General features: G+C 35.2%; 2 protein-coding genes and 1 long non-coding RNA gene across 3 annotated transcripts; 2 read left to right on the plus strand and 1 right to left on the minus strand.

Annotated features, from left to right (window-relative positions):
• Positions 1-8350: 8350 nt before the first annotated feature.
• Positions 8351-11502, minus strand: LOC149415759 (uncharacterized). Its single transcript, XM_089641668.1, has 4 exons — positions 11463-11502; positions 10469-10673; positions 9820-9975; positions 8351-8520 (listed from the first exon to the last, which is right to left on the minus strand). Exons 2-4 carry the CDS (start codon positions 10620-10622, stop codon positions 8351-8353), a joined length of 480 nt encoding a protein of 159 aa, XP_089497794.1. The 5' UTR covers positions 10623-10673; positions 11463-11502.
• A 2960-nt stretch (positions 11503-14462) lies between these two features.
• Positions 14463-16645, plus strand: LOC149415760 (uncharacterized). Its single transcript, XM_089641669.1, has 4 exons — positions 14463-14558; positions 15078-15193; positions 15950-16099; positions 16194-16645. Exons 2-4 carry the CDS (start codon positions 15127-15129, stop codon positions 16643-16645), a joined length of 669 nt encoding a protein of 222 aa, XP_089497795.1. The 5' UTR covers positions 14463-14558; positions 15078-15126.
• A 5041-nt stretch (positions 16646-21686) lies between these two features.
• Positions 21687-24248, plus strand: LOC149415761 (uncharacterized). Its single transcript, XR_016303570.1, has 3 exons — positions 21687-21779; positions 22829-22981; positions 23131-24248. It is a non-coding gene; the product is annotated as an uncharacterized LOC149415761 (long non-coding RNA).
• The last annotated feature ends 47841 nt before the right edge of the window (positions 24249-72089 follow it).

A 72089-nucleotide genomic window follows, 5' to 3' on the forward strand; every position in this document is an offset into this window, starting at 1 on the left:
ATTTTAGTTCACATGAATAAAACCAATAAAAAATTACAGTCCGTTGATATTGATATTTGTACAGTTATTCAAATGTATGACAGTCTGATTCTAATAATTTCTTCAGAAAGGGAAAATTTTAATAAATATGAAGAGCAAGCCTTAGAATTCGCATTAGTCAGAGAATATGAAAAGGACATCAAGAGGATACGGAAGAGAAAACTCACAGCAGATGAATCTGCCGAAGATATTACTTTTTCATTATCTGGTCGGGAAACATTTAGAGTGACAGTATATTTAGTAATTATAGACAGACTTTTCGTTGAACTTCAAAAGAGACGAGAAGCGTACAGCAATTTTTATACCAAATTTTCGTTTTTAAGCAATTTGGTCAATTTGAACACCGAAGAAGTTCAAAATAGTGCTAGTATGTTAGTAACAATATATTCTAGTGATTTAGAAAAGTGCTTTGTTGATGAATGTATCCATCTACGTTCTTATTTAAGAACGATAGCTCGAGATGGAGATCTGCCCCGAACAACCAAAGCGATTTTACAGGTTCTAAGAAAAAAAGAACTTGAAACAATTTATCCAAACATTGACATAGCCTTAAGAATGTGCGTATCGACGGCAGTCAGCAATTGCAGTGGCGAGCGGAGTTTTTCCTGTCTAAAGAGAGTGAAAAATTATCTTCGCTCAACCATGACAGACAGGAGATTAAATTCGTTAGCCATACTTAAAATTGAATCCAAATTACTGCTCTCTTTAAACTATGACGATGTTATTGACAACTTCGCAAAACAAAAATGTAGACGCAGAGATGTTTAATTTTTTTTGTGATTAGTATATACCAATTTTTAAATTTAATTCCCGTAATTAACCTATTAAAGTTTATTTGTCGTCCTTTTTTATATTAAAAAATTACATTATTTTTATTAGTCACTCAGTCAGCCACATAGCGAGTACACAATGCTGTTCATAAATAAATGCTGTTTAAGTGTAACCAAGACAACACATAAGTGACATTTGAAAAGTGCATAAAATAAAATTCGTAATTTAAACACAAAGGGATCCTAGGCATTTCTAGGTAGGTACTTATTAGTGAGTACTAATTCCTTTACATAAATAATTGATCACTTAAATTTTTTATGTTTTATTAATTATCCCTATTAATATTATAACTGCGAAAGTGTATATGTGTGTGTTTGTATAGGTATATGTTACTTCTTCATGCAAAAAAACTACTGAACCGATTGTGATGAAACTTGGTATGTAAAAAAAAGATAGCTGGCAGTGTTGCCAACGAGGGCGATATATCGCCATTTAGGCTACTCAGAACGAGAACTAGCTAACTCTAGCCAGTAGCCACCCCCCCCCCCCCATGAATTTTTTTTTCGGGACAAATTTTATTTTCTTGAAATTCTCTAGCCACCCCCCCCCTCCCACGAAATTTTTATTTTCACGTAAAACCCACCTAACTACAAATTCGGCTACTTTAGGTACTTGTTAAAATTTATAATATGTGGTCGCTAGAGGGGCGCCGATGAGGTGCTTGCCTAGGGCGCTCTCAACAGTTAATCCGCCTCTGCTAACTAGTGTTGCACTATCATCAACAAGGCTTTCGAAAAGACTTGTTACTGCAAGGTGGGCTTCTCCAGGGACGCGAACAATGTCTGCATTTCAGTCGAGCAGCGTTTAGACCAGTCCAATCAACATCAAAACAACTACCAAACCTAAGTATCCTAAGTAACTAAGTAACTGCGTTATTACTTAAGTAACCTATGTAACTGCGTTATTACTTGCTAGTGTTGCACCATCAACCTAAGTAACTGCGTTATTACTTGCTAGTGTTGCACCATCAAAATCAAGCAACAATAAATGCTATTGTGAGATGGGCTTCGCCAGGGATGCCAAGAACATCTGCATTACAGTCAAGCAATGTCCAGCTCAGTCCAAACAACTACGATACCTGTGCCTTACTGTGATATCATTTGCTAGTATTGCACCATCATCAACAAGACCTGCAACAATAAGTGCTTCTGCAATGCGTTCCACTCGAGCAGATGTGTTGTGAAGCTGGATATAGTGGGAACGTTAAGGAGATAGGTAAGAGGAAGGTGGAGGAATACTTGAGTATTCAGATCTTGTCACCGCATACCATATAAATTCATTTCAAGCAACATTTCCATTCTGAATGTTGGTCCTACACCAGGGTGATATTGAGAGTATCTTACACTCTGTAACGTACCGCAAATATACATTTGATGAAATAATTGTCAAAATTTCAAATTATCTTTACTTGTGCGGGATGGGATCAAATTCGAACCAGCGAACTACAGATTCTTAGTCTTACCCCTCGACAACAGAGGCCGTCAAATATTTCTCTTTTACCCAACTAAAAACGCCAAACGAGTACATTGTATTATAAGTGTCATACATTTTTACATAAGTATGCAAAAATTTCTTATCGATGCCTTTGCATAACTCTTTTTGCAGCTAAACCAAGCCAGGGAGACTTGAACGCAAACCGATCCGATGGTTGCAAATGCAAGAGTGGATTTGTCAAGGACAAGGGCGGGAAGTGTATTGCGCGGCCAAGTTAGTTCTTTTAGATGACTTTCCTCTTAAATAAATGTTTATAAACTAGATCAAGGGCTTGGAGGAATAATATCCTCCAAGGTCGAGTGAGATAATGTTTACTTTGTTTTTAATAGCGCAGAATCAAATGAGAACACAACATATTTTCCACTCTGTGCAGTGGTCACTTGTATAAAATCAATGGTCCTTTGATTACATACATAATCACACAATTTACACACCAATTAGTCATTATTATTAATTTCATCAAACTAATTAAATAATAATATTATTTCTTCTAACTCAGCAAATAAATAAATAAATAAATAATATTATTATCAGCTATCTTATTTTAAAACACCCCAATGTCTTCTTATTCACTTTTTTTTCAAATGCAATTTTTGTGGTCTATTACTATTGAGGGGGACGCAAATTCAATGCCCATTTTCATTTGAATTTGCATATTATTACGAATTTCCTAATATTTCCAGCCCCTCAATGTGGTGCGAATGAAATAGTTGACACCTGCGCGCTGTGCGCCGACCGGACTTGCGCAATGGTGTTTTCAGGTGAAGAAGCCAAAATGTACAAAGCCGCCCGGTTGCCCTGTCGCGTGTCGCTGTCTGCCTGGATTCGTGAGAGGCCTGTCCAATCAGTGCGTCAAACCAGAACAATGTAAGAACAAATTGATAAATTACAAATACTCTCATTATGTGAGGCGGTTATGGATACCACCGCCCCTGGAACTATTGTGCCATAAGTCACCCCAGTGGCGACCTACGGCTGGTAACTTTTAAGAAAGTTACAAACAATGTTGGACCCAATACTAATCCTTGCAGTACCTCTTGTGTGTTTCCTATAGAAGCTATACATTTTATTTGTTAGGCCACCAAAAGGCACAGAAACTTCAAAGGCTCAGATGGCGTTGACCCAGAGAATGCACAGTTACATCAAAGGTTTTTCTTTGGGTACGAACCTCATTTTTAGTGTCTGATTATGACTAAAAGGTATCGATTTGATGGTATAGCGGCATCAACTGATACAATCTTTCCAATAAGCATTCCGATTACATCATTCCTGTACCAGTGTCATGCCTCACTGCCATACACCAGGGTGTATACCAACACTCCATTGTGGACTGTTAGCCTTGCTTCTCTTGACAACTTTTCACTAGCCACAATCGCTGTCAGTCCTACATTTATCCTTCTTTCAACATTTCCATCTCTCAATACACAAACTCGTCCACCAGCTACAAGTGTTCATTATTCACGACGAGAATTCGTACTGCTTTCGTACTCTCTTTTGTAAAAATATAACTGTGGAGTTATTGATATTCATCATTAACTCATTCTGCATTGTATCTAACTACATAAGCATTTGGTTCATTCTAAACACAAGAAACTGTAGATGGTGTCAATCTTCCATACTGTTAGCACCGCATATTGAATAAGCAATATCAATTCAGATTGTTCATTTTCGCACCCAAGCCCACATGTTCAACATTGTAGCAAAAAAACACTCTGATTCCAGGCTGCACTGACCTTAACTACGAACTGGTGGCCTCTCCGAGTCCCTGCGCCAGTGGCACGTGTGAGTGCCCCACGGTGGCCCAATGCAAGGACAAGGTGCCAGCAAAGGGGTGCCGCTGCAAGATCTTCTTCCTGAAGAAGAGTGCTGCGGATGCCACCTGTGTGGCCCTCAAGCATTGTCCTAAAAAGGCCACCAACTACTAAATAATATTTTAAATAATCTTGAATAACATAAAATGTTGAATAACATAATATTGAATAACAATGAACATATTAACCACTCAAACAGATGCGCTGATTCTATACAGCATGTTTCAAACTACCTTTTGGAAATATTAAAAATAATATTTTTTCCCCTATTGTAAAAAAATATATTAATGAGTAAACATAAATTCTTTGCGCAAACCTGTATTTAAGTACATATTTCTGTTATTAAAATTGCAAGATTTAGCAAATAAAAATTAATACATTATTGCTGTGTTTTTTCGGATTCAGTTTGGGCTGATTCTGTTGTATTGTTCCAAATTCTCATCCTGAAATTCCTACTAATAATTTGCCAACACAGTTCCACCTGGGACCACAAACCTGAGTTCTACATCATCCGTCATCAGAGCAGGAGTAACTCAGCAAAGAGCTAGAGTAAAGTTCCAACCTGATCTGTAAAACAATAACGTAAGGAAGTTCTTCTAACTCAAACTATGTCGCTTCTGTACGATCTTTTTCACTTCCCATTTCCAAATCTTAAAATATTTCTCAAATGAAGGACGCCAGTCTACTATAAACTACTACACTGTCTACCGTAAGCCTGTAATCTATATTTTATCATACCTACTTTCTACTATAGACTACAGCACTGTCTACTGCAAGCCATTAATCTATATTTTCTCATACCTAATGTCTACTATAGACTACTGCACTGTCTACTGAAAGCCTGTAATCTATTTTTTATCGTACCTACTCACTGTCCCAGTTCTTGTATGTTCAATAGACCTTTTTTTGCAAAACTGAGTTATGAAAGCCAATATGTTCATTAGCCTATTGCGCATTAATGAAGCTAAAAAAAACATATTTTTTTGGTTTTTAAGTGACATTTTCAGAATTTTTCGTGTGCCAATATCCACTCACGGAACAATGTTTTAGCACTTATTTGTTCAAACTCCCGGATATTGAACATTCAAATACTCAACGTTATGAATATAAAATATTTTTAAAAGTTAATAGTTATTTGTTCAACATCCCGCCAAACGTTGAGGGCTTGAATGTTCAATCTCCACTTTCAACCAATCAGGAGTCGGTTAGTTCAAATGAGCTGCCATGTTGATTTTTAGCTGTTTTCTAACAACTAAATTGTTTCACTAAAAATACATTTAATTGCGAATATATACTGTTATTGAACTGAAACTTCAATTTCACTACTCAAGAATCAATAAACCTTAGACCAGTAGCTCAAATAGAAAGGTAAGTCTTAAAATTATGTCATTTATAACCAACATTTATTTACCGGATCTCTAGTCAAAAGCTTTACCCCATGGACACGGAGGCCGTAATACGTACTATGTTAGAATATTTCACATCACGCATGCACCGACAACCGATAGTAGTATATTAGCGGTAGGTACTTTTGTACTTGTACGTTGTTTTCAAACTTACATAATATTTGGATGATTCAAGGACGCTGATTGTATATTTTAAAGTAATACTTTAAGTCAACTACTACCCAAGATAAAAGTAAAGTGTTGAAATCTGAAAATCACCCTGTACCTATATACAATTTATCACTAATTGGCTAATTTAACAAAAAAATACCTAAAACTTATGGGAGCCGAATTGTTCAATCTCCAGACGATGTGTTCAATATCCAAAATAATCATTCATAATTTTCAAGCCATGTTCAACGTCCACCTTTAAAGTCATAATATGGGCATATTATAGCTTCAATCTTCGAAAAATGATCTTTAAACATTTCCTGCTACTCATATGCATAAAACGAAATTACCAAAATCGAGAATATTTCAGAATTTGCCTGTAAAAACAAAAAAAAGTATCCTGTAAAAGTTGCTAAATGGTCTATTGAACATACAAGCACTAAGACAGCGTACTGGGTTTATTCAGATATTTCACACGTGAGCGAAAACAATTAAATAACAACTCAGTTTAAAGATGGATGTAATTTAAAGATGGAAGGAACATAATAGATAAACTATACAAAGGAAAGGAAAAATAGGGATAACATAAATAGTATTTAGACATATGAGAATAATAAATAGACTGATATAAATGAAAATAAAACATTTATGAATATTAAAATATACACAAAGAAGTAATAACATACTTCGGTAATAATAACTATTGAGGTTAGCATAATACATCCCTTCTGCATTCCTTCTATATCATTTTACTTTTGATTTCTGTTTCACTAAATTATTCAATCACCACACTACAACTAGTATGAAGTCCAGTGTAAAAAAAAGTGAATTAAATATGTTTGCATAAACATGTTGCTGAGAATTGTAAAACTTGTAATAGATATTTGTAATAAGCATTTACTTTGTGGCTCGTCATAATTTACAATAATATTCTAATTCTATTTAATATTCTCCTGACGAAGGAAGGGTGCTTCCGAAACCGGTAGAGTACAGTTAAAATTAAAGTGGTCTAAAACAAATTTATATCTTTTATTGCTTGTAATAGATAGCTGAAAATAGAAGACACATATATACATACATACATACATACACACATATACCCGGTCAGCGGCTGAGTTGGCATCATGTTTGGGTCCCACCCAGGCTTTGTAGACAATATTTTCCGCTCAAGGTGATGGCAGTAAGAGATTTTTAAATATTGTCAAGTTATTCGTAACACAGGAATGTTTGTCTCTCTTTAAAACAAATATAAAATGTGTTTGTAGAGTAACTACAATTATATATGTATGTATTTATAATTAGTATTATATAAATTATTGATGTAAAATAAAAAATAATCGCCAGTATTTTGACGAAATTTTGCCTACAAAAATTTTCTTTTGTAAGGGACAACGGCCATATTGACATATTTGTATGTCAGTATTCCACATATTTCAGAATGTGTCTCGTCAATTGTCCCTTTTGAGATCACACATAGATACATTAGAATCATGAAAAGGGTTGTATCGATGTGTCGGAATACGTCTCGTCAAATCTCTCTTCCAATATTATTAATAGTTACAGTTGGAAGAAGTAAAAGGTTTTTCTCCACCGTGAATCATTGTGTGTTTCGTCAATTTGCCCATTAAATAACATGGATAACTGCAATTGGAATACAAAAAAGGTTTTTCTCGGCTCTGAGTCACCAGGTGTTATATCAATTGTCCCCTTTGAGAACATGAATAGTTGCAATCGGAACATTACGAAGGCTTGTTTCGACTGTGAGTCAGCATGTGTCTCTTTAAATCTGCCCTTCGAGAACATGAATAGTTACAATTGCAACATGGAAAAGGTTTTTCTCCACCGTGGGTCAGCATGTGTCTCGTCAATTGTCCCAATTGAGAACATGAATAGTTACAATCTGAACACGAAAAAGGCTTTTCTTGACTGTGAGTCAGCATGTGTCTCTTCAAATCTCCCTTTCGAGAACATAAATATTTACAATCGGAACATGAAAATGGTTTTTCTCCACTGTGAGTCAGCATGTGTCTCGTCAATTGTTCCTTTCGAGAACATGTGTAGTTACAACCGGAACACGAAAAAGGTTTTTCTCCCCTGTGAGTTACCATGTGTCTCTTCATGTCTCCCTTTCGAGAACAAGAATGGTTACATTCACCACATGAAAATGGCTTTTCTCCATTGTGCTCCAGGATGTGTTTCGACAAATCACCCTTTCGTGAACATGTAAAGTTACAATCGGAACATAGAAAAGCTTTTCCTCTACTGTGAGTTATCATATGTCTCTTCAATTGTCCCTTTCGAGAACATGAATAGTTACAATCGGAACACGAAAAAGGTTTATCTCTACTGTGAGTCAGCATGTGTGTGGACAAATAAACTTTTCGAGAACATGAATAGTTGCAATTAGAACACGAAAAAGGTTTTTCTCCAGTATGGGTGCGCAAGTGCTGTTCTAACTCTGACTTATAAGTGCACGAGTAGTTACAATGGGGACACGATAATCGTTTTCCTGCAGTATGCTTCTTCAGATCTGTCAAAAAGTCAGAAAATGATTACGGATAAAATATAACAAGTGTAAAAAAAACAAACAAATATCAAGAATTGTTGAATAAAACAAAGCTAGTTGGTTTTACCTGCTGACTGTGTAATTTTTTTATAGCGTTTTAAGCATTTATAATTGAAACGCGGCAGGTCTATGTCAATTTCAACTTTATAAGGAACTCTCGCTTCATCTTCTTCTCGGGCTTCTGGTTCCGGCTTGATGGTTACAAACTCCATATTAAAGCTACCTGGAAAAACAAAACAACAATACCTACATTGATCAAATGATCATATTAATCATGCCAAGACGAACATCAAAAACTACACATAATGCATTTAAGAATACGATCGCCCCTCTCCGACAGATCTGAAATATATATATTTTTTTTTGTTATTACGCTTAAAGATACAACTGAATAACTACGTAGATGAGTAAAATTGGATAAGAGACTAAAATAAATAAAATGGGCCCAGATTTCCGCTTCAGGGACCAATTTTTCAAGAAGGTTGTGCAAATAGTTGTTTTTTATAGTTATTAAGTTGAGTCATAGGGTTTTTTTACCAAACAAAATATTTGCATTAAGCATGGCGAGCGATCCTAAAAGTTGACCACAGAGTTTAACTAATTAACCATGACACCGTATTTCCACAGACATAGGCAGTGAAAATGGACCTCAACAGAACACACTATGTCTTGTCACATTCAAATATCACGTCATACGTAATCTTCTATTATTGTGACTTTTGACATGACATGACCCGATTCAAGTATTTGGTTTACTTGATTTTGGTATGTCTTCCTTGGGAGTCATCAACTTTTTCTACCATTCAAATCCGCATATGTATAACGAAAATGTATCACGAAATCTGAATATGTATATCGATTTTACTATGCTAATTGTAATGATAACTTAAGATTAACAAATAATGTTACACATAGTTTAAAGATAAAACAAATTAATATACAACGCGATTCAACATAATTTTTCGAGAATTTTGATTTCGCTATTTCGACCACTTATTATTGACATTGATATTGAATACTGGACACTCTCTGATGTAACTGTGTACATGTCTGTTCTATGACTGTCTTGACATATGTCCCTTTTAAGAGTTGAATAGTTAGTAATCGGAACATGAAAAAGGTTTTCTCCACTGTGAGTCAGCATGTGTTCCATCAAATCTCCCTTTCGAGAACATGACTAGTTACAATCACAACATGGAAAAGGTTTTTCTCCACTTTGAGTCAGCATGTATATCGTCAAATGTCTCATTTAAGAACATGAATAGTTGCAATTGGAACATCAATAATTGCAGTAAGAAAACGAAAAATGTTTTTCTCCAGTATGGGTGTGGCGTTCTAAATCTGACTTTTGCACGAGTGGTTACGATGGGGATAAGATAATGGTTTTCCAGCAGAATGCTTCTTCAGAACTTTCAATTAGTCAGAAAATTATTACAAATAAAGCTTAACAAGTGTAAGAAGAATTAGTTAAAAAAAGGAAAAAATGGCACGAATGAAATGAAACAAAGTAAGTCACTTTTACCTGCTGACTGTGTAATTCTTTCAGAGCGTTTTAAGCATTCATTATTAACACCCGGCAGGTCTACGTCAATTTCAATTTTATATGGAACTGCTCGTTCATCTTCTTCTTGGGGTTCTGGTTCCACCTTGATGGCTACAGTCTCCATATTAAAGCTAGCTGGAAAAACAAAACAACAATAAGTAAAAAGATCAAATGATCTAATAAATCACGCCAAACGAACATCAATAACTACAAGTAATGCTTGATGATCAATCTGCGAGAGATATTGCAATGAAATAATTTAATTTGTTAAAATAATTACGCTTAAAGATACAAGTGAATAACCATGTAGATGCGGGAAATTGGATAAGAGACTATAAGAAATAAAAAGGACTCCAGATATCCGCTTTAGGGACCAATGATTCAAGAAGTAAAAACCATTAGCTCTTGAGCACCTTCAGCATGGAGTTTTGTTGTTTACAGAGAATGAAATAAGGTTTTTTTTAGAGGAAAAACTTGAGAAATCGAGTAATTTAAGATAAATATTTGCCTTGGCAAAATAGGACGTTCTGAATAAGCACATGTCCTGTCTGCGCGACATTTCAAAATGGACATGGATTCCGATCATTTCAATTTAACTTTTTTTTTCATAATATACAATGCAACTTACTGGCTGGGCAAGTACTCTCCTCATACTGCGAAAATTCCTTCTTTACTTTTGACAGGTCAAATTCTATATTCGTATATGATATTTTACCCCCGACTTCTTCCTGGGGTCCTGGTTCCGTCTTGATTGAAACAGTATCTGAATTTAATAGATCCATTGCACTGCTGGGGTAACGTATGGTAATTGGTTTAATCCCAAAGAAATATACCTGGACATTGTCATAATGAAACATTAATTTGTATGAGCATTCAATATGTGATGGTAGTTAGAATCTTCTGTTGAAACAATGAAGTTGTGCGCATTACACATATTTGACCTTGTAATTGTGAACTTAAACTTAAGTCATTTGAAAACGGTTAAGAGAATAGTCGGATTACTCAATTTAAACAGGTATTAGTGTAGCAGGTGTAATAGGTAATGTGTCAAAATCCAGTTGTAATTTTTCTAGTAAGTTTTTGACGAAGTAAAATATAGCAATCTTCTTAAAGTTACCAATAAATGACAGACATGACAGAAGGTATGCAAATTGAATTTTTTCTGAAATATTGTTTGTTATTTCTTTACATTGTATCTTTTTCACGTAAGAATTTTTAACCTCACTATGACAAGCCTGTCTTGAAGTCAATTATTTTTCGTGTGCGTTGAATTGAAATTGCATTTGTCATTCCTATATATTTGAAAAAGGAGTGGCCCTAATGTGGATCCTTGAGGAGCTCCTTAGTTTGTGTTGTGTTGTGTTGACTGTTTTTGTTTTCTTAGCTGACATATTGCATTCACAGGTCACATTGACAAACTAAATAGATTCCATAACTGACTGATTGGTGCTATAAAATAATTCAAGATATGGCGATACGATAGTTCACGTTAGCGTTAGACAATTGTTTATTTGAGCAGCCGTAGTTCAAATTAAGGAACAGAGGTCACTCAGTTTGATTTGGATTAAGTTTCGCTGCCTAAACGAATAGTGTGATTAGAAAATATCATCTTTAGCACTTACCAGTAACTCTCATGCATGTGGTGATAAATTTAACATCCAGGGTTAAACAGTGTAATGTATATTATGTAGAAATAGATTAAGAAACTGGATAAAACCATTGGCCGTGAAGAAACCTTGCGTCATAAATTTAATAGTGATATTCAGTGTTGCCAACTCGATAATTAATGATGAGATACAAAAAGACCTAGAAAGGATTTAAAAATCTCGTAACTCCAAATTTCCGTTTCACAATATTTTCGTTTTATTTCAAAATTTCAACACATAAATGTGAGATTTAGTTCAATATTTAAAGATTTGGATATTTAAAAAAAACCACGAACTTAACCGTTTAAAATTGCGTCTCACTTCTTATTTTAATTATAAATCACTAGTTGCAAGAACCTAACAGTTGTTATTCGCTAATTATAAGTTGTTATAATAAACGCATGTTATATTTATTGAAAGTAGAGAAAAGTTGATGTTTTTTAATCAAATCATAAAAAACCCTCAGCAACGCCGGGTACACGTAAGTTAGTAAAATAATAAAAAAAATTCACACATTATTATAAGCATTAATTACGCGCCTGAAACATCCATACAAATTGAAAATATCTCCCGAGTAAAAATAATTTCGCCGATGGGAATGGATATTTGAGGTGAGTGATTTATGCTTATAATAATTTACTGTCGTTTGTGCTATGGATAAAAACCTTGTTTTATAAACATTAATCATTAAAAATATTGTTAGGTATTTTTCCTCTTAATTTGGCCTCCGTGACAACTTGGAACACTTTGCTCATTGTTTTCATCGCCAATTGTCGATCGTTTTCATTACCCTCATTCTCAAAATTTTCAAAATAAGAATTCGTTAATACTGGAATGACATTTTGCAACATAGCTGTGGAAATGCTTTTCATAAAAACCAAAGTTTAAATTACCAGAATACGTAAGCTGCTATGTTTGATCGTAGTTAGTCGAGAATTCTAATATTCCATACCAACCAAGGGTCTACGTTCAACCTGAGCAGCATCCTCGTTCGTGACTCCAGAAGCTTCCAGTCAGGTTGTAAGGCTGATCGGCTTGTTGGCTTCTTTCGTTTTCACGCCAAGGATTGGCTTGCCGTTTGAGAGAGATTGAGAAGTTCTCTTCTAAGTAAAACACTTGTGTTTTGGCTTGATATGTTTTAATATGTCACAAACAAGAGGGTAGACTTAAAACTCAGAAAGAGAAGCGAGAGTTTATTGATAATGAATGTAGACTCAATGATAATGTAGAATTGAATCCCGGTTTGGAATCACAACACGCTATTTATAAACAAACCAATATTGGACGTGACCACAGACACGAGATATTATAGACGCGAAATTCATGACAATATTACACTATGACGTGTCATAGACAAAAATATATAACATAAAAGGTGGCATAGACTGACAAAGATAATGTAAAAGGCTCTACACATCGAGATTATAACATGAGAAAACGAAAGATTTTAGGCTTGACTGAATTTAAATATGAAACAGGACAATCACAAAATACGACACGAAACACAACAGAGTCCTTAAAAAACGTTAAAAATTGTTAAAATGACCTACGAGCGTTGCATCAAGCTTGCTCAAGATTGTGATAATAACGTTTAAATGCATAAAAATAATCTAATTTAAATTATCCGAATATGTAAACTGATGAGTTTGGCCGCAACAGGTTTGGGATTGTGATGGTCCATTGCAACCGACGCTTTACTTTCGGCCATATCCTGAAACATATTCAATTTGTTACTTTTACCCAAGAGCGGTGCAACAAGCACACCCCAGATGAGATTGAGATAATACTGTTTAAATGCATGTAATTGATGTCATTAGATATATACAAATAATATAAATCATCAGATAATTGCTGCTGTAAAAATCTAGCATACTTTCCCAGATAATCTGACTGCCGGTGAAAATCTGGCTCTGCAAATTTTCCTGAATTGCCGTCTCCATGCTGAGGGTCGTCGTACTAACAGTGGTTTGTCATTTAAAATATATTCAGTGTCCTAATTAAAAATATTATGGATTGCCCAGAAGCCCAAGGACCCGTTTTTTTTTTTTTTTTTTTTTTTTAAAGTCGGAGGCGGTTTACTTACGTTCCCCGCGAGCACTTAGGCCATACGCCCATTGTACTATCTCCCATTTTACCTCATTCCCTTGCCAGTAACCCGGTCCCTTTTATGAAGTTCACCAGGGCTGTCATTGGATATGTGGCGATGTCTTCTGGTTCCACACTGTGTCTTCCCAGGTATCTGAGCCTTATTCCCAGCAGAGCGGGACATTGGCACCATAGGTGAATTGGAGTCTCTTCCTCCTCTTCACATTTCCTACAGATGTTGGTGTTTTCCACTCCCAACAGTTGCATGTGTCTCCTGAGATGGCAGTGTCCCGTTAATAGTCCTACCAGTTCCCTCAGTGAGTTTCTGTCCATATCGAGTAGTTGCCTGGTTCGGTTAGGGTCCGGTCCCTTTATGAGTACTTTAGATTGCCTCATTCCGGGTGCCTTCTTCCATTCCTTCCAGTGTTGGGATTTGACCCACCTCTTGATATGTAGTTTGGTGTGGCAAGCTGCTACTCCTACGGCCGGCTCAGATCCCGCAAGTGGTGCTTTCGCCCCTTTCCTTGCTAGTTCGTCAGCCCGCTCGTTGCCCTCAATACCTTTATGTCCTGGTACCCAGAGCAGGGTTACTTTATTGATGGTCGCCATTTCTATTAGGATAGTCCTGCATTCCATCACCAGTCTGGAGTCGCATCGGTTACTTTCCAGTGCCATTAAGGCCGCCTGGCTATCCGAACATATGTTTATGTTCTTATTTCTGTACCCGATACTCATATTCTCCTGTGCGCAGGCTAAGATGGCTTTCATCTCAGCTTGACCCGTTTAGAAATGGCAACATTCCAGGTGGGAAGCATATACCACGGTAAGGGTTTTTACAATCAAGTTGGCAACACTGACTATTAATTATATCGAAATTGTTGACGCATTTTTCCTTCAGGTTTCATCCTGTTTCCAAATCTATCTTTACACAATATACCTTACACTTTTTAATCCTGCTTTATCGTCACATGCTTGTAATAGTTACTGGTAAGTTCAAATGCTGATATTTTCTATACAAGCATTCATTACGGTAGGCATTCATTTTGCAAGCGGCCCTTTTTCCAAATCAAACTAAGCGACCCTGTTTTAATTTGGACTACAGTTGTTAAAATGCAAAACTGCACTGTGTTAAATGTGAAATTTGTGCCAATCGGTAAGTTGGGTAATTCATTTAGCGTTTTGTTTGAAGAACGTTTAAACTCTCAATTTGACGTCTACCCAGTATTACCAAGACGTTGATTCAAATAATAACAAAATATGGATTGCACATATTTTGTTATAAAAGCGTTATGTCGTATCCGATACACTGTAATACCTGTTAATACAAAGATAGTGGGTAATCCGACGATTTTCTTCACCGTTTTAAAATCACTTAACTTCAAGGTCACAATTAGCATATGTGTATTGCATACGTCTTCACAGTTTTAACTGAATATTCCAACCGGATCAAAATATTCAAAGATCATGCAATTTAAAGTTCTGTTATAACAATGTTATGTTTTTCAGGCATTTTCTTGGTCTTGAACCAATTATCGAACGTTACCACAACAGTGCCATGGATCTATTAAATCCAGATACTGTTTTCATCAAGAAGGAACCAGGACCCCAGGAGGTGGTCGGAGGTAAAATACTCTATAAAAATATAGATTTCGACCTGCCAGATGTATATAAGGAATGTTCGAAGTATGCTGAGTTCTTGTACAGCCAGTTAGTTGCGTTGTTTATATGAACAAACATTTAAATGTTCAATTCCGATGTTGGGGATCCATGTCCATTTTGAGATGTTCGTAAGGTTCTTTGGTATTTACCTCAATAAGTTTCTTTACGGATAACTGCCAAACTACAGCGAAATTCAGTTCCCGATTCCTCAAGTTTTCACTTCACTTGGTTTGGGACATAATATTTTATCTAATTATATATTAACTTATAAGTTAGAATACACAATTGACGCAAGACAACATTATTCCATCGGCTACGAACAACGAAAGTCCGTACTGAAGGTGCTCCATAGGTTTTCCTTTTTGAAACATTGGTCCTCGAAGCGGACATCTGGGGTCGTTCTTATTTATCAAAGTCTCTTATCATGTTATTCAATATTTTCCCTTTACACACGAGTTTTAGACTCTTGTAAAGGTAAACATGTTAATTTTTATTGAAATATGTTCTTACTATGTAAATTTAAACATTATACTGTATTTTATAAAATAAATAAAAATATTAAATAAAAAAAAAAAAAAAAAATATCTTCAATTGACAATTTTCAGAGAGGAAGTAATAATTTGAAATGTGTAACGTGAAGTTATTAAAGTATACGTTTATTGTTTTTCATATTAAAATGATCAATTATCAATATACGTACCATCAATTTATTTTTCCAGGTAGCGTTTATGTGGATACTGTTACCATCAAGCAGGAACCCGGACCCCGAGAAGAATATGAAGGGGGAATTCTTTGCCTGGAAGTTGAAGACCTGCAGAATGTTAAAAATGAATGCTTAAAACGAATGGAAGGATTTACCCAGCCAGCAGGTAATTAATATCGATTATTCTGTTTCATTTAATAATTGCAAATATCCTTTTAAATTTTTTCAAAATTATCTGCATTTTCCGTATTTATTTTCAGACTTATCGACAGAGAAGCATCCTGCAAAAAAAAGATTTTCTTGTCCCCATTGTAACTTCTTTTGCTGTTATAAGTCACGGTTAAAACCGCACTTGCGCATCCATACTGGAGAAAAACCTTTTTCGTGTCCCGACTGCAACTATTCATGTTCTCAGAATGGAGATTTGAAGAAACACATGCTGACCCACAGTGGAGAAAAACCTTTTTCATGTTCTGACTGTAACTACTCATGTTCTCAAAAGGGATCTTTGAAGAAACATATGCTGACCCACAGTGGAGAAAAACCTTTTTCATGTTCCGACTGCAACTACTCATGTTCTCAAAAGGGATCTTTGACTATCCACATGATGACTCACAGTGGAGAAAAACCTTATTCATGCTCCAAGTGCAGTTATTTATGTTCTCTAAAGAGCCGTTTGATGAGACACATGCTGACTCACAATGGGGAATAACCTTTCTTATGTTACGACTACAATAAATCATCTCCACAGAAGGGAAGGCTGAAGGTACACAAGCTGACCCACTGTCGAGAATAAACCTTTTTCTTTTCGTGTGTTACTACTCATCTTCACAAAAGTGTGCCTTAATAAGACATGCTGATTCATTCGCATAATACAAGCGATTTGTGGTCTTACATCTGACGTCAAAGGGATTCGCCACGATTCAAAATTAAAACTTTTAATGGGCAGTTAAAATGTTTGGAGCTTTTGAATCCCCAGAATTTATCCTTAATTGTATATTATATTAATTAATTTGTTTTCTTTTCCAACTCAGAAGAACGCATTACTTTATTATGATTTAAGTCAATATTTAAATTAAAATGGCACTATAGAAGTACCTACCTATGAGGCTTATGTAAGAATAGCGGATGATTATGTATAGGGCTGTACTTGAATGTGACAAGACGGAGTGGGTTGTGTGGAGGATTATCCTCTATGCATACCTTTGCGGGTAATCGGCGTTATGGGTAGTTAGTTAAAATCTGTTTTAATTGGCATAATCCAATCCGTCTAGAAGGAAATGAACTGCTTGTAGCCTCATAGGTTAAATATCTGGGAATTATCCTTACAGAAGACATGAAGGATATAAAAGGTATGGAACGACAAAGAGGAGCAATCAGTTTGAGGACCGGAATGCTCTCAAGGCGGTTCCACCACTGTAGCGAAGATGTTAGGTACTGCACTGCCCTATACATGTCAGTACTGTGGACACAATATCCAGTAGCGCAATGAGACAAGCTGAGGGTGTGCCACAACAACGCATATAAGCAACTTATGCAACTATCGAGGTTTTGCAGTGTCTCCACGATGTTCACAGAAGAGAGGGTCCACTGCCTTACTTCGCCACCGACTAGCCAGCTTCTGGACCGGACATGGCTGCTTCCGAGTGGCTCAGCTCTCCACTAAACGAGCGATGGATGCGGCGACCTCCCTGATGGACGATCATTTAATTTAATATCTTCTTCTTTATGTACCGTATCAGGTCCCCCCGACGTTGGCGATCACTCTTGAAAATGTCTCTTTGTCTTGCGCTGCCCGGAATAGCTCCTCCACACTTCTAATGCCGGTCCACTCTCGTATATTTCGCAGCCAAGACATTTGTCTCCTACCCGGCCCTCTGCGACCCTCTATCTTGCCTTTCAATATTAACTGGAGCAAGTGATACTAACAAATAAAATAAAGTGATATTAAATAATTTAATATAATGTTTTTCTATGTTATCATGTGGCAACTATTGTGTTTTTATTTCTCTCTTATATATATATATCATGTTACATTTCAGACTGGGATTGCACCACCCTCCTGGTCCTGCTGGCTTAAAAACTTAAAATAAAAAATAAATAAACCTTTTGATTCGACTCAGATAATTTGTTTTCAAAAAGATGTAAATTATTCACCTAAACGTTCTTTAAAACCCAGTGATAAAGAAAACAGACCTACGTGTCAAGACAAAGTTATCAGTGAGTATAACCAAATACTATATTTTCTGAAAGTCGCACAGCTTCATAAAAATACTGGCAACATTCCACAATATCACAAGAGTGTGTAGTATGAGGCCATCCCTTTTGGACTATTTTGTTGTTTTTTTTGTATCCGAAAATAATTAATTTTATGCAATTTTAGTAAGTTTTACGGGACATAAAAACACGTATATAAAGAAACTGGTAAGTTTAAAAAAAATAGATAATTTTACCTAAAAAAAAACCGAAATACTATAAAACAGAAAACATTTGTTTTGTATTAACTCTTGACAGGCCAAGATGCCAAACAAAACGACCGTAACCATGTAGGTCTTCCGACGACCCCATACATTTTTCTGTCTTATGGGAACTATAAAAATCCCAATTATTCAGTCAATTATTAATGGTAGGTAACCCATGTATTTGTGATGAATTACTCTGTCTATTTGTGTTGTGCAGTATGATGACTAACTTTGTCCATATGTGTTGTGTAGTATGATCAGATGTCTTACTTTGTGCATTGTGTTATGCAGTATGAAGAATTACTCAGTGAATTTGTGTTGTGCAGTATGATGACTATTATTATCTCGCTAGGATATTATTGTGTCATTGATGGGCGGCCACACAATTAAAAAAACACAAATAAAACATATAAACTTAAAATAATATTGAAAATGTACACCTACTAATTTATTACAAAAATTAACACAACATACAGCTTGGCAGTAGGTTTATAGTTGGCTACAATAACATTCTACTGTAAACTATATAAGTATTACAAAGTACCAGTGGTGGCTTATCAGCCACAATAAATGGCTAACCATACTCACAATGACAACTCAAAACTATAAGAGTTGTTATAGAGTCAGTATAGCGTAGTCCTTAAAACTGAATTATAGCCAAAATCCAATTAATAAAAAATAAAAATATATTGTTTGTAAAAGAAGAATCTGTTTAAATTATCTGTAATACTATTTTTTTATTATAATTCAATATATTAACGACTTGTGTGTGCTATTTTTGGTTGGTTTTGATGAAATAATCATACAACAATAGAACGTCAAAAGTGAGTGTCTTTCGAATTCACGTGAAAGTATTTAAAAGGTGTGAGTTTTTTTCTTGAATTTGCAGTGTTTGGTTTTAATATATGTGTGTTACAACTATACTTAGTAAAAAAAGAATTTTACGTAGTTACAAATTTTCTAAACATTTATTAAAAAAAGTGTATAAGGTTGAGGGATAGTTTTAATCTAAGCTTAATACTAGTCTTAAATTGTAATTGTTAAAATTAATATTGTCCTTTTTCATAACTCTAATTTCTTGTTAATTCAAAGTATTTAAAAAGTTGTAACTCGTTACGAAGTAAACATACAAAAATTGTTTAGGCACTTCTCTTTTCGATTATTCTGGAACCGCAGATCTTCACGTTTTCACTTATTACTGATAACATACTTGGCAACTTGGGCTGGTTCCCAAGGGCGGAATCAGTGTATTATTGAGAGTAGGGCGGTCGCTCGCAGTTCAGCCTGGGCCAAGACTCCGAAGGGCGGAGTCGGCAGGCAGCGACTCTTGAGAGGGCAGCCTCCTGGGCGGAAGTTCGCGGGGTAAGAGCCTCGGCGACCGCTCTAAGGGGGAGGGCAGGAGGTTCCCCGGCGGAGGCGAGATGGTAACTACTTGTTGAATCATCTCGGTCTTCGGCTGCGCGATCCGGGGACATTCGCACTCCTGTCGTGGGGAGCTAAAACTATCGTGGTTCCGCTTAACACCACTTTGTTACTTTGTTCGGGTCCAATTAGAGTCCTTGTGAGAGCCCTGAAGGAGTAACCATCTGTTACGTATACCAGGGCGGGTAAGCGGTGGATAACCTCCAGTGGGTCCATGGCGCTGGCGTCTCCACTCTTACCGCTGATGTAACTGGCTGGCTCATTCAGATCTCCCGATCCACTTTATGATCAAAATCTTAATATTATGCATACATACATTTAATTGATATCTGGTTGCCAATTAATTATTTATCTAAGTTTACAATTATACTCTTATATCTAGATTAATAGTTATGGTTAAATATTTACAAAATACATAATTACAATTTACCTTCAATTATTCGCAATATAGCCCAGCCTTGGCCGAAGGTTTTTATTGCCCTAGGGTCGCCGGCTTAAAATTTTCCCTTTTCAGATAACTAACTTTATGAGGGTCTAGAGCTAAATCTGCGGACTAATAGATATATTCCTAGGTTGGCTTTCTAATTTTTACGCCGGTTGCTGGCCAATCTGTACAACTACATTTTTAAGTCTAATAATACGAACTGCCGCCTCCATCTGCGTGTAAAATTACGGAGAACATATTAAGCTACACTTCCAAAATGTTGCTATACCTTTGTACAATGCTTTGCCTATGTCCACCCCCCTCACTCCACCCCATCTAATCTGGTTCTGTCCACAGCTAGTACTCCCGATGAAATCAGAGCAATTAAATCGATTAATCACTCGATTCTTTTGATGTTTCGATCACGTAAATGTTTTGATCATGTTAATGTTTCGATCCATCCTATCACTACGAACGATGAACTACTAAATCTTCCGATATCCATAAAAAATCATTTTTCAAATTTCATGCATCAGATGAGTACAGATGCATTTATGACAACTTAAAGCATTTAGTACATTGAAATCGTTTCTTTTCATGGTTAGTAATTCTGATGTTTTTTTTTTTATAGTGTGAAACAAACGACCCAAATTTTCTTCTCTAAAATTCAATGAGCCCCTCCTGACGTATAAGAAAATATTGTGACACCTCACCTCATTTGAGGTTGGATACTTAAACACCTAATTTCGTAAATGGATAACCTTATTCAAACTCATTTTGATATTGTTTCTTTCCCAACACTAGAAGTATAAAACACTCGGATTATCTTTTTTTTTTAAACATTATTATAGTATTTAGGGAGTTTTACATCTATGGACGACTGAGCGAATTGATTGTTATTTTTTCGTAAATTGCCTTTAATTGAAGATCTGCAGTCCCTGCAATAAATAAAACAAAATTTGAATTAAATTACTATGAACCTGAAAGGCCAGATTCATGGAAATATAATCATTGTCTATAACTTCATTATTGTCTATGCATAACCTGCAAATTTTGTTGACGCATGTTTTCTAAACAGACAGTGATTACTTCCTGTAACTAAACTCTGTTTAACTTAATCCCACATTGTGATAGTTATTAGTAAGAAGGATTGTTTATATTCCAAACGATTCTCTCAACCTTTGTCATTACTTAAAAATCACAATTTGTATCATTTTTTTCTAAATAAGTGTCTTGGCTACGACTTCATTGTTTTGACAGAATATTCCAATCGTAACCAAATTTTAAAAACTCATTCAAGTTAGTTTGCCGTTAACACTATGTTCTGTTTCAGGTATGTTTAATTGATGTCAAACCAATTACCAAACGCTACTACAGCCTCTCCATGGATCTACTAAATCCAGAGACTATATCTGTCAAGACGGAACCAGGGCCCCAAGAAGAAGGCGGAGGTGAAATGTCGTATACGGATATGGATTTCGACCTCCTAGATCTAAAGAAGGAATGTTTGCAATATTCACATAGTACTCGGTCAGCCAGTTAGTTTCATTGAATATATTAAAAATGTAGGATGATTACTTTGAATGTTCGGAATCCAAGACCGTTTTGAAATATCGTGAGAACAGGACAGACTATGCTGGTTCACCCCTCTCTTATCGTACATGAGTTTATTTGGTATTTACCTTAAAATTCATCCTTGCTGGAAACTTTTAGATTAAAGTACTCTTTTAACTTTATTACATTGCTCCAAATAAGTTGTCGTTTCTTCAAGTTTTCACCTCGTTTTATTTGGGACATGATGTTAGTTTCAAGTGTTATTGTTTTTATCAAGTGCAGTTCGGGAACTTCCTTATTTCATACGAAAATTAGTATGAAATAAGGAAGTAGAATACTTTAAACACACGTGTATTTGTACTTTACATTGATTGATGCTAGATTCCATCGACTTAAAACAACCTATTGATAGCGCTCAAGAGTCAAACATCGGTCGCTGGAGACATCTGGGGTCATTCTTATTCATTTATCTGTAAGCCTTAAAAGGTTTTTGAATAAATTGATACATTGAGCAGTGTACATTAATTTGAGAATATATGTATAACATTGAAAATACTAACAGTGTATAGGTGTAATCCATTATATAGCACGTACATCATATATCTATAAATACACAAATGTAAAATTCTGATTACAAGTATATTAGAATATATATAAAAATAATGAAAAAAAAAACTAAACAATATTAGTAAAACGTAAGAGTAACTAAAAAAAAAATTAAAACAACACTACATGTAAGTCAAAACACTTCACACGCTTCTCTAATTTGTAGGATTCAACAAAGTGCTGGTATAGATTATGCTTAGTTCTATAAATGGAGTCAATAATTATTTCAATAGTACCCCCTTACTTGTTACCCAGATGATGCACCCTATTGGTCAGTGAGTGTGTCTGTGTTCTTATGGTATCGTCAATTGACCTTAAAGCCTTTTATACAAAATCCCGCATCTACGTGGTTAATCAATGGTATCTTTATTCGTTATTTTTACGGTTATTGCTTTTTAATGTGCAAATTATTGTTTTGTTTTTCCAGATAGCTTTAATGTGGGGACGGTAACCATCAAGGCGGAATCAGGACCCCGAGAAGAAGAAGAAAGTGGAAGTCCAAATATTGAAATTGACATAGACCTGCCTGATGTTAAAAAGGAATGCTTAGAACGTTTTGAAAGAATTGCCAAGACAGCAGGTAACACCGATTTTCATTGAATGATTTATCGATTCGTGCTTTCCTATTTTATTAACGTTTTGACGACTTAACTGCGCTTATCTACACTTTGTGTTGGTAATGAGACTTATTGAGCCTTAATCCGTTTTATTTTTCAAATTTATCCACAGATCTGAAGACAAATTCCGTGGAAAAACGATCATCTTGTCCCCATTGTAACTACTCCTACTCCCGTAAGTCATCTTTGACAAGACACATGCTGACTCACAGTGGACAAAAACCTTTTTCATGTTTGGACTGCAAATATTCATGTTCTCATAAGGGAGCTTTAAAGAGTCACATGAAGACCCACAGTGGAGAAAAACCTTTTTCATGTTCCGAGTGCAACTATTCATGTTCTCATAAGGGTAATTTGTTGAGCCACATGCTAACCCACAGTGGAGAAAAACCTTTTTCATGTTCCGAGTGCAACTATTCATGTTCTCAAAGGGGAAATTTGAAGGATCACATGCTGACTCACAGTGGAGAAAAACCTTTTCCATGTTCTGAGTGCAACTATTCATGTTCTCGAAGTGGAGATTTGAAGAAACACATGCTGACCCACAGTGGAGAAAAACCTTTTTCCTGCTCCGAGTGCAACTATTCATGTTCTCGAAGGGGTCATTTGAAGATACATATGCTGACTCACAGTGAAGAAAAACCTTTTTCATGTTCCGAGTGCAACTATTCATGTTCTCGAAGGGGTTATTTGAAGATACATATGCTGATTCACAGTGGAGAAAAACCTTTTTCATGTTCCGAGTGCAACTATTCATGTTCTCGAAAGGGTTATTTGAAGATACACATGCTGACTCACAGTGGAGAAAAACCTTTTTCGTGTTCCGAGTGCAAGTATTCATGTTTTCGAACGGGTCATTTAAAGATACATATGTTGACTCACAGCGGAAAAAAACCTTTTTAATGTTCCGAGTGCGACTATTCATTTTCTCGAAAAAAAAATTGACATCACACAGACTCACTGTGGAGAAAAACCTTTTTCGTGTTCTAAGTACGACCATTTGCTCTACTATGTTGTATTTGGCCAATGAAGGAAACATGAACAAGCTAGATGTTATACAGAATAGAGCTATGAGATGTATACTAGGAAAAGGAAAATACGCAAGCATAGGTCAAATGAGAGAACAGCTAAATTGGATTTCCATAAAAAAGAGACTATTATTTAATGTGTTAATTTTTGTACATAAAATCATGAACAACCAAATGCCAAAATATTTTAAGGATGAAATTGTTTTTAATAGAGATGTTCATAATTACGAAACCAGAAATTTAAATAGGATTAGATTGCCACATATGAAAAAAACAAAATCACAGAACTGCCTAATGTACAAAGGACTAAAAATGCATGATGAAATGCCTGAAAGTCTGAAGAATGAAGGAAGAATGAATGTATTTAAAAAGAAATGTTATATTTATCGTAAAAATATGTAAAATTACAAAATGAAATATGATCTTGTTTATATTAGTTTATATTCAAATGTATAAACTATCTCAATAAATAATAAAATAAAAAATCGTGTTTTCGAAAGATTAATTTTTTCGCAGCTAAGAAAAAGGTTCCCATTGCATTTCATAGTTGTATTGTTCATCAACAAAGTGATGTTTTTATTTGTTTAACTTTATACAGTAAAAAATAAAAAGCGAATTATGATTAATTGTCATTTATGAAATCAATAGTGATGCGTCATAAAGTGAATGTGTTTTTTTTTTAAATTTAATTTTGATAATTAATTATTCAAAAAAAATTTTGGAGAAAAGATATATAAGTTTTTTTAGCTAAATAGCTATTAAATACCTAATTTTCCATTTCCTGAAACAGAAATTCCTACTTCTCACTATCGTCTATCTGATAAAAAATATTTTGGAAACAAAATGTGCGTATTAAGTGAGTCACTATTTACAATATATTAATAAAAAAATTTTATAAGCGCGGCTTCATAATAAAGTTAAGAAGTGAATTTAATTTTTTTTTTGAAATCAGTGTTTTTTACACCACCTTACTTTGTAGACAAACATGTTTTCGTCATCTGCCAATCGTTTCATCCTTTCACTAAACGCTAATTTTACATTAAAATCCCTTACACTGTTACCCACACAATTAAATTATAATCTTTACCTATATTTAAAGTTCTGATGCGTTCGTCGGTTATGGCCACAATTATTACATCGAGGTTTTGCTTTTGAACTCATGTGATAGTCTTGTGCTTAAACTAACATTATTATGTGTGCTTCTTCGTGTTTAGTGATTGGCCTCCCTTTTTTTCCTTCTTTCATACCTTGTTTCATCCCTACACGTATGATCACCCAATTACAACAAACATAATTTGTTTCGTTTCAAATTCATTCACAGTCCATTATTCATGTTTATCTGAAGCTGTAATTCAGCAAAAATGTAAATACACCACAACAGTCTCAACTGCTCCTAATCATCTAGAACCAGTGCGACTATGGCATTCCCAAATGGGGGATGTTGGAGTGGCAGCTCGTAACTTTTAGGTGTACTAGAGTGATAATATTTCAATTAATAGTAGACCCAAAAGTCACGAGCCGCTACTGGTATGTTGTAAGGCTAAAGGTAGTGGGGAGGGTAAGGAGATGGGGAAGAGGAAGGGAAATACCTGGCTATTCAGATCTGGTCACCAAACAAGGTAAAAGTAATTTCAAGCAACATTCGAAATGAATTCTGGTCAGTAAATTGTGAAATATCACAAAGTAATCTATTAAAATTTACTTGCGCACACCGGGATTGGAACCCGCGACCTCCGGTTTACTTGTCTAGAGTCTTACCTCTCAACAAAAGATGCTGTATATATATATATATATATATATATATAATATCAAGTTGCAGGGCGGTAGATGCTTTCAGTATTGCCCTAGTAAAAGACCACCATGTAGAATCCAAACGTTGCTTGAAATGACTTAAGCCTATATGGTAATTAAATTTGAATATGCATGTACTTTCACCTTTTTCTTTCCCATATCCTCCCCCTCCCCAACCCCACTATCTTCAGCCTCACAAAATACCCCAATTGGGGATGCCATAGTTCCACTGGATAGGACTGTTGGGGCTCTTGTGCGGTTTTCAAACAAATTAATTAAAACCATAGAATTTTATGATCTAATTTAAAACATTGGTAAATATGCCGTAAGAAACTGCAACAAATACATGCCGACTGATTACATAAATTCTAATATTAAAAGTACAGAATAAATATTTTACAACCCTGAAAAAGATATTAATTTATAAACACCATTTCACAAGTATGAATGAACTACTTACCAGTCTGAAGATGCCCATAGCAGGGCGAAACTAGTCCGGTTTTGCAGAGAATTATTTACCACGAAAATTTAGAGAATTAGCAACTAAAAACCCGAGGAACATAGACTTTTTAACCATATAGTACTCTGTTTTTATTCAAGTTCCTTCAAATTACTTAAAAATGTAAACAAAATATGTGTCTCTTTCTGACCGATTGCTTTTCCATGTGAGAAACAGAGACAGACATAATTTTAATGTTGTCTCTAAACATGAAACATTTACCGGATGTATGCTAGACAGGCCGATCTTGGTCCGGCAAGTGAACATTTTAGCATCGCAAAAGGAAACACCAGTAGTGCAGTGTACGTGACCGGGAGTTAGCCCTTTTCATAAAATGCAACTTTTACGGTCCAGTTCGCAGCTCGCTGGATCGTTCTCGGTGGTGAGCGGATAGTAGGGATGGGGACGAGGGAATTTTAGCCGATGCTACGAAGCTGAGGTGCGGGGCAGGGGACAGGAATTTTGCCGGAATTTTGTACAAATTATTTAATATCTAAGAAACTAGAAATAAAACATACATATATATTTTTTAAATGCAGATCGATAACCAAATAGTTTTTTTTGAGATTACCTAAATTACAGAGTATGTGGTGTAAAAAACAACTTAGATATAGCATAAAACTCTCGTTAGTGTAAGTTTGTTCCCCCCGTCCGGTACGGGAGTGTTAAATTCTGAATAATAATCAATTCGAACCGTAATTAGGTAGGTACCTAGCTCCTTTGTATTTACGACCTACCGCGCATATAATTATAATAGATTAAATTATTATCATTTATTTTCGTTTCGTTTCTGGGTACGTTTCTACTCGTGTTTATTCAAAATGGCCCCAGCGTTTCAAGAATTGCGCCGGAAACGGACATAAGCGAATAATAGGTTACTAAAGACACATGAAATTGCAAAAAGCGCTTTGCACGATGCAACTAAGTCAAAATTACTGTTAGCTCATTATACTACTCTGGAAAAGATAGTTCTTGATTTTTAAACATCTCATGCGGAAATATTAGCTTTAGATGACACGAACGAAATTGACGAAGATAAAATTCGCGAAGCCTTTGACGAGATGTATTATCAAATTGTCGAAATTTACCAGGAGTTAACCAGTCAGCCTCTCGATTGTAAGACCGCGAACGCGTGCACAAACGTTAAATTACCAAAAATAAACACTCCAATATTTTCTGGAAATGTAAAGCAATGGCCCGAATTTTACGACATGTTTAACGCTCTGATTCATGAAAACAAATCTTTACCCAACATCGAACGCATGCAGTATTTGTTCACGTGTTTATCTGGAGAAGCTTTAGGGTTGATTCGGACATTTCCAGTACAAGGAGCTCACTATGTTGAAGCTTATCAAAGATTAATCGCGCGCTATCGTAACGCGCGTGAACTCGCATTTACGTGTTGTCGGGAAATGCTTAATTTAAATTTTCAGCCCAACGATCCTTTTGTGTTCGATGAATTTATTGAGGATTTAACAATTTTATAAGAATTGGATCTCCCAACAGATAATTGGGACTTCGTGCTTTGTTATTAAATTCTGTCGAAATTAGATTCCATGAGAAAAATAACAGCGATGACGAAGAAATAGTATCCTTTTTTAATATAACAAAATGTGTTTTTTCTCCCACACTAATTCTCTCATAAACTTTTTTGCAGGACCACCGAAGCGAAAAGGACGCAGCCAAAACATGAAAAAATGAAATACTTAAATTCAGTAAATCACAAAGTCAAACAGCGTAAAAAGTTCAGAACTTATTGTTTTTTATTTCTTGTCATTTGTATGAGGTTTTTTATCCAGTTAAGAATTTTTCCTCATAAAACTTATTAATGTAACATAAACTCAGTCAATTAAATACAACCATCAGATGGTGATAGTAATAAGGCTAATCAGCCGCAGTACTAGTTAGTTAGAAACATGAAGGGTATTGTTATAAGCCCTAGCTAGTAAGAGGATTACGAAAGAATCCATAAAATCAAAAAAAAAAAAAAGTTTGTTCAATCACACCGTTGGTGTTTCAATTGTCTTCATTCTTCTCATTATCTTAAAGGTTGTAAATCTTTGTTTACATGTCAAAAATGTCAGCAAAAACATCATACTTTGCTCCATCGAGACGAAAACGCTTCTTTGGAAGATCAGCATCAACACCCCACGACGTCTACGGACCAGGAGACTTCTTCCAACTCTAAAATTCAGGTCCTCACCAACTTAGGAGACAAGTCCATAGTACTATTGTCAACCGCCAATGTTGGCATTCGCGATTCATCTGGCCGTTTCCAAACCTTTCGCGCATTGATCGATTCGGGCAGTCAAGCTCACTTCATCACCGATCGTGCTGCGGAGCTCGTCGGCATCCCTCGTCAAGCCAGTTCTCAGAGAGTTAGCGGCTTAGGCCAATCTTCCGCAACCACGTCAGGAGTCATTCAATTAAGGATCGGTGTTAAGGGACGGGTTCTCTTCAACATCAAGGCACTTACGCTGCCTAGTATCTGCGGCAACATGCCAACTGTTCGTCTAGATAAGTCATCGTGGCATCAGTTGAGAGACTTGCCTCTTGCCGATCCTGTTTGTCACAAACCGGGACCGATTGATCTTCTTCTGGGTGCTGAGGTTTTCTCTTCTCTTCTGAGACCTGGTAATGTGAATGGTGGTCCACGTCAGCCATCAGCTTTCAATTCTGCATTTGGTTGGCTTCTTCTAGGTTCAGTTGGTTCGGACACTGCTCACGAAACGAAATCTTTCATCGTTACTAACGAGGACCGGCTTCACGAAGAGGTCCAGCGACTGTGGGAGTTAGACACCATTCCCCAGTCTTCACACCTTACTCCTGAGGAACAACTTTGTGAACAAATGTACTGCACTGACCACTCACGGGACGGATCTTCGGGAAGATACATCGTATCCTTGCCTTTCCGAGAAAGGGGAAGGGATATCTCTTTCCCAGGGTCGCGTGAGATCGCTTTACGCAGATTCCATTCACTCGAGCGCAAACTCATAGCAAATCCAACCTTACGTGAACAATATTCTGCTTTCATGGCTGATTATTTACACAGTGGTCACATGACTCGTGTTCCTGGAAAAGATTTGCACAAGGGAAAGTATCACATACCTCATCATTGCACTCTTCGTCCAAGCAGCGCTAGCACTAAGTTAAGAGTGGTTTTCGACGCCTCAGCGACGGATGTGAACGGATCCTCGTTAAATGATACCTTGCTTATCGGTCCAAAGCTTCAAAAGAACCTGCTGGAGCTTTTGCTAAAATTCCGTATACCATCGGTAGTGTTTACTGCTGATGTACGACAAATGTATCGCCAAATATTGGTTCAAGAACCAGATCGTGCTTTCCAAGGAATATTTTGGCGTTTTCATTCGTCGGAACCCATCCAAGAGTACCAACCAAACACTGTAACCTATGGTGTCTCCTCCGCCCCATTTTTAGCCTATCGTACTGTCAAACAGTTGACCAAATATGAAGGTTATGATTTACTGCTAGCGCGTCGTGTGCTAACTTCGGATATTTACATAGATGACATCGTCGCCGGTTGTAACAGCTTGGAACAAGCTCAACAAACGAAAACCGAAGTTATCGAGCTGTTCAAACGAGGTCAATTCGAATTGCGGAAGTGGGTTAGTAACAAACCAGAATTACTCGCCGATCTGCCTCCGGAATACTGCCTCAATTACTTGCGAATCATGGATGTTGACAATAAAGTCCAAATATATTTGGTTTGCGCCAAGTCTCGAGTCACCCCCACAAAACAGATTTCATTGCCTCGCCTTGAACTGTGTGCGGCAGTTCTTCTAGCAGATCTATTAAAATTCGTCAAAGATTTATACGTACCATTGCTTCCGATCTCCAATATCTTTGCGTGGTCGGATTCAATCATCGTGCTCGCCTGGTTACGTTCTCTTTCGTGTCGCTGGAAGACTTTCGTGGCTAACCGTGTCAGTCACATTCAAGATGCCCTCGAAGGGACTTCCTGGCTTCACGTGTCATCTGGAGATAATCCAGCGGATGTCGCTTCTCGTGGTCAATCTCCAGCCGATCTGATCGATAACACGTTATGGTGGGCGGGGCCTTCGTGGCTGATCCAGTCATCCGATTCTTGGCCGTTGTTAGATGGCAATTTCGACGAAATTGAACTTCACTCTGAGGAACGAGTTCGATCTTTATTTGTCCAACAGGACGAAAATCTGGTGGACCTATTACTAGTTAAAATTTCTTCGATTCGGAAGACCCAACGCATTCTCGGTTACTGTCTTAGATTCATATACAACCTACAGAATAAAGAATCTCGTCGTTTGTATCTTCCATTTAACCGTGCCGAAATTCACACTTCACTTTTGACAGTAGTTAAACGCACTCAACATGTACATTTTAATGATGATATCACACGCTTGAAAGAGGGCAACCTTATTTCGAAACAAATGCGGAAGCTTAATCCCTTCATTGACAACCACGGTGTGCTCAGGGTGGGTGGCAGGTTATCTCAATCTGGGCTCGAATTCGAGTATAAACATCCTGCCCTATTTCCTCGCGAATCTAAGCTGACTTCTCTTGTGATAGACGCTCTACATCGAGAACATTGTCATCCAGGCCCCAACGGCGTTGTTCGTATCGCTACGGTTCGTACATCGAATGGTTCTCTTCTCACGAGACCATTAACCAAATTATGTCCATTGCCTAGTCAATGTGACTAATCATCTTCGCTTCCGCGGCGCATTCTTTCTTATCATTTTCATTATTATTATTAATATATTTTTTTTCTTTTTCTTCTCTCTTTTCACTGTTTCTTCGTTCACGCAACGTTCCACAGCATTGCCCGTTTTGTTTCTAAATTTTCTTTAAAATACACGTTGTTGTATTTTGGTGGGCGGAATGTTCCGTAACGCCAATTGCTTTGACAGGCCGTGTACTAACCAATCGTATCGTCAGAATTTGAACTGTGTAGTTTAAATTCGCACAAGTCAGCTAAAACGACGGATAGCCGTGAGCCGAGCCAGTTGCACAAAAACGGTTCGTCCTGTCAAGATCGATCCCCGGTTGTGTTATCGGAATAATCGTAATACGTATTTTTTATCGCAATTTAGTCTAAAATAACGAGTGATAACGAACGACAATCCCGTTCCAGTGTTGACAGATGAGGCTTATGCAGATTTCACCATCATTTCACCGGTAAGTTGATTGTGAATTAACGTTATGTATTGTGTTTTTGCATCGCCTGTCACAAGCCATATAATTCATTTATACTTTATCTGTGTGGAATAGCCCTTTAAAGTGCGGCTATTCCAACCCCTGTTCGTTCTTAGAACAATCAGAGTTCAAATGTTAACTACGGTGAACAACGCTAAATGCGGCTGGTAAAGTTAGATTTAAATGAAAAATTGCAGCCAATAAGTAATTATCTGTATTAACTACTAATAAGTTTCTGTTTTGTACGGAGAAAAATACTTACATTTTAACAATACACTACCAACTACTAGGCCAGTGCAATTAGCGCCAAAAAGGGGGTCGCGATCGAAGTAATTCCGGTAGTCCCAATTTTTTTATATGTTATATAAACTGATCTCCTGATGTAAAATCTGAGTTTCCGACCTTGGCGCACCTGTGCTCGCGCCGCCATTTTGAAAATACTAGCCGAAATCGGGCAAAAATCTAGTTTTTCCCAAATATCTCATTTCCAATGCAAATTTCGGCTAAAGTATCTTTACAAGTATAATAGAACATAAAATAACCTACAACTTTTGTGAAAAAAAATTTCTTCTATCTCTAATAGGTACCGAGGTAAAAAGTCGTAAAGGTGCGTATATTTTTGAAAAAACAAGTTTTTTGCGCGACTAGGTATGGTTTTTTATAAATACCTCGTTTCCAGTGGAATTTCATGAAAATTTTATTGATACCAATTATGGAGAACATAAAATTTAAAAAAAAGCTGTGCAGTTTTTATGTTTATATAGTTTTTTTACCGATATAAAGAATAAACAAATCTAGGTAGGTACTCACAGAAAATCTATCACGGTTTATTATCACGTTATTAGATTTCTGTTTGCATTTTTAAATACATACATCTATAAATTTATTAGAGGGCACTTCGGTATGGGGGGGGCTACCCCCACACCCTTCTACTCCTCCCCTCCGGTTCCCTTCACAGACAGTTCCATCCCTCGTTGGACTGCTGGATTCGTTTATCTGCATAACATTTGTGAGGGTATCGACTCATTCTGTGGGATTGAATCAGGAACGTCAGAGCAACATGTAGAGATGAGGCCTACAAGAATTAAGAGGGATGATCGAGACGTTAAAACTCTCATTGATTGGTTTGCTTGCCATGAACCATTTCCTAAAACAAACGTGATTATGTCTATTAGCAGTGGCACAATCGGGGATAGCAAAGTCACTTGTCACATGGCTGAAAAGATGGGGAAATTAGCTATGTCTAAAGTTATCAACCAGAACTTTGGAAACCTACACTTAAAACGTAATGATGCGATAGTTTCTCTTGCGACGGTGACCAGCAGTGTCAAAAATCAGGGTGTGACTATGGCAATAGATCCATTAATGCTATACAATATGAACTCTCTCCTGTACCATTATCTCTTTTCTCAGAGGAAGGCATGCGCAAAGGAACGAAGTCTATATTTTATCCACCATTCAACCCTCTACCAAATAATACAGAACTGGGAAGCAGTAAAATACACGTAATTGATGGAGGATATTTACTGCACAAAGTTGTATGGGGTCGTGCTCAACCTTTTTCAGTAATTTTCCAGCAATATGTCAGGTATGTACAAAATCACTATGGATCCAATGCAGTAGTGGTATTCGATGGATATCCAGATTCGATGGAAAAGAAAAGCACTAAAGGGGTAGAAAGAGCACGGCGTGCCAGAGTTACAACTTCTGCTGAAGTTTTGTTTTTTGAAAGCATGCACCCACAAGTGCCACAGGAAAAGTTTCTGGGAAATGAGAAGAACAAGTCTCGTTTTATTTCCCTACTCAGAACCTCATTTGCACGATCCCACATAACGACAGTACAAGCTGAAGAGGATGCTGACGTTCTCATAGTGAACACAGCAAATTCGTTGTCATCTCAACATGATGTAGTCATAATCGTTGGTCAGGATATTGATCTGCTGGTACTCTTCACAGCTCTCTCACCTCCCAACGTATGTTACCAAAAAGTTGGAAAAGGTAAATCACCTAACGCGTTGTACTCTAACAAATGTTTTAAACACATTGAAATAGTTGAAAACATTTTATTCCTTCATGCCATAAGTGGTTGCGATACAACTGGAATAAAAATCAAGAAAATAAAATCAAGGAATTCCAAGTTTAAAACACCTAACCTCTGTTTCAATTATTGGCCTGATTTTGGTGGATTAGAGTTTGGATACGTAATAGAGATAAAAAATATAAATTATATACCTATTTCTTTAACGAAATTTTATTTTCTACAAAATTTAAACAATAAATTTTTCACAAAATTGTACTGGAAACGAGGTATTTATAAAAAACCAAACCTAGTCGCGCAAAAAACTTGTTTTTTCAAAAATATACGCACCTTTACGACTTTTTACCTCGGTACCTATTAGAGATAGAAGAAATTTTTTTTCACAAAAGTTGTAGGTTATTTTATGTTCTATTATACTTGTAGAGATACTTTAGCCGAAATTTGCATTGGAAATGAGATATTTGGGAAAAACTAGATTTTTGCCCGATTTCGGCCAGTTTTTTCAAAATGGCGGCGCGAGCACAGGTGCGCCAAGGTCGGAAACTCAGATTTTACATCAGGAGATCAGTTTATATAACATATAAAAAAATTGGGACTACCGGAATTACTTCGATCGCGAATCGCTAATTGCACTGGCCTATACGATCAGACAATTAGAAACAATGACAAAATTTAAACACGGAATAAAGAAATGGATTGCAATCACAGGGCGTCCCACTATTGCAAGCATATGTAAACCAAATTGCACATAGACAACAAGTACTATTTACACACGACCAAATTCAAACTTAATTAAAATGATCTATTTATATTCTCCCACATTTGTAATGAACACAATCTTAACAGGATTAACCCACCGTTCTTTTGATTGTATTGAAATTATTTTGTATTATTTATATATTTTGTATTTACCCTTATTGATATTCACTTAACTATATGTAAATACATCGATGTACTCTGTGTCTGTCTCGGCACAGGTTTACCCTAGTGAGACAGGCATCGAAAAACGACTTGTAAAAAACTTTATATAGATAAATAAAAAATAAATATATAAAAATAAAAATAAAAAATGTATCTGAGAGGAAAATCGTCAATCATTCAAATCAATGGAACTTTTTTTCTGTCTGCCCAGGTAGTACGTTCTCGAGCGGTTGAAGTACCTAGCAGATGTGTTTACCAAATAACTCTCGAAGGTAGAATGTGCGATTTCTACAGGGTAAACAGAAAAGAAAATGTTCTAGAACGCACTAGTAGCTGCTGCTACAGTTCTACAGTTTTGAAAGTGAATTTAGAAGTGTAAAAATATTGTTTGAAAATAATTAAATACATTACTGTACACATATTCATATATATTTTTATATTCGTGTTAGTAGTATGACATAATTATCTTTTTTACACATACATTTACATTTAAGTTACACTTAAATTTAAGTTTTAAAAAAAATCAAATCTTTTCCAATGCGATTCAGAACAAATTCAACGAAATCGCAAGGTTATAAATATTGTGACCATTATAAAATTATATTAATTTTTTATACTGGTAACTCTCTGGTGAAACATATCAGATCTAGAACTAGAATTTATTCTGTAAATAGTTTTCGTGAAGGTGAATGTTAACGCAAGGAACAAAAAAAGTGTCCAGTTAAAGAGTCTTTTCGAGAAAATGCATAATTCCATATTAAAATAAACAGTGAGTGCGCACGCGTTTTTTTCAATCTCTCTTCAGCCAGAAAACGAGAAAAATTTTTTTCAGCTGTCAGTCAGTTTTTTCTCTTCAAGGAACACTGTTGATAACTTGCATAGTTGCACTCGGAACAAGAAAGGGGGTTTTTTCTCCGCTCTGAGTCAGCATGTGTTCCAACAAATGTCATATATGGGGATAATGTGGCCTTTCCTAGAATCTGAATATGTTCATTTGGAAAATGAAAAAGGTTTGTCGCCACTGTGAGTCAGCATGTGGCTTTTCAGATGTGCGTTTTGAGAATATCCATAGATGAACAAGGAACAAGAAAAAGTTTTCTCCGTAGTGACTCAACGTGCGCTTCAGATTGCCTTTACAATAACATAAATATGTGCACTTGGAACATAAAACAGGTTTTTCGCCACTGTGAGTCAGCATGTGGGTATTAAGATGGGCGTTTTGATAAAATTAAATGTTTCACACGCGATTTGAAAAAGGTTTTTCTCCACCGTGAGTTAGCATTTTGCACTTCAGAAAACATGTTTAGTTGCACACGGAATATTAAAGAGGTTTACCTACGATGTAAGAGAGCATATGGCTCTTCAGATGGCCTTTTTGATAACATGCATAGTTGCATACGGAACATGAAAAAGGTTTTTCTCCACTGTAAGTCAGCATGTGGAACTTTAGTTGACCCTTACGATAACACGCATAGTTGCACAGGGAACATGAAAGAGGTTTTTCTCCACTGTGAGTCAGCATGTGTGCCTTCAGGTTACCCTGGTTATAACTTGTATAATCGCACTCCATACATGGAAGAGGTTTTTTTCAACTGTGAATATGCATGTGCCGCTTTAGCTGACCCTTTTTACAACACGCATATTTGCACACGGAACAAGAAAAAGGTTTTTCTCCACTGTGAATCAGCAGGTGCCTCTTGAGCTGGCCCTTTCGATAGCACGCATAGTTGCACACGGAACATGAAAAAGGTTTTTCTCCACTGTGAATCAGCATGTGCCTCTTCAGCTGACCCTTTTGAGAACACGCATAGTTGCACTCCGAACATGAAAACGGTTTTTCTCTACTGTGAATCAGCTTGTGCCTCTTTAGCTGACGCTTTTGATAACACGCATAGTTGCACAAGGGACATGAAAAAGGTTTTTCTCCACTGTGAGTCAGCATGTGGCTCGTTAGGTCACTCTTTCGATAACATGCATAGTTGCACACGGAACAGGAAAAAGGTTTTTCTCCACGGTGAGGCAGCATGTGGCTCGTTAGGTCGCTCTTTCGATAACATGTATAAGTGCACACGGAACATGAAAAAGGTTTTTCTCCACTGTGAATCAGCATGTGCCTCTTCAGCTGACCCTTTTGAGAACACGCATAGTTGCACTCCGAACATGAAAACGGTTTTTCTCCACTGTGAATCAGCATGTGGATCTTTAGCTGACCCTTTCGACAACACGCATAGTTGCACACGGAACATGAAAAAGGTTTTTCTCTACTGTGAATCAGCATGTGACTCTTTAGCCGACCCTTTTGATAACACGTATAGTTGCACAGGGTACATGAAAAAGGTTTTTCTCCACTGTGAGTCTGCATATGGCTCGTTAGGTGGCTCTTTCGATAACATGCATAGTTGCACACGGAACATGAAAAAGGATTATTTCCACTGTGAGTCAACATGTGGCTCTTTAAATGACCCTCATGATAACATGCATAGTTGCACTCCAAACATGAAAAAGGTTTTTCTCCACTGTGAGTCAGCATGTGCCTCTTCAGCTGACCCTTTTGACAACACGCATAGTTGCACTCCAAACATGAAAACGGTTTTTCTCCACTGTGAATCAGCATGTGCCTCTTTAGCTGCCACTTTCGATAACACGCATAGCTGCACAGGGGACATGAAAAAGGTTTTTCTCCACTGTGAGTGAGCATGTGGCTCTTCAGCTGACCCTTTTGAAAACACGCATAGTTGCACTCGGAACATGAAAAAGGTTTTTTTCCACTGTGAGTCAACATGTGGCCAATTAGGCGACTCTTTTTATAACATCCATAGTTGCACCCGGAACAAGAAAAAGTTTTTTCTCTTACATGGGTGCGTACGTTTATTGCAAAATTTGTCTTAGGAGAGGAGGAGTAGTTGTGATGGGGAGGAGTGATTCCCTTTTCCACTAAATGCGTCTGAAGATCTGTCGGCAAATTTGAAAAATAACATGGGTAAAAAAGACTCAGTTAAACTTATTTCCTAAAATTAGAGTTAATAAGCGAAGTAAGTTTGTAGAAAGGTTAAAAAAGTAGGAGAGTCCGAATCGTTCAAGTTTACAGTGAAAAATTGGTTTTACCTGCTGCCTTGGTAATTCTTCCAAAGCGTTCTAAGCATTCCTCTTTAACATCCGGCAGGTCGATGTCAATTTTCATATAAGTAAGCGCCGCTTCATCTTGTCGGGGTACAAGATCCGCGTTTATGGTGGCTGTCTTCACATTAATGTTTCCTGGAATAAAAAAGGACAATAAATATAATGAATCTTTGCTTGGCCAGCCCTGTACCAAACGGCGCCAGGCGCAAGTTTAATGTTGGCTGCCCTAACAGTCTAAATTAGTACACGCCGAGGCAGGATATCACTGTAATCATTTAAATGATGATTTGTGTTTTTTTGGAGAGCGGTATTTATCAAAAATAATATCAAGGGCGATGTGTTAGGTTAAGTATTCGACGCCCGGAGAGAACTGCACTAATTGCGCCCGCATAGGGCCAACCCTGTATCTTCGTCAAATTGATATAAACGAGAATTTTTTTAATGGAAAAAAATAAACTATTCTTTTACGAATAAATACCATTGATCAACAAGGTCAATGTCAGATAAAAATGACCTCAGATGTTCGCTTCAGGGACCGATTATTCAAGAAGGAAAAACCTTTCTCTAGAGCACCTGCAGTAGAGAGTTTGGTTGTTTTTGGTCAATGAGTTATTGTTTTGACAATCAATATGTATGTATTTTTAACGTATAAAACTTGGAATTCACATCATATCTCAAATAAAATAAGGTGAAAATCGGGAACCGACAACTTTTGATGAAATATATAATAAAGTTTAATGAGTGCTGTATTTTGGTATTTTCCGACAAGGACACATATTAAGGTAAATACTCAATACACCTGATGTTTTATAAGAAATGATGTTGTGAACAAGTATGTGTCCTGTTGGCACGACATTTCAAAAGCGACATTGATTCTGGACATCCGAATTTTAAGTTCTATATTTAACACGTATGCAATGCAACAAACTGGCAGTCTGAGTATTCTCCGCATATTGCGAGCATTCCTTCGTTACAGCTAGGTGGTCGAAATCTAAATCTGAAAATGCAATTTCACCTCCATCTTCTTCCTGGAGCCCTGGTTCCGTCTTGATGGATATAGTATCTGGTTTCAGTAGATCCATGGTCTGCTTTAGTAGAGTTTGGTTATTGGTTTAACCCCAAAAAATATATCTGAAACAGAACATTGTTAAATTAAAATAAAATGATTAAATTAATAAGTTAAATTAAAACAGGATACATGATTTTTAGCTTAACTCGTTAAATCATTCCTCCTTACGTACCCTTAAAAATTGAATGTAACAACCTGCAAATCCTGATACGGGAGAATTATCTTGGGCTGTGCATTGATAAACACCTTTAATAGCAACTTTTAAATAGCATATTAAAGATATAATCACCCCTTTAATTAGCCTATTTAGCCGGATCTCATGTCTGTTACCAAATAAAATTAAAAAAGGTCTATATTATAGCCTCGTACATTCACATTTAAACTACTTGATTTAAATGTGGTTAATTGCATATAAAATATATATATATATATATATATATATAAATGAACTACACGTAAAACAAAACAAAGTAATCATAAAGCTATTTCACTTCAAACCGAGAACATCAACAGAAAAATTATGTATGAAAACAAAACTAATAACATTAAGAAACTTTTTATGAATATTATACATGTCTCCTTATATGAAAAATAAATAATAAACTAATACAACCAAATACAGAAATCATTAAAACGTACCAAGTAAACACACACACACGGCAACAAGATAAAATAGAATTAAACACCATACATACTCATTACGGCAGGCAATTCATTGGTTACGAGGGGAGCAAGAAATTAAAAATGAAAAAAGTGTAGGTAAATTTTAAAAAAAGTTTTCAGTTTTATGATCAATCAACAAAACAATGATCGTGAATAAAATCGTTGTGTAATACATTAATGTTTAATGTATTAGTTAATTCTAGTTAAATAAGTGAAAATGTATTTTTTTTATCTATAATTAAAAAAAACATTAGAAAAAAATAAAATGTGGTTTCGCTTGGAATATCCTGTCAAAATAACGAAGTCGTAGCCAAAACACATATTTGAAAACCTTGAAGATATGACAACGGTTAAGAGAAACGTTGTTTATCGTGGGAAAACTATATACCTTTATGTTAACAATGTTTACCGCCATTCCGCTTTTAACAAAATATCTGTTAACCATATGTTTTGTTTGTGATCATTGTAATAAATGCCTTCGAAATGCTAATCTAATAATAGGTAGACGTCAAATTGACAGTTTAAACATTCTACTGTGACAAAACGCCCAATGATTCCCTAATTAAACTGGAATAACGGCAGCTACCAAATAAATAGCGATGAATATAAGAATGAGTACTTTCTTTACCAATAACCATCACAGGCGTGGGATAGTATGTTTAACAGGAAGAAACGGCTCTCGGAGAAGAAAGCATTTGTTATCACTTGTCAAAAATATTTATAGGTTATGCATAGACAAGAATAAAGTCATAGACAATTATTTAAATTATCAGGGTGACCAGATAACTAAAAAAAAAAACATTTTCATCACGTGACTTTTGAACACACACATATTGTTAACATACATATTCATCATAATATGATAATTAATCACGGTAATTAATAAGAACGGTTATTATTAAGAACGATCGTTATTTTTAAGAACATTTCATATTCAGCACAATTTGCGAGTCATTCCACACGAGTTAATGTTAGTTCTGCCTCAAAGTCTCAACAAAACAGTTTCATTATTTTACCTGGTTAATTATTGATTTGATAACATTATCATTGCAACAATAATCTCAGTGACATCAGTTTGTGTTTACACTTTGCTCTTGCAAAAAAACTAAAAAAAAACTCCAAATTCATGTGCAAACAGTATTTATATGGAAAATTTAAGTGCCAAAAAGTTTATTTGATAAAACAGTAATAAAATAATACTATTCTAGCGGATTCTAAACATTTTTATCGAAAGTTTTAAAACAACCTAAGATTGTGTGTTTGTTCTCATTGAAATGTCCATCCCACCGATGCCTGATGAATGCTGCCATCGGCGTAAAAAAAGAATTCTGGACATGATGACGTCCTCATTACAAAAAAAGGCCTCGGGAACGATTTCTTCAGTGGTTGAAGATGAGGAATCTGACGGAGCATCGGACTATTCCGACGTGTCTGAAAATGATAGTGAAATCCCAGTGTCCTCAGTCCAGATACTGAACGACACTGAAGCAAGTCTAAGAGCACTCCAAGATGTCCTTGCTGAAAAGCAGTCAAGAGTCTCAAAGGACCAACAACTGCGGATAAGCGCATATGTATCCGCTGTATTCAGATCAGTTTCACAGCTGTTATTGGAACGAGAGGGCTTCAAAGCTGATCTGGCAACAGTCAATGCCAAATTAATAGTGGCAAAGGGAGAGATCGCGATTGAAAAAGCAGAAAACCAACACAAGTTAGAAAAAATATTGCAGTTGGAGTCGGATCTAGGACCAGTGATGCGTAGAGTAGCCGATGCCACGGAAGCAAGCCTATCGTTTGCCGATATTGTGAAAAATGGCCCACAGAAGATGATACCATCAATCAACCGCTCAGGACTTAGCGTTGGGACCCCCAAACCTGCTGTATGCATCTTCCCAAAGCTGGATTCTACAAAAGATTGCGACGATACGAAACAGCTACTAAAAGATACATTACGACCATCAGAACTTGGAATCCGTGTGACGGGCATTAAGAGTATCCGAAACAAAAGCGTTGTAATCCATACTGCAACACAAGAAGATCAGGATAAAATTCTGAAAACCCCATGTCTAGCAAACTCGGACACTCTAAGCGCTCGATTACCAACAAAACGGCTTCCAAGGGTGATCTTCTTCAACGTTCCTCGTGACCTAACGGACGAGTGCTTCCTGAAAATGCCTTAGCAGGAGCCCATGACAAAGCAGGCCTAGATTTTGCAGTAAAAAGTTGCAAGCTAAGTCACCTTGCTGGCGCTCGAACTGGATCAACTTGCCACCGGGTCTTTGAGGTTCCTGCCCACATTCATCACGTGCTGGTGGAGCAGGGGAAAGTCTTTGTGGACTGGAATGTGTGCCGTGTTCGTGACTTCACTGGACTTACAGTGTGCACCAAGTGCCAAATGATCGGACATTCCTTCAAGTTTTGCAAGGACCAGCAAAGATGTGGACACTGCGCAGGTGAAGGTCATGCCCGGATAAACTGCCCAAAAGCCGCCGCCGAGCCTGTCTGCGCCACCTGTACAAGATTTGGGAAGTCCGCTGGACATCCGACTGGAGACAAGGACTCCTGCCCGGCCTACAAGGCTGCCCTTGTCAAGGACTTTGCAATTATTGATTATGGCGTCTAATTACATTGAAGAAGATGACGAGGTAGATTACGAAAATACTCATAATTTCTGTGATTGGCTAAAGTTTCATAGCAACTACAATATGGAAAATATTAATATTGTTCAGTTGAATGTTAGATCGATTTATAAATACTGGGATACTTTGAATGTCTACTTAAATACTTGTTGGAAGTATATTCATGTGTTAATGTTATGTGAAACGGCTGTAACACCGAATCTTGTCTGTCTGTATAATATTCCTGGATTTAATTGTTACAACTATTGCCGAACTAAAAAATCTGGAGGAGGTATATTGCTATATGTTCGAGATGAATTCACATTTCAACAGAAAACAATAGACACAAATCATTTTGAATGTTTGCTTGGCTCTATAACACTTCCAAACAAGAGTATTTTAAATATCATAGCAATATGATGTTTAGAAACTGCTAGTGGAATTTGCGGAAAAAAAGACAAGAGACAATCTTCTTTCTAAAAGGAAAAATATTAATTATGCAGCTATAAAAGATATCTCCACCGAACCAATCTATATTGCAGAGGAATTGAGCCCATATCAAAGGGAACTGCTCTGGAAAACGAAAAAATCTGCCAATGAAAAAATGTACTCCTACGTTTGGTTCAAAGATGGAAAAATAATGACGCGAAGAATGCCAACCGAAAAAATAATTTATATAAAACATGTAGATGATATAAAAAATATTGTATAACAAAAGGGCACAAAAACGATTACGAAAAAAATATAAAAATGGCTGACATTATATTAACCTCGGAACCAAATGATCTATCGAATTTAAATAACAACTCTTTCAATATACTACACAAAAACATAAGAAGCATATAAGAAAAAAATTTGATGAATTGCAAATTTTATTGAAATATTTAAAAGTTAATTTTCAAATAATAATACTTACTGAATGTTGGATAAATCATAAATACATGAAATTGGAAATTGCTGGATATACAACCTACTCAAGTTTGAATAACAAAAAACAAAACGATGGTGTAATTATATACATTAAAAACGAAATAAAAGCCGAAGTTGAAGAAATTATTATCACAAATGCCAATTGTTTAAAAATTAAAATCAGTAAAGAAAAAGCTATATTAGCAATCTATCGATCGCCCTCAACAAGAAACATCGACCCATTCCTTAAATCCGTAGACGAGGAACTCTGCCTTCTTAAAGAAACGAAAAACATATTTATTATTGGAGATGTAAATATAAATATTTTAGAAAATGGACACCCTAAGCGAATTCAATATCTGCAGATGCTAGCATCCCATGGACTGGAAAGCTTAATAAATGTTCCTACTCGAAAAGTGGACAACAGTGAAAGTTGCATAGACCATATAATGAGTAAAACAAAAGACATTACTCAAACTGTTGTATTTAATTCAACTATAACCGATCATTATACAACTATGCTTTCAATAAAAATAAACAAGTCAAATAAAATGAAGAAAAAACCATTAACAACAGAAAAAACAGAAATCAACTGGAATATCATTAAACATAATCTACAATGTACCGATTGGAAAAAACTGCAAAGTATGAACAATACAAATGATGCATGGAATTATTTCATAGAACTTCTTCAGAATAATATACTATCTAATACCACAAAAATTACTAAGAAAATCCCACACAAAAATGTACATATTAAACCATGGATTACACAGAATGTTATAAAATGCATAAGAAAAAGAGACTAGTTACACAAGAAACTTAAAAAAATTCCATACGATATACACATGTTAAGATACTACAAAAGATACAGAAACATTTGCAAAAAAGTTATTATGTGTACAAAAGAAACCTACTATAAGAAAAAAAATGTAGATTGTGAACAAAATCCCAGGAAAATGTGGCAAATAATAAATGAAATAACCAGTTCTAAATCTGCCAAAGTTACATCAATTGACGTGCTGAATATAAACAATGTTCCCAGGACATACGCTGATAATCCTGACCAAATACTTGAATATGTCAATAATTTTTTCATAAATATAGGATCAAATCTAGCAAAGAAAGTTACAAAATGTAATGAAGATGTACAAATAAACGAACCACCTGAGCAAGGAAATCAGCTCAATTTTAAACAAATTACAGCTGACGATATCAAAAACACAATTTCTTCTTTAAAATCAAATATTTCTTCGGGGGAGGACACAATCTCAAGCAACGCAATAAAATATCTCTGTAAAGAACTTATTGAACCACTTACATACTTAGTCAACATGTCTATAACGAATAGCATATTCCCTACAGCCCTCAAAAAAACGATTGTTATACCAATATTTAAACAAGGATGTAAAAATGACATAAACAATTACCGACCAATAAGCCTACTAAATGCATTTTCAAAAATATTGGAAAGAATACTAAAAAAACAACTCTTATCCTACTTAGAAGACAATAAAAAATTATCAAAAACTCAGTATGGATTTAGGGAGAACTTGAGTACTAGTGACGCCATAAAAAAAATTACCGATATGATCACTAAAAGTTTAGACAGTGGAGAAAAAACTTTGGCAATCTTCATAGACTTACAAAAGGCTTTTGACACAATAGATCACAAAATACTTTTTTCAAAATTTTCAAAAATTGGTATGTCATGTACAACACTAAACTTACTAAAAAGCTATATGACGGAGCGTACACAGAGCGTCCAAATTAACAAGAGAAAAAGCAAACCTCTCCTAATCAACCATGGAGTACCACAAGGAAGCGTACTAGGTCCGATATTATTTTTAATATACATTAATGATATCTGTAACCTAGAAACAAGAGGAAAAATCATTAGTTTTGCTGATGACACAGTAATTTTATTTAAAGAAAAAGATTGGATAAATACCTACAAAGAAGCTGAACACGGACTTGGTCTCCTGCAAAACTGGCTTAAAAGAAACTCCCTGACGCTTAATGTCAATAAAACAAAATATCTGACATTTTCTAAAACAGCCAGAGGGCAGCCGTCAGAGGACCTTAATCTCAAATTACATTCATGCCGAGGAATTTATCAAAAAAATCAAGGCTTATCATGCCTCTGTCCCACTATAGCATACTCCAAAAGCATCAAATATCTTGGAATTGAAATTGATGATAATCTCCGTTGGAACTCACATATAGATGTAATTACAAAAAAACTAACCAGGTACATATACTTCTTTAGAAACATTCGCAATATCCTCAATATAAACGATATTAAAAAAGTATACTATGCTTTGTGTCAATCACAAATAGAGTACGGAATAACTGGATGGGGGTCTGCCTTGAGCACTCACACAGAGCGGCTCAATATAGCACAAAAAGGAGTATTAAAGACTATACTGAAAGTTCCGCTTAGAACTCCGACAGAAGAAATATTCAAAAACTTCAATGTTTACAATGTACAGAAACTATATTCAAAAAATATTTTATTTAAACTGAAAAAAAAACATATCCGAATACTCCACTGCCCAACATAAATACACAACCAGGGCAAAAAGCGAAAATATCCTGATTACTCCCAGTTTGAACACATCCTTTGGACAGAGAAATAATAAATTCCATGCTATAAAATTGTTCAATGCTCTACCAAATGAAACCAAAAAAATAAACGAAATGAGTATATTTAAAACAAAAGTCAAAACATGGCTTAGAGATCAAAGTAATAATCAACTTACAAACATTATGAAGACAATGTAAAGACAATTCAAAACTAAATACAAAAATTTAAGAAAAACTACAGGCCGCCTCAGAACAGGAAACCCTAGTGAGGAGGACTGTGAAAAAAATACAAAAAATATACTTATATTATACTTTAAACCTACATAATGTACAAATTTTGCTATTGATATTAATAAAAAATAAAAAATATATATATACCGTCCCCCCAACTCTAGCCAACCACAATTTCTTAACCTGTGGTGTGCCAGGAAATTCCAAGCTTTTTTGAAAAAAACCGCGCGCAAATTACTCTCCTGCCTTTTGGTCAAACATCCGTTTAAAAACAAAGAAATTGTTTATTTTGCAATTGTTTTCTGTTTATCAGATAATGTATCTTATTATTCATATATATTACATGATAATATTGTTACAAGTTTTCCCAGAATAGCTAACTGTAACAAAAAAAATGTGTAAAAATTTTCCCATTCGGCAAACAAATGTAAAAAAAATATATTCATATAAAAATTAACTGATTTTTTTATTTCTACACAAACCTGAATAGACACCCCTCGTGAAAAAAAATAATCCAAAGGTTTTTTCGAAGAAGTAATGCCATTGACACTTCTTTGAAAATGTAAAATATTTTCATTTATTCAAAAAAAAAAAATCAAACGTCAAGTGTCCACTTTAAATTTTTTGTGTCGTATTTTATAAGTATATGATAACAATTCTTCCAGATTTCGGTAGTTTATACAACTCTTGTTACTAATAATATTATTTTGAACAAGAAACCTGTAAATAAATAATGCTAAAAATAAAAATATTCATTAGGACGTAAAAATTTTGACATTTCTACGATAAACTTACAAAGCTAATTTTCATCACTTTTCTTGGGTGAAATATTATAAAAATTACATCAAAATAATGTAGATAAAACTATCTTTCTGATGATACCTCAAATCTATTATGTCCACAATCAATTTATATCAAAAATAATGAAAGAAGTAAGAGGTTACCTTATAAGAATTTGCGGTGTGTTTGCACTGTTGTGATTTCGGTTGCCGACAATGGCCGCCGACAGATATGTACAGATATGTTTGAAAGGGTGACAAAAAAATCATGACTCGGGGAATAAAAATAAAATTTGCTTATATTTTTTTATTAATATTTATTTATTTAGTTATTTATTTAAATACGTTTTTTTAATTCAGATACTGTGTGGTTCAAAATAAATAAGAAAAAAATTTCATCATATTTATTTCAGTTTCAGAACAGGTACATGAAACACGTTTTTTTAATCTTTGGTCGAGAGACTGCGAAAAAAATCAATTTTCACATACATAAATTTATTATTATAATATTCAAATTTTTAGACACTGTTTCTGTCCTCCTCAAAAGTGAAAGATACAATGAATGGAAACGAAAATTCAAACAATGCAAAGATGCACAATGCACTTGGTGAAGGTCTGCTCCTCTGGATTCTTCTCCTCCCCCTCCTCCAAAGGCTCCAACTCATCCTCAAGAACATCCATATCCACCATTGACGGTAGTTCTACATCACCGGCGAGGGTGTTAACGCCGAAGTTAACATTTGGCGTGAATTTATCTTGAGCGCCACCTGTTTTTTTGTTTGAGTAAGGGAAACAGGAAACCATTAATGGAATTTCAGGGTTTAAGTGGACAACGAGTGCTGGCATTCATAGGTTAGGTTATTGTAATAAGAAGATAAATTTATGAGTGTAAATTAGATAGATATAATTTAAAGATATGAGTCGCACAAAGTACAGAGAAGTGTTATACATCCTAATCTAGCTTTGGGCAAGAAGTTAATACGTTACTCGGGCATTTCAAGTCTTGAAATTATTGCGAACTGCGCCTTCCAGGTACGATGTCATCTTGTCAAAATAATTATACCGCTCGGGCGAGCGATGGCTTCAAATGGATTCTCCTTGTGAATCCATTTCATCGGTAAGCAGGTAGCAATTATGAATATTATCTGAGGTTCCAGAATTAGCGGAGGGTAGGCAAATTTACATCTTACTTGAGGATTTGAAGTGTGGCTTTGTATTGCCAATCCATTGGTCTTATTAGAGTTATCCTCGCCGGGATATTTAGATTGCCATTTTAATCCATCTGCCTTTTGTAAGTTGAAAATGGCGATCAGGCTGTGATCCGTCGTTTTTATGATTCCACGGTGCTCCAAGCCGTTGAACCAAAAAATAAAGAATGACCGCTTCCTTCCTTCCGATTCCAATCTTGCCACCTTGAAGAAAAGTGTTGCCAGGCGCATCCCACACAGTTCCTTTTATGTGGGGAAGGAGAAGTTCTTACTTTGTTACGATTATATATGTAACATTTCACTTGAGGATTTGAATATTTATGTAACAAATTCTGCTATTATTTTACCATCAAATGTAACTGTTTTAAATATTTTATATTATCCAAACTCTTTGAATTATTTTACCATCAAATTTTATGGTTTAAAAGGATTTTATTTTATTATCCAAAGTATTCTAATTATTCCACCATGAAATTTTGTGTTTCTAAAAGTTTTTATTATCCAAAGTATTTGAATAATTTTACTCTCAATTTTTACTCCTATATTACTCATTATTTACCACCACTAGCAAAATGTGTGAACTTTGTATGGATCAACTTATGTATTTTCGCAACCGCAACATGATCACTCAACTTAATATTGATACAGAAACATTTAACAACTCAGAACACACTTTTGACAAAGCGACAGAATGTAATTCTCTGTTCACAGAAAAACACAACTTAAACATAATTTCCCAAAACATTAGATGTATTCGAAAGAACTTCGATAATTTCTCGATCCTCTTAAACGAAATAAACATAAGCTTCGACATTATTATCTTGACTGAATGCTGGTTAGATGATTCGTACACAAACCTAAACTTAAAAGACTATACAACTCTCCATACCACTAAACATCTAAATCAAAACGACGGTATAGTAATCTTTGCCAAAGATTCACTAAACCCATCAATAACAGAAATCAACCTAACCGAAGCAAACTGTATCCAAATCTCCCTCGGAACAGACATCTCCATATTTGCCGTCTACAGACCCCCATGCTATAACAATCTCTCACCTTTTTTCAACTCCTTAAATAAACTTCTCGAAAAAAATAAAAAAACACAACAATTAATTATTGCAGGGTATATGAATATTAACTTACTAAACGGGCAACCAATAACCACAGAATACTTAAGTCTACTTACTCACTATGGATTAAATTCGACAATCAACTCACCAACAAGAATTACGTCAAACTCTGAATCCTGTATTGACCATATATTTGTTAAAACTAGGAAAAAAACATCTTCATCCATTATTCGATCAACGGTCACAGATCATTTCACTACTACACTAAGCATACATCATAACAAGAAACAAAAAGATGAAAAAAACAACTCCGTACAAGACAAAATTAATTTTAAGTGCCTAATAGAGGACATACATAAGGAATCTTGGTCAAATGTAATAAATGAACCCGACCCAAACAACGCGCTTAACACATTTATGAACACAGTTGGAACCTACATTGCTAAACATACAACAAAAAATACCCCGAAAAACTACTCACATAAAGAAAAAAAAATAACACCCTGGATCACGAAAGGATTAGTAAACAGCATTCATAAAAGAGACACAATGCACATGCAAGTGCGCAAAAATCCATATGATGACAAACTAAAAAATAATTACCTGCTATATAGAAACCTTTGTAATAAATTAATCAAACAAGCCAAATACAAGTACTACAAAAAAGAAATAAAATCCGCCAAAAATGATCCCAAAAAAATCTGGAAAATCGTCAAAGATATTACTTTCTCCAATCCGAAAAAAGACTCGAAGATCAAAGTACTGTTAATAAATGGAAACAAAACCCTTACAAAAAATGAACCTGGTAAAATAGCTAATTTTATTAACTCCCAATTTGCAAAAGTCGGATCTAACTTGGCTGAAAAAATTCTTCTAAAAAACGGCACAACAGAAGACTCTTTAACCAAACTATCCTCTACCATACAACCAAATCATTCGTTTTATGCTCACAAAATAAGTACAAAGGAAATCTCGGATTTAATTATTTCTCTCAAACCAAATTGCGCTGTGGGCCCAGATAACCTATCCAATCATATACTGATTAGTCTCCGAGAACATATACTTATACCACTTCAACATATTTTCAACCAAAGTTTCAGCCTCGGCATTGTCCCCGATCACCTAAAAATAGGTTGTATTACTCCAATACATAAATCGGGAGACAAAACGCTGATCTTAAATTACAGACCAATCACTCTGCTAAATTTGCTATCGAAACTACTAGAAAAAACTATGAAAAAAAGACTGCTCGCATACCTTGATAAACACAAACTGATCTCCACCCGTCAATTCGGGTTTCGAGCGAAAATGGGAACAGAAGACGCCTTATCGGAACTAACCACCTACATAGTGAAAAACCTAGATGGCGGTTCAAAGGTGTTAGGAGTGTTCTTAGACCTAGCAAAAGCTTTCGACACCATCTCACACAAATTACTCCAACAAAAACTCAAAAACATTGGCATAACAGGTCCACCACTAAAATGGTTCTAATGAACATTGAACATTCTAGCTAATGCTACATTGAAAATAGACAACAAATTGTAAAAATAAATAATCAAGAAAGTGACAAAGTAGGCAACAGGTATGGAGTACCCCAAGGCAGCGTCTTGGGTCCCATACTGTTTCTCATCTACATTAACAGTCTAACTGAGATAAGCCTAGGGAACATAGAGTACAAAGTAATCAGTTATGCAGATGACACTGTGATTTTATTCAAAGCCCAATCATGGGAAAACGTCTTCAAACACACGGAAACAGGGATGACTGAAGTAAATAGATGGCTAATAAATAATCTACTGACACTAAATATTTCTAAAACTAAATACTTAACTTTCAGTAAAACATTAGCTGGTCAGCCAGATAGTCGCCCACAACTTCATCTTCACCCCTGCACAGTTACTTCATTAACTAACTCACGCTGTGTTTGTGACAAAATTGATTATGCGCAAAATATTAAATATCTCGGTTTAACTGTTGACAATAACTTAAAATGGGATCTCCAAATCAACCTAATTACAAAAAAAATACGGAAACTCTCTTACATCTTCAAAACAATTCGAAACATTATGTCACTACCTCAGCTAAAAAATATATATTTTGCACTCTGTCAAAGTATTCTTATGTATGGTATTTCAGTATGGGGAGCAGCAGCAGAGACTCATCTCAAATCACTTAAAATTAATCATAAAACAATAATCAGAATTATGTTTAGAAAGCCTTATCTACATCCGACAGAACAGCTAATGATCAACAATAACCTATTAGACATAAATAAACTATTCATAAAGAAGATCATCTACAAAAACTGCATAAAAATATCACCACACTTCATAACTCACTCGCAAAACACAAGAGCAAACACACACAATCAACTACAAGTACCATATATCAAATCGAATTTTGCAAAAAAACATGAATCTTACTTGGCACCACATATATTCAATAAGTTTGTAGCCCAAACAAAGACCTACGTCGCATCTAATAATTTGAATTGGGTATTCAAAAGATTTTTAAACTGGTTGAATGTCAAAGAAAGAAGAGAGATAAGTAATATTCTTAATATCTAAAATTATATATTTTCTTTTTTGTACTCTGTTTTTAAATTCTGATTTTCCTCTTATTATATTATTATTATTTTTACTATAATATAGATATTTCTTTTTTTTTTTTTCTTTACCACTTATTTGTTTTTATGTAATTAGAAATTGTTAGTTACCAGCCTCAGAACAGACTTTGTCTAGTGAGGAGGGTAAGGAGAAAAATCATGTATGTACATAACTAATAATAAATAAACGCCCGGGTTGCCGGCACTGAAATTGAAAATTGAATTGATTTCCCCGCTCGCCGCTGAAGAAAATTTGCCCACAAATTTTCTTGACAACTTGAAAACTCTGCCCAGAGAAAAAAAACTAATCTAAGCTGATATAGAAACATAAATTATTACAATGTATTTTCTTGTTTTATTTCTAACAAATATTTCTTAAATATCAATAAATCTTGTAGTAACAGTATAAATTATTACCATTTTATTTTATTTTTATTAACCATACAAATCCTACTGTTAATTAACTTTTTATAGTCTCAAAGGCAACTACTTATGCTAATATTTACTCAAAATTAGCCAAGACTCAAACCAAATTTTTTAACCAAAACTCTGTTTTTTATTTTTTATTTTTTTTTTTTACATCATAATTACTATGCTAACAATTGGTATTGCATCTTAATTGACAAAAAAATATTCATGCAATTATTTGATTAAGGAAAATTTAGAAAAGAATTTATATAACAAACCGTAATATTTACAAATTTTCTCGCACAGCGAAAGATAGATTTGTCCAACACCATCTCGATATCCTCTAGGATTCCGGAAGTCCCAAAACATACCCGAAATGGTATTGCAGCAAACCACCTTGAAAAATTTTTTTTTTTTTTTTTTTATAAACAAATTAACATACTTATATTACATCAGAATTACCAAGTACACAACATATATATCATGGCTTTAATAGTTTAAAAAATTGTTTCCTTTTTTAATGGAAATAGAAAAGTTCAACATTTTTCGTACACTTTAAGACCTAATCAGTTCATGATATAAATCACTGCACCAGTCACTTCACTTATACTCAAATTGTAAATGTTCGGAGAATATTGCCCACATAAAGAATTCCTCCCTAATGCCCATTGAAGTAAATCTAATGCTGCAGCTAGAAATGTTATACATTAATGCTTCTGATGTTAAAGTAATAATGAGTTTAATATTATACAGTCTTAATTCAATAATACTTCGTGATATTTAACAACTATAAGGAACAGAAAACTCGTTTAGGAGTTTAATAGTAAACGATAATGATATAAATTAACCTATATTTATTTAAGCAGTAATCTGCCCATCACTCGGAAATCAGAGTGTTGAATCAATATAGCACTAAAGCTAAGCAATTATCATTAAAATTATACAACTCTATTTTAATTTAGTAAAATTATCATATAAAATTATGCTACACATGTGAATACGCTATATAAACATAAAAAAACAATCGCGTAGACACAATTTTTTATGTATTTTTTTTTTTTTTAAGACACTTTTTCTCGATGCAATCACGGAGAATTGTTTATTTTAATTTTTTTATTTTATTATATATTTACCTTGTATTTAAGTTTACTTTATATTATTTCTTATACTAATTTGTAACTTGTCTCGATAAATACATAGAGGCAGGAATTTACTTTTTACATAAAATTAAAGAAAAGACAATTCTCTTTACATCAATTTTGCGATGCACTGAAGCAAATGTCTTTGTTAACCTAACACATAGAAATATCCTAAAATTTATTAGTTTTAGCAATCCATCAATCCAATCATCCATGTTTTATTTATTGATATAAAAGAACCCACGACCAAAACAATAAATAAACCGAGAGTCATCTATACCCCACATATAGAGGATAGCTACTTCTCTACGTGCTAGGTTAGATGTCTTCCATTTAATTTGACTTAACTATGTCTTTTACATGGAAATCACCAACGATTTTCCCGTTCAAATCTGCTAGTTTATATACTAAATCAGAAATTTTCTTTACAACAACATTACATACGAATCGAGGCGCGAGCTTCTGCGCAAAATAATTAATCGCGCTAGACTGTACGAAATTTCGTCTCCAAACTATATCGCCCTCTGCATAAACTACAGACTTCCTACGCAGATTGTAGTGATTGGCACCTTTTTTATATGCTTTAAATAGAGAATCAGTAACTTGTTCATATATTGGGATTAGTTCTTCTAATTTTTTTCCATACGTTTGTCTTGTATCCTGCGCCGCAGTATTAGAAGACTCTATAAGTTTGTGTAAGTTACCATCTATGATTTGTTCTCTACCATGCATGAGAAAATATGGCGTAAAGTTTGTAGAAAAATTTACGCAATTATTTAAAGCTGTTTGTACCCGTGGTAAAACTTTCGCCCATTTACGATGATCATCTTCTACCAGAATTGAGAGAGCGGTACCTATTGTCTGGTTGTAACGCTCCACGACATTATTTTGTGGCGTATACAAAGTGTTATAAAAAGGAGCTGGTACATTGTATTCAGCAAGTAAGTTTTTAAAGTTTTTGCTAACAAATACTTTTCCGTTATCGCACACTAAAGAATGCGGAACTCCGTGCACCAAGAAAATGTTTTCTTCAATATTTTTAACAATACTAGGAGCGGTACCGTTCCTCAGTGGAAACAGCCAACAGTATTTAGAAAACACATCAACGCAACTCAAAATATAATTATGACCAGAATATGAACGAGGTAACGGACCTACCAAGTCAACCGATAGCATCTGCATTGGTTTTGTAACCACTTTATGATTAGTTGATAAACCTAATGGGGGAGACGTACTAATTTTATGTGCCTTGCAAACGGAGCAGTTATTTACGAAGGACTTAACGTTTTGATATAAATTTGGCCAATAATAACGCAGTTGTACTTTTTTGTATGTTCTAAATACACCAGGATGACAGGCTAAATCAGATTCATGTTGATTTACTAAAATTTCCTTACGTTTCTCCTCTGGAACAACAAGTTTCCACGCCGTGTCCTCACATAAGCTATAACGTGTTTTACTATGTCTGTACAACTCATTGTCACGTATTTGAAAATTTAAATAGCGCTGAGGGAATTTTTTACAACCGGACCATAAGTCTATGTACCATTTATCTTTACTAATGGGTACTAACGTATCATTAACTAAAGCCACCTCTACACGTGATAGAACATCGGGAACCGTATTTAAAGATCCCTTCTTATGGACAACGTCAAATGAATATTGGGATAACCGTGTCGACCATCTCGCAAGTCTCCCACTCGGATTACTCAGAGTAGTTAACCATTGTAGACTTGAATGATCTGTGACTATTTTAAAATGTGAACCTTCAATATATGAACGAAAATGCGTAACTGAATCTAAAACCGCTAACAGTTCTCTTTCTGTGATTCCATAATTACGTTCATGTACATTAAGACTACGTGAAAATATGCTATAGGATGTTCCTCTTCGCCGAACACCTGCGTTAAAACACTTCCAATTGCCACCCCAGAGGCATCACAATGTATTGCAAATGGCAATTTAAAATCTGGACAAGATAAAACAGGAGCAGATATCAACGCATTTTTTAGCAAGTTAAACGCATTCTCTGCTTCCGGCGACCAAATAAATTTACTTATACCGTTCTTTGATCCAGAAAGTTTTGTAAGCGGAGCTGCTATAGTAGAAAAATCTTTTATAAATCTTCTGTAGTATCCACTCAGACCCAGAAAAGATTTGAGTTGTTTAGAATTTTTTGGCACCGGATAATTCTTAATACACTCGATTTTTGAAGGATCAGTTCTCAAGCCTTTCGAGTCCACAATATAACCTAAGTACTTAAGTTCATGCTTACAAAACTCGCATTTCTTTAGATTTACTGTTAAACCAGCTTCTTTTAATCTAAGAAATACCTTTTCTAACAGGTTAAAGTGAGAGTTTAAATCTTCAGAAATTAAGTTTAGATCGTCTAGGTAACAGAACACATTCTCGTCAAATTCCGGACCGAATAAAATATCTGCCAGGCGCTGCATTTCACTAGCTGCGTTTTTTATACCAAAAGGCATACGTACAAACTCAAATAGACCACGACCCGGGACTACGAACGCCGTCTTTTCACAAGAATCCTTATCTAAAGGTATCTGCCAAAACGCGCGTGAGAGGTCAATTGAAGAGATGAACCTTGCTCCCCTTAATTTATCCAGAATGCGTGATATATAAGGTAAGGGATAAGCGAAAGGTAATGTATTCTTATTTAAAGCGCGACTGTCTAAACATAATCTCCCCGAACCATCCTTTTTAGTAACAATTACAACAGGGTTTGACCACGGCGACCGGGACGGTCTGACAACTCCTAATTTTAACATTTCATCCAACTCAGCTTCAAGCTGTCTTTGCCGTGCCGGTGAAAGAGGATAATATCTTTGTTTAATTGGATTACAATTGGTCTCAATCTTATGTTGGACCAGATGCGTTAGGCCTAAACCTTTTTCTTCAAACGAAATACTACGAAATTTATCAATAATATGAATTAATCTAGAATTTTCTTTTGACGATAACTTAGAAGCAGGCGTTATAGAACGTACATCACCTTTTTCACTATAAACTACTGTATTAGACAAAGTATCGGAATTAATTGATGTAAACAATTCTGGAGCAATTTTGAATTGTTTCCAGAAATTAATTCCCAGTATAAACTTTTGCGTAAACGCTGGAATTATATAAAATAAAACTAATTTTGATGTTCCCTGATACACAATGGGAAGCAACATGGTACCCAGGACCGTCTGACGCTTACCGTCAGCCGTCGTAACGAATGTTTTGGATTCTTTAAATTTAATACCTAACTTAACAAAGTTTTTATACATAGTATCACCTATACAACTTAAGGAAGCACCCGAGTCTAACAAACCGCAAAACTCCTTATTTAATACAGTAAAACTGGCATAAGGACGATTATCCTTTGGTTGTTCCAACTTTCGAGGCAGGCCATTACCTTCGAAGTCAGGAACAACTTCAGGAGAATTCACCAAGGGCAGCCAACCAGAACAGACATCATTCCGCTGATCAGACGGAAGACGCTGCGCAGATCGACTGCTTCTAAGTTTTTTGACTTGTTCGAGTTTATAAAAAAATTATTTTTATTATTGGAATTATTTTTATTACCTTCATTCGATGAAGCAGAAGAATTTCTTTCATTAAATTTACGTTTCCAGCATCTCTCAGAACTGTGCCCTGGTTTGTTACAAACAGAACAAGATACTGTGGTTGTGGTGTTTTGATTATTATTATTATTTGAATTAAAATTCTTGTTACATAAGTTTTTCTCATTACTACGCACAACTCTTTCCGGACAAAATTTATAATAATGACCAGGTTTGTTACAATTATTACATTTCGGTACAAATGTCGATTTACATATTGAACTTGAATCATTGATATCCCGTGATTTGATCGATTTATGTATGTTACTTTCATCCTTGACTGACAGTCTCTCAAAGTCAGTACAAAAACGTTCCAGTTCATCAATATCACCCACATGAACTGTCACTAAAAGTTTAGCATATTCCGTTAAAATAGCTTCCTTTGCAATCTCTAACAATTCATCCTGCGGTATAGGATTATATAACTTCAAATTTGCTATTTTGAGATCTAAAAAGAAGTCGGAGACCAATTGATTATTTTTTTGCTTCACGGAGTAAATAAATTTACGCGTTTGTAACTGTGCATCGCGAGGTTGATATCTACTAATTAATGCACACTTCAATTTTGGCCACGAAAGAGTTTCCGTGTAAATTGTACGAAACCATAACAAAGCTGTTCCGTCTAGAATATCCGGAAAACATCGTATCAGATCCTCATTTGATATCAAACGTATTCTACTAAGTTCTTCGACTCTGTCAATAAACACTTTCACATCAGTTTTCCCGTCAAATTTTAGATCCCAATTAATCAGGCCTTTACATTTTGAGAATTCACGTGAAGCGTTACAATTTACACGAAATACTTTAGTCGCAGAAGTACCTGGATCACTACATTTATCAGACAACGCAGGGTCTTCTGAAGATTGATCGTAACATTGTTTAGCATCACGTTTTTCCCTCACCGATTTATTGAACATTATTGCCTGTTCACGCATTCCCGATAAAGTCAGTAAAGGCACAATGTTTCGGTCCGTTAATTTTCCAGCTAATTGCACTTTCGTATGCGTATTAATCTTTTTAATCGTTTTAAACTCCATTTTTTTCTACTTTAACAAATTACGCAAGCAAAACTAGTTCTTTTACATCTGTCAAACTAAATCACCATAGAAAACTGCACTTTCACTTCCTAATGTTGCCACTCTATCGAACAGAAACTGCAAAATATTATTCGCAAGTTCCAAAGTGTCAACTTAATAATCCGTTTCAACAGACCAGTATGATTCAAGATTTCATATCACATTGTTACCAACATAAAAGCAAACTTCTACCTTCGAATACGAATGTCACAATAATCGCAAAATTAACACTTAGCATATGAGGAATGTTATTCGCACATTTTAGAATTACCGCAATTATCGCAAACAAAATTACATGTTAATAAATATTTGATGAATCGATGGATTGCTACAGATCGCAGATCGCCAAACACAACAAGACAAAATAAACCCAATCCATGAATGCCAATTCGAACCAGAACACAGTTGGTGCGCCATTGTTAACGCCGAAGTTAACATTTGGCGTGAATTTATCTTGAGCGCCACCTGTTTTTTTGTTTGAGTAAGGGAAACAGGAAACCATTAATGGAATTTCAGGGTTTAAATGGACAACGAGTGCTGGCATTCATAGGTTAGGTTATTGTAATAAGAAGATAAATTTATGAGTGTAAATTAGATAGATATAATTTAAAGATATGAGTCGCACAAAGTACAGAGAAGTGTTATACATCCTAATCTAGCTTTGGGCAAGAAGTTAATACGTTACTCGGGCATTTCAAGTCTTGAAATTATTGCGAACTGCGCCTTCCAGGTACGATGTCATCTTGTCAAAATAATTATACCGCTCGGGCGAGCGATGGCTTCAAATGGATTCTCCTTGTGAATCCATTTCATCGGTAAGCAGGTAGCAATTATGAATATTATCTGAGGTTCCAGAATTAGCGGAGGGTAGGCAAATTTACATCTTACTTGAGGATTTGAAGTGTGGCTTTGTATTGCCAATCCATTGGTCTTATTAGAGTTATCCTCGCCGGGATATTTAGATTGCCATTTTAATCCATCTGCCTTTTGTAAGTTGAAAATGGCGATCAGGCTGTGATCCGTCGTTTTTATGATTCCACGGTGCTCCAAGCCGTTGAACCAAAAAATAAAGAATGACCGCTTCCTTCCTTCCGATTCCAATCTTGCCACCTTGAAGAAAAGTGTTGCCAGGCGCATCCCACACAGTTCCTTTTATGTGGGGAAGGAGAAGTTCTTACTTTGTTACGATTATATATGTAACAAGGGATTCATCCTCGCTATCAGTGAATCCGTAGAACTCCGCAACGACGTGGTCGGTTTCCTATAGACAGAAAGAAAAGAAAAAATATATACAGCTATGTAAAGCGTCCTTGAGGTAATACAAGACAAAAATGGCGCTGTAAAAGTTAGCCAAGTGTTATTATAACTACCCGAGTTTTTGGAGCCCAATGCGTAGTGGATGTTGATGGTCTTGGGTCAGCCTGCCATCCCGGAATCTGAAACTGTAAACATTAATTGTTACACGAACGTCTTTCAATTTTGGAAAGGATGAAGCGTACAACCACTATAGAACTACTACTAATACACAACATACCGTCGCAATGACTGAAAATCTTTCTTCGGTGGTGTCTTCTTCCGTTTACGGTCTTGGAATCTCCATTCTTTAACAATAGAAACAATCATGTATATCATTATATAATATAATCATCAATACGCGTATAAATATTTTATGCCTAAACAAAAAAAAAATTTGTTAGTACTTTTTTGCACACCCTATATAACTGATCTAATTTTGTGATATTTATTACTATTTTTATAAATAAAAAATAATATTTCTAATCAATATTATTAGAAATAAATATTTATAATAAATAATACTTTGTAAGAACCCTGTATCTCCCATACAAAATTTAAAATTGTAAAAAACGTTGAAACCTGCGCGCGCAGTTTAAATGCATTTTACGCATGCGCGAATGTTATTTCAATATGGCGTCTCACACATACATATAAAGAGTACACATGTATTTGTGCAGGTTTCCGATGTTTGGAATTTATTTGGCTTTTATACACAATCTCAATAGTTTTCTTTACATAATGATGTACAATCCTTAAAAGATTAGGCAATATTTACGTGAATATCGATAGAGAAACGTCAAAATATTTCTCGGACAGTTTTTTAGCGCGGGGGACATTCGAATATTATTTTTTGTAAAATATTAACTAAATGTGGACAAATCGAAGGCTGTGGTATATGTTCTCAATTGATTTATCTGCAAAATGAGATACAAAACAAATCAAATAACACAATATATGATGCAACATAGCTAGAAATATAACTTAAATAGACTTGTTAAATTGTCAAAACCCTTTTATTATGGCATATGAAAATATAATGTCGGATAATTATTTAATCAAATGTATTTGTAACGTAACTAGAGAAGCAGTTTTATTAGGAAAAGTTACTCGTACTTGTTTAGACCACGTATTTGTCCGATTTAACAGTGGATGTAAACAAAGCGATTTTCTTTCCTCATGTGTATGTAATAATATTACTATAGCGGATCACTTTTTAACTGCAGTTAATATTAAATATAGTGCTGTAACGATTTGAAACTACTCGCCCCGGTATCAAGCGCTTGCAAGAACTTATTAATTTTAACAAGCGTGCAATTGTGAACACAGCGACGGTCGAGTAATAATCGGGGAGTCGCTATATGCACAGCGACTAATCGACAGGGGGCGTGGCCAACATTTCCGAGCATACTCGAAGTGAAGTGTTTCGGCGCTTTATTTGAAATTGGTTCTCCGTTCAGATTTTTTTTGTGACGTCACGGCCGAGCATTTCGAAATATTGCCGAGCAGCCGATAGCTAATTTTCATCTTTCATTTCATACGATTCTTGCACCTTGATTTCATTTGGTTAGATTACATTACTATAGGGCCAATATCATAAAGTCGATTCCAAAGCCTTAATAAAGACTGTTTGGTATGGCAACCACATTCTAATTCCTGCAAATATAATTAACTTTTGGACAATAAAAGACTTGTGGTAGGTCCTATGTTCAACTTTTGTACAGATTCGTATTAGGCCTATATATACTCAAAGTATCTTATCCACTGGAACGATTTCGGTCGAAAAATCGACCACTTTTATTTTTCTGCGATTGACATCGGTCCAAAAATGGACCGATTTTTCTACCATTCGTAAAATATTTATTGTAATTATTTAAAACGTTTATATGGCCAGCTACTTGTTTTATCGAATAGCTGATAATATATTCTCTTTGTCTATGAACTTATCCGTTGTCTTTGAAGTGTTATTTAACGAGTTTTCGCGGTTTTTTTATGGCGTCCTGTCAAAAACATAATTATAAATTTTCAACATTCACGTAATTTTGGACTCTTCCTAAAATGCCGTAAGTAATTAATTTATTGGGTTTTTAACGCATAATTATATATCTGTGTAATCATGATTGACTTATCTATCTTTGAAATGCGTTTTTAATTCGTTTGTTTGTATTATATTGTTTTGGTTGAAGTTTTTGTGTAAGATTACGTCAACTGAAGACGTCATCTGTTTTTGATTTACCTACAATAATGTCTTAAATACTGCACTCGCGCATTTTAAATATAGATATTCCATCACAGTGATTCAAAACAAAGAGATATATATAAGTTTCATTTGAATTGGTTCATTATTAATACAGATATTTGCCAACCAATTATTTTAAGTCATATGTCAAAAAGTTGACTCTTTTTCACATGTAAAATGGTGTAAAGCCTTCGTCACACAATAAAAATTTAGTAATTTAGTTGTATAATTAATTAATTTGTTTACTTTTACCAAATTTGTGCAGTAACAGCTGTCGTCCAGGGAAAGGGATCACTCCACGACCCAATAATTATTTTCAAATTTTATATTAGTGCAATATTTAACAAAATTTAAACATTTTACATTTTACATTACTTACATTAAGTGTTTTCAATTTAAAATATATATAGAGTGGTGCTGACTGCAAGAGGAGGCAGAGGAAGAGGGAGAGGTGGGGTACGAGCTGGTGCCGGACTACCCGCACGTGGACGTCAACGCAGAGCTGCAATTGCAGCCTCGTCTGGAGTGTTAGTATTTTTTAATGTTTTTTTATGAAAGTACTTTGCTGTGGCCGTTGAACTCATCATATATTTGTATTTATTTAAACAGCGACCCTGCTTTGCTACTGGTGCGAGAGGATCGCATCAAGGCCCTAAAGGCTGTTAGGGCCCTGCCTGGTTCCTTCCGGCTAGAGCTGGAAAGCCGAAAATTCAAGAAGCAGGCGGCGCGCATTTTGCTCCCTACCGCACCTCAAAGAAAAACTAAACAAAAGTAAGTAATCGTATTTAGATGCTTGATACAATATTATTGTTTTTTCCTGACAGCGTTCCACTCTTACAGTGAGAGTTGGTAAGATCAGCGCTCTGTGCATTTGGCACATTCAGTGCATATTTTACAGAGTTCTAATTTTATTGTTTATTTACATACTGTACATACTGTTTCACACGTGAATGAGAACAATTTATATGATTTATGTAAATGTTTTCAGAATTCCATCTCCGGAGAGAACAACGTGTCCCTTTTCACAAGGGACGCCTTCACCGTTGCCACGACCCGTACCACCACCGTGGATGTCCACTCCCGCACAGACCCTATCAACGGCTCCCAATGCACCAATTATGCCTATCCGTGCAGCATCTCCCGAGCCGTTACCTGGGACATCGCGGAGTGGGGAACTCTTCTCTCCGGAGGCCGGCTATCATAGCGAGCTGTGGGTGGACGTGCCATTCTACGAAGAATTGTCGGCGTTTGGGAACGGTGAGTTTATTTTTTGAAATGTCATACCAGGGACTCAATATAAAATCAATTATCTATATTTTATATTGATATCCCTAGCACAGTTTCACTGTTGGTATATTGGCAGGAAATAAGCATAGTTATAACTTCCACATAACAAACATACAAAATGTATTGTTGTTATGACGTGGATGCATCATTACACATCTTTTTTTTCTGTAACGGGTATTGCAGAGTGAGAAATAAGACATGCCGAACTTCTTTGCGAGGATTACATTTGATTCACCGGCTTCTAAACGGTGTAATACATATTTTTTTCTTGAATTGAAAAAACACTTTCGCTTCACGGGACTCATTGTGTCGAGCTTCCTAGTTAAAAGCGAGGCTGTATTGGTAGGTGGGTTTTGTAACCGGACAAATTATCATTAAAATAGGTCGCTTTACGTAGTTGGTCACTTTAAACGGATACGTTTTCCTACTAAAAGCTATGAAACCTTACTAGAGTTTACATTATCGTCACTTAAAACAGTAGACCGTTAAATGCAAAGTCATTATATCCAAATTCTACTGTAAATTTGTGTTTTCTTTTATTTCAGAGTCAGACATGGGCAGAAACAGTAACGTGGACGAGGCAGCTGTACTAGAAGAGTCTGTACTTGGAAACCGTGAGTTATAAAACTAACTCACTTACCTTCACGCCATTTCGGTAGGCAGAGAGGATGAACCACCATGCAACTCGATCTTGGCACACACACTCTTTTCTTCATTCCATACCTACCTGACTGTGCTATTCTGACTCCTGACATTGCCCGCCTCAAGTATTTGATTAACTTTTTATTTATTTTTTTATATGAATACCTCACAAGAGCCTCAGCTGGAGCCAGTGAGACTATGGCATCCCCAATCGAGGTATGTTGTGAGGCTGAAGGTAGCGGGGAGGGGAAGGAGGTGTGGCTATTCAGAACTGGTCACCAAACACGGCTAAAGCCATTTCAAGCAACGTTTCAATTCTGAATGGGGTCTTACACCAGGGCGATACTATGGGTATCTTCCACTCTGGAACGTGCCGCAAATATAATATATATTATTTTAAATGAATTTTGTGTGAAAATAACACTAATTATTCAAATATAATTTATTTGATTTGATCCCGCGACCATCGTATTGCGAGTCATAAGCCGTACCAGAGGCAGTGGGTTATCGTAATATAGACACATTAAATTAATTTGGGTTTTCTGTTGTTTCAGAAATGGATATGGACAGATCGAGCGACGAGGATGACGAAGCGAGCTACGTCGACCACGAAGAGAGCGATGAGGATACATGCCACCAATACCTTATCATAATATTATCAACGTTTCACCTAACTCCGCTATGGCCATAGACTTTAGTAGACAAGACCAGGTAGATAGTGAGGCAATGCGTTCGATTCTGCCGCCTGAAGGTTACTCTTTCGATTGGTCTAATGATATCTTACGGGATAAGGGAGACTTTCACAGGCACGCCAAGACCAACTTTCAATACCGACGAAATGGGCAAACCTTTCTTAAAATCTTTGATGCAGATTTCGTTGAACTGATCGCGAGAGAGACCAACAGGTATGCAGATCAATGGATTGCGAAAAAACAATTTAAGCGTCATGCGCGTACCAATAAATGGGCTCCCACGAATAAAGAGGAAATGTATGTATTCTTGGCAATTTTAATGTATCAAGGTATTAGTCCCCTTCCTGTTGAAAAAGACTACTTCTATTCAAAAAAACTCACCGCCATGCCTTATTTCAGCCGAGCCATGGATTATAATCGTTTTCTTCTAATTAAAAAGTTCCTTCACTTCACCAACAATGAAAGTCTTTCTTCTGATGCACCATTATCTGTGCGAAGGTTACAAAAGATTCAGCCCGTCTTGGACCACCTCTCAAATAAGTTTGAGACTTTATACCTGCCCGAGCAAGACATCTCTCTGGATGAATCCTTACTCTGCTATAAAGGCCGTTTGGGATTCGTCCAGATGATCAAAACCAAAGCGGCCAGTGCGGGTATAAAGTCTTACGAGCTTTGTGAGTCTTTTTGAGTTTTTTTCTGTAAAGAGGCTTTTCCAGATCTAGTCACTAAACATAACTAAGCCAATTCAAGCAATGTTCAATTCTGAATGGTGGTCCCTCACCAGAGCGATACTCAGAATCTCACTCTATAGCGAGGCACAATGATATTATTATGTATTGATTTTCTTAAATTATGAATAAACCAATAAACTGAATACATTTTTATTATGACAAAGTGTGTAAACAATGTTTAAATCAATATACTGCTCTTTCATTGTAACCATACAACTGTAATATTGATTTAAAAGGATATTAGGGCTTAATAAATAAATCAATTATTGGTTCCATCAATTATTTTCCCCTCACCCCTTTTTTTTCGATACCTTTGCGTTTAGATATAAAATTATCACTATGATTTTATTTGCATTCTACGGTCATACAAAGGTTTGATATATATACAAATTTATCATCATTTTACATATTCCGATTTACTCTATGTAGATTGACCTTAAGGTAGCTGTCAGAAGTGATTTTTCGTCAAATATTGGTGAATTTCATCAACTTTCAAAGTATCCCCCTGAAATATTGGCAATGTTTATATCTATGATATATATCTCATATTAAGCCTTATTTCCTCGTTTTGCACGTTATATAAAAACATGGTGACAAATCTCCAGTTCTAATTTACAATTATTTAAAAAGTAGCACCATGATTTTGACATCGTGAAATAGGCTCTCTGTATAATTCATCAAATGAATAAAATAAAGCCAACACGGCGACTATGCTTATTAATAATTGTAGACAGTTAATGTATCTTCCTAACGTTATACCAGTTTTTGTGGTAAATTTATTATATAGTATAATACAGTGATTTCAATTTTGACACGTTACGCACTCAAATTTTAAAAAATTATTTTCTAACCAAACTTTTGAAGAGAGCATAACGTACAAAAAATTATTTTTCTATTACATTCTTGCATTTGTGGTTATCAAACAGGCCATAGAGAACATAAAAACGTAGAAAATATTCTATAAAGATATTTAAAACTGCCACTGGCGGCAATTTCAAATCACAAAAACGCTAATTTCACGCATTTATAAAGTTTAAGATTTTTTAATAATTTATCTATCAATTCTAAAAATATAGAATAATTATTAAAATATAGGTGAATTCATTGGCTGTATAGCACTACAATCAGTTTTATGTCTCCGTATTAAAATTCGGAGGTTTGATTTTTTTAATGTTGGCGGAAAATATTCAAATTCGTCGCCAAAAAACCGCGAGCAATCGGAGAAAAAAGTTTTTTGACGCGCGATCGTTCGAGTGGTTATCTTTTTACATTACAAAACAGTACACCTATGGGAAAGTAAAACTAGCATTATTTGGAGTCAATGTGAAAATTTGGATGCCATATAGCATGTTGAAAGATAAGTAAGCAATGAAGGAAGTTGGGAAATTCATTGATACATTTATTTATTGGACAATTTGTATAGCGCCTTTGTGAGATATCACCTCAGGGGCGCTTTACAGTTGATGCAGGTATTACAAAAATATAAATATTTCAAAAAAACTGAATTTAATTTGATACATATAAGCTGCATATTTGATATTTGACATTATTTTATTAATGGAAAATAATACATTACACCACACAAAGAAAATATAACCATTGAGGGAACAAACCCCTTTAATAACATGACAGATAAACCCTGAATTGAGCCGATCAGGTTCTGCCTCATCCTGAAATTTATGTTTAATAAATTGCTCCAACAATAGACATATCTCGTACTGAGGAAACTCCAGCTTCAACAAGCCTGAATTTCTTTTGAATCACAAACCATGTTACACAAACCTAGCGTAGCCGCTAAACTATTTGAAAACTGGGATGTTTTTCTTGCCTTGACGTGAGCAGGCGGTATAAAAGGGACACTTTCTTTTGAATCACAAACCATGTTACACAAACCTAGCGTAGCCGCTAAACTAATTGAAAACTAGGATGTTTTTCTTCCCTTGACGCGAGCAGGCGGTATAAAAGGGACACTTTCTTTTGAATCACAAACCATGTTACACAAACCTAGCGTAGCCGCTAAACTAATTGAAAACTAGGATGTTTTTCTTCCCTTGACGCGAGCAGGCGGTATAAAAGGGACATTTTCTTTTTCATCATAAACCATGTTACACAAACCTAGCGTAGCCGCTAAACTATTTGAAAACTGGGATGTTTTTCTTGCCTTGACGTGAGCAGGCGGTATAAAAGGGACACTTTCTTTTGAATCACAAACCATGTTACACAAACCTAGCGTAGCCGCTAAACTAATTGAAAACTAGGATGTTTTTCTTCCCTTGACGCGAGCAGGCGGTATAAAAGGGACACTTTCTTTTGAATCACAAACCATGTTACACAAACCTAGCGTAGCCGCTAAACTAATTGAAAACTAGGATGTTTTTCTTCCCTTGACGCGAGCAGGCGGTATAAAAGGGACATTTTCTTTTTCATCATAAACCATGTTACACAAACTTAGCGTAGCCGCTCAACATCGCAGAAATAGTTAACTTAAATAAAATTTGAACGTAAAATAATAAAATCCAGCTAATAAATTTCAATCACAACGCACACAATGCATGCATATTAGGTAAATACTAATTTGACGGAATTTAACATTTAAAAAAACTTGGAACAGTTCGGGTATGCTCGGATATGTTGGCCACGCCCCCTGTCGACTAGTCGCTGTGCATATAGCGATTCCCTAATAATCGTAGAGATCATAGATTTCGGGCCAGTTCTAGGGAGATTGGACACGGATTCCCGAGAGGTTTTGCGCCATTAAACACGTGAGCGATTGTCATCATGCTAATTTAGATTTCACAATATGGTTTATTTTTATTATTTATTATTTATATATATTTTATATACTTAATTAAAACTATAATTTTTCCCAAAATTGTTATGAGATGTCTTACTGACAGCCCTGATTCAATAGAGCTAACTCTTAGTTCTCAGCAAATTCAACCAAATTCAATATTGAAGGTAACAATAACCTCAATACTAAACTACTGTATGGATTGAAAATAAAAATGCTAATGTACCTATGTATACCAGATGTTATTTTTGTTTAATTTTCAACATAATTTCTCAGTAATTATTCTGTTTAACATAATACTGTTTCGCTCCTGTGAACCACTGTAAACATAAATCATGTATATTGTAAAAGCCTTTTACGGCGTCTAAATAAATAAATATCATTTCAGGTTCTAAATAGGTACTAAATTTTCTGGTTTGCTAGATTCAGGTTCTCACCTGTCTATTTTGGGAAATAACTTTCACACACATTTTGTGAGATTAGGATTTAGTTTGGCGATTTTAAAAGAAAATTTTTCTCTAACTTCTGCAACAGGTCACTCAGTAAAATTTACACAAAAGATAACAGTTCCGGTGCTATATAAAAACATTGTCAAATATTTCACTTTTGTAGTTATGCCTGAGATCACTTCAAATGTAATTCTAGGTATAGACTTTTGGAAACATTTTAATATTTGTCCGGAAATTTGCAAATATATATCACCACGGGAATCAAAATCTGAGCCGAAATCAGTCACAGAGATAAAAGGATTAGAAAACAGCTTAAATTTATCGAATAGACAGAAGCATGAGCTTAAATGCGTCATAGACGAATTTAAAGGTATCTCGGGAGACGGGTTAGGTAAAACCGATTTGGAATATCACGTCATTGACACAGGTGATGCTCAACCGGTAAAACAAGATATTACCCAGTTTCACCACACTTGCTACCGGCGGTACACAAAGAATTAGACAGAATGTTAGAGTTAGGAGTCGTGGAACCAAGTCATAGTGCGTGGAACAGTCCGATTTTACTTGTTCCGAAGAAGGATGGGTCATTTAGGCTATGTTTGGACAGTAGAACTTTAAACTCGCTGTCGAAAAAAGACAGTTTTCCTATTCCTTATGTTTCAAGCATACTAGATTCCTTAGGCGGTGCTAAATACCTGTCTACTATTGACTTGACAGCAGCTTTCTGGCAAATTCCTTTGGAGGAAAACTCTAAAGAGAAGACGGCTTTTACTGTTCCGAAACGAGGATTATTTCATTTTGCTAGAATGCCATTCGGTCTTCATGGGGCGAGCTCTAGAATGATGCGCTTAATGGATAAAATATTTGGACCTGAATTTGAGGGCAAAGTATTTTATTACTTAGATGATATTACAATTATAAGCACTTCATTTGAGGAACACATGTCTCTTTTGAGGAAAGTTCGACAAAAACTTTCTGATGCGGGTCTAACTATCAATATGGACAAATCTGTTTTTTGTAGAGACTCATTAAAGTTTCTGGGTTATGTCGTCGATAGTCAAGGTTTAAGAACCGATCCAGATAAAGTTAAAGCCATACTGGATTTTCCTATACTGAACTCGCAAAAAAGCTTAAGACGTTTTATAGGCATACTATCTTGGTTTAAAAGGTTTATTTGTAACTTTTCCACAATAGCAGCTCCGTTGCATTATTTAACAATTTGATAGACAACAATAATACCGCTGTACAGAAACACGCTGTGAATTTCGTTCCTGTTTAAAATTAAACAAGTTAATATTCTAAACGTATTTGACAAAAAATAGTGGACTAATATATACGGAATTGCAGTAGCAGTGTAGTAAAGAAGTGTCAAGCTGTACTAGTACATCTGTAATAACCTAAATCCGATTTTTTTTTAAAAAAGTTTGCTCTCAAAACATTTGATAAACAGCGATTACTCGGTAATAGGCCAGTGTTGAACTCAGTTTGTGTGTGTGTGTGTGTACGTGCTACGACGTTCGACCGCCGACCAACATCGTCCACGCAGGGCCGCTAAACCTTTTACCGCTCTACATTTCGAAGCAGTACCATGGACACCAGTGACACCTTTTCTTTCATCTCTGCGGCAAACCAAATTATAAATTCCTTACAAAATACTATAATGGACCCAAGCAATAAGTTTACAAAAGAACAAATGGGGAAATTGTCACCAAAACTCACAGAACTGCTAGGGAATATAAACCTTGTTGCTACCAAAATGGGCTTTCTGGAGAATAATCAACCTGCTGATATAAAAAAACAAAAAAATATAAAAAACAAGTACAGTATCTTAATTACTCCAAAAAATAAAGATACATCAACAGAAATACAAAATAAAATTCAAAGGCACTTTAAAACCAGCCAATTAGGAATATGCATTGAAGGCATTAAACAAATCTCCCAAAATCGAATTGTAATCGATTGTATTAATAAAGAAGACGCTAAAAAACTACAAACTTTAATTTCTAAAGATCTACATGATATTGACTGCAAAGAATTAACAAAGAAAAAACCAACAATGATATTCAAGGGAATTTTCAACGACTTTATCAAAGAAGATTTTACTGACGATATCTTGAACAAAAATGAGGATATCAAAATTGTAACGCAAGAAACAGAAAAAAATTCTATTTTTAACATAAAAGCAATAATTAAAAACAAATACAATGACACCGCTAACTACATAGTAGAAGTAGACAGCACAACCAGGAAGATTCTATTAAATAAAGAAAAAATAAACATTGGCTACCAGCGAGTTACGGTTGGCGACGCCTGCCCAGTAATACAATGCTACTTCTGTCTACGTTACGGACATACATCAAGAAACTGCAACCAGAAAGAGAAAAACAATTCGCCTTCCTGCTCGCACTGTGGAGCTGCTCACTTGTTCAAAGAATGTGCCTCAACAAATCAACCGAGGTGTGTAAACTGCACTTTTCAAAATGAGAGATTTCAACTGTCATTTCCTACCAATCATAATGCGAATGATAAAACCAACTGTTTATATTATAAAAAAATGCTGGCATTCGCACAACAGAAAATTGAATACTAATTTGGATTCAAGGTATATTTTTCATAGTAACTCATGTTTATTGTCAATATATTATGCATGTACCTGCACTTTCAAAATTTTAAAAACTAACAAAATTAATAATGCTATGACATATTCTTTAAAAAAACATGATGTTCCCTATCAATCTCCAGTATATAAAACAAGTATACTTACTATTAAAACTGAAAATTCTAAGAAATATTCAAAAATGATACTAACAATTTAAAAAAAAATGTCCATAATCAAACGAACTGTCAATATTACAAAAAAATACTTGCTCTCACGGAACAAAAATTGGAATATTGTTATAAATTTTAAAGATGTCTATAAAAATATCTCATGTCTATTCTCAATGTTTTACAAATACGCATATACTTTTGAATATCCACAAGCTATAAAAATAATAATAATATAGTCTATACATTAAAAAACCGACAAATCTTTCATCATTCTACATACTTTAAAGTCAGGATATATGTATTTAAAACCAAAAAATTTAAATCATTCTCTATATTGAAGATAAAAAACCTAAATGTTTTCTTCATGATAACACATCTCTACTTACTACACTTTTATGTTTATTTTTACAATTCATTACATCTACGTTCTACATTGGTATATTCCTACCAGAAAATAGATAGTACAATAACAATCCACAACTGCATTTATCGAATTCTAGTAAATTACAGAATACTAAAGTCTAATTATAGATATATTAATTTGTCAAAATTATTAATATATACATTACTAACCCATATATCATGCTGCCAATATTCTATATGCAATAAATCTCTACACTATATGTTCACTTGTACTATTGATATATTCTTACAAACGCTATTTTTTATTGTAATTATTATAAAAAGAAGAACGAATCAAATTAATTATTGCTGTCAATTAAACAAACACTCACTTTGTCTCCGAGTATTATCTAAACATAAAATAAATCTTATAGAAAAAATCAAAACCTACAAATTTAGATATGAACTGAAATCGAGCAAGAATAGTGTTACACTAATTATGAGCATTATTACTTATTCATTTACTCGTAGAATTTTATATACATATTTTATCACACCTAAATAAATACAATGGAAAATTTTAACTTAAGCGAAATTGATAAAAATCTAAATAAAGAAGAAAACGTATGTGAAGCAGCCAGTGAATGCAATAAGATCTATGACAATATAATAAATAGACTAACAATCTTGCACCTAAACATTAGAAGTATAAATAAAAACATGGATGAACTTTTGGTATCCCTAAATACATTATGTTCACAGCCAGATTTCATAATACTATCCGAGGCGCACATACATGCAAACATAAATATACCAATCATCCCGAACTACAAAAATTACAATACAAATTATCAGATTAATAAAAATAGTGGAATTGTAGTATACGCTAAAGAAAAATTTACTGATATCAATATTACCGAAATACACATATGCAAAGCAAACTGTTTGTCATTAAATTTTGTTTTAAATAATATGCCATTCAATATAATCGCAATATATCGAACACACAGCTCTGATGTACCTTTATTTATAGAAGAATTAAAAAAAATACTATGTAACAAAAACCATCTAAATTGTATCGTAATAGGTGATTTAAATATTAATATTGGTCCTAATAACCACTGTAAAAATAAATTAGATTATATAAATGCTATGAATGAAATGAACTTTATATCATGTGTAAATAATTTCACAAGAGAATTTGCAAACCAATCGCCATCATGCGGGGCCTTAGCATGAGAAGTCGATATAGCCCTATAGCA

Source organism: Hesperophylax consimilis, chromosome 17 (genome assembly GCF_061612785.1).
Source record: "Hesperophylax consimilis isolate HC1 chromosome 17, BYU_Hcon_1.0, whole genome shotgun sequence".
NCBI classification, from domain to species: Eukaryota; Metazoa; Arthropoda; class Insecta; order Trichoptera; family Limnephilidae; genus Hesperophylax; species Hesperophylax consimilis.

Excerpts from the sequence above, each read along its gene's own strand:
- LOC149415759 (XM_089641668.1), bottom strand. The coding sequence starts at position 10,622 with ATGGATCTATTAAATTCAGATACTGTTTCAATCAAGACGGAACCAGGA. Across the intron at positions 9,976-10,468 it reads GGAGAGTACTTGCCCAGCCA|CTAGCTTTAATATGGAGACT; the intron begins GTAAGTTGCATT and ends TTGTTTTTCCAG. Across the intron at positions 8,521-9,819 it reads AAGAATTACACAGTCAGCAG|GTAGCTTTAATATGGAGTTT; the intron begins GTAAAAGTGACT and ends TTGTTTTTCCAG.
- LOC149415760 (XM_089641669.1), top strand. The coding sequence starts at position 15,127 with ATGGATCTATTAAATCCAGATACTGTTTTCATCAAGAAGGAACCAGGA. Across the intron at positions 15,194-15,949 it reads ACCCCAGGAGGTGGTCGGAG|GTAGCGTTTATGTGGATACT; the intron begins GTAAAATACTCT and ends TTATTTTTCCAG. Across the intron at positions 16,100-16,193 it reads AGGATTTACCCAGCCAGCAG|ACTTATCGACAGAGAAGCAT; the intron begins GTAATTAATATC and ends ATTTATTTTCAG.